The sequence below is a fragment of the Scomber japonicus genome, chromosome 14 (genome assembly GCF_027409825.1).
Source record: "Scomber japonicus isolate fScoJap1 chromosome 14, fScoJap1.pri, whole genome shotgun sequence".
NCBI lineage: Eukaryota > Metazoa > Chordata > Actinopteri > Scombriformes > Scombridae > Scomber > Scomber japonicus.
Window position 1 is genome coordinate 18324837 of NC_070591.1, and position 72089 is coordinate 18396925.

The 72089-nt window shown below is 40.7% G+C and overlaps 2 protein-coding genes across 3 annotated transcripts; one reads left to right on the top strand and one right to left on the bottom strand.

Moving 5' to 3' along the window:
* Positions 1-9983: 9983 nt before the first annotated feature.
* On the bottom strand, positions 9984-22103 carry sfrp5 (secreted frizzled-related protein 5). Of its 2 annotated transcripts, none has more exons than XM_053332969.1 (3): positions 21542-22103; positions 14313-14390; positions 9984-10665 (listed from the first exon to the last, which is right to left on the bottom strand). In XM_053332969.1, the coding sequence occupies exons 1-3, from the start codon at positions 22101-22103 to the stop codon at positions 10337-10339; spliced, it is 969 nt and encodes a 322-aa protein (XP_053188944.1). In that variant the 3' UTR covers positions 9984-10336. The 2 variants fall into 2 exon arrangements, with proteins under 2 accessions (XP_053188944.1, XP_053188945.1); XM_053332970.1 differs by having other exon boundaries at positions 14313-14382; positions 21534-21885.
* Positions 22104-44521: 22418 nt separating this feature from the next.
* On the top strand, positions 44522-56146 carry golga7bb (golgin A7 family, member Bb). Its single transcript, XM_053333087.1, has 5 exons — positions 44522-44548; positions 49985-50110; positions 50703-50855; positions 54575-54676; positions 56060-56146. Exons 1-5 carry the CDS (start codon positions 44537-44539, stop codon positions 56144-56146), a joined length of 480 nt encoding a protein of 159 aa, XP_053189062.1. The 5' UTR covers positions 44522-44536.
* The last annotated feature ends 15943 nt before the right edge of the window (positions 56147-72089 follow it).

Sequence of the window (72089 nt, forward strand, 5' to 3'; positions counted from 1 at the left end):
GCACACATTTGCTGATCCTTTTTTGACAATATTAGCCTTAAAATGTCCACAAAAAAGTATGCTGTACTGTGGATCTTTAAAAAAAAGATTTATTCTCATCAGTTTGACTGTCATGCAGTAACCTAAAGCCTGACACTGTGCAGTGTATGCGTTTGTGTCATGCTGCGTGTTATTTTTACTGTATATTTACCGTATATCACTTGAAGGAACAGACAGACAGTCTAGCATGTTTGCCAGGAGCATAACTTAACATCTGTACATCTGACATCTGTATTTTCTGCAAAGATGCTCTCGCTTCTACTTAAACACCTGTTTTTCATTCCATACGTTGGATGTCTCTGCAGCCGGACAGTTGATGTCTTGACATCCCAGGGGAACTCACCCGAACCCAGACCACACAACCCTCACATCCCACACTATAAAACAAAACCACTCTTCTGATGAAACTTTTTCCATTGAAACATGCCTTCTCCTCTTGCCCAAGTGCTCCGCTATGCCAAACATGTGCTGCTCTTTTGAAATGTTGGATCATTAATGTCCATAAACACTTCAAACGCTGAGGAGCGACTGCTATGAAGCTGGTCGGTTAGAGCTGCATTTGGTGGGGTTATTGTTTTAGGCAGCGGGGAGAAAGTACAAACCGTTTTTTGGGCAGGCAATCTGCTCGTGGAAAGGAATCAGATGATTAAGCCTGTGCAGTCTGTATTCGCACCATGGTCAAATACCAGCAGGGAATATTTAAGGACTTTGGTTACAGCAGATTTGTGTGAATATTTATTGGTGTAGGCTTTATTGTAAAAATTCTCACTCAGATTTTTTGATCTTATTAGGTCTGATATATTGTGAAATTCAATGCAGCATTTGAGTATTAAAAATTGTAGACACCTTTTAGAGACATCATGCATCATCAAGGGAGATGTGAAGCTGTGCTATGTGTTACACCAAAATCATTAAATTCTCATTTCCTTTGTTTTGTCAGCCTGAAACACAGAAACAATGGCATCATTTGAGCTTCTGTGCTAAAAAAGCACATTATAACTGATGTTTACAAGGTAGCTAATTGAATGTTTTGGATGTATTGAACTGTAAAGAGTATTTTCAGTGCTGTAGTTACAGGACAAATGTGTGTTTTGACATCTCAGTGGCTTGTAATCTCCTGGGATTTACTACAAGCAATGAGTGAAGAGCAGAAGGCAAAAACAACCTTAAGTAAAGCTATAAGAAAATAATTCCCAACAAGGCAGATTAAGTGTGAGTAAATCCAGCTTTTCTTTCAAAGAGGTGTGAATTATCAATTTGTAACGATTAGTTGCTTGACAGAATCATTCATCAAGCAAGAATGCTGAATATTTGCTGTTTCTAAACTCACTGCTGAGGATTTGCAGTTTTTCAGTGTTTTAAACAATTGAACATTTAATATCTTTGGATTTTGGACTGTTGGTGGGACAAAACAACAATTTGGGCTCTGGGAAGTTATGGGGGTTTTACATATTTTCAGAGGGAAAGCATAATCAATTAATATGAAAATAAATATCAGACAGACTCATTACTTGCAGCCCTAAAGGTGTAGAACATAAAAAGACATACATGAAGAAGACTCACACACCACTTTACCTTGTCCAATTCTTGATCCTTTGAATTTGCCAATATATTGCCAATCAACCACTCAGGACAGGAAAAAGACAACCTATTATCACAAGCTTACTGACAAGCAAAACAAACTTAAAGACATTAATTGCATTGTTCCAAACAAATCAATTGTGCGTCATCTGCCTCCAAATAAAAAAGATTTATTTGCTTGTTTTTTTCATTTATTTGCTTTTTCATAAAGGCATTCTCATTTAACACCCATTACTTTTTGCCAGCGCTCATTTTAGTTTTGGTAAGTCCTGGCACAGTTGGCTCAGCCACATCTAACAAATTGGAAACATCTTGCCAACTGTTCTGGAGTTATTAAAAGGGACAGTCATGCACATTCCTGGGTCTACTGTATATTCATATTTTGGGGCTCTACTAATATATCTTTACAGTTCAAAGACGTATTTATCTTATACTGGCCCTAATTTTGCCCCTCAGTTCAGCTGAATGAAAAGACACTGACAACTAGGAGATGGGAGATTATGTCAATTAGTGGCCACAGTCCCATCTAACAAGACCCCCCATCTCTCAGGGTCTGATGGGGTCAGAGGTCACGACCTAACCGCCAAAACATGGAAGATGCTAACCCCCTGCCATAGAAGAGGGCTTTGACTCTGAGCGCAGTTTTATCAGCTTGCATGCCCACACACAAAAGCACACACACACACACACATGTGCACCACCTTCACTTCCTTGCGACCTTCCGCTCATCCCTGACTGACCTTGACCTTTGCTGTTGTGTGTGTGACAAAAAGAGAGAGGGGGAGGTCAACAGGTCTCAACAGGTCAGAGAAACAGATTTATTTATTGGCTAATGCTTGTCTTTCCAAGCGGGTGTAAATCTCTGTGCCAGCCAAGTACTGATGCATGAGTGAGAGTATGAACTTTTGTTTTGGCTCATGTGTTTTGCCAACATTTGTTTTGTCTATGCTTTTGCACCCTGGCACACTTCTTTATAAATCCACATGGATGTGTGTTTGGCTGCTACATCCTCTTTGATGTTCATGCGGGTGATGGTGTCAGTACGTAGGCGTGTGTTTTGTGTGTGTGTGAGTGTGTGCTTTCCGTGCGGCTGTAAATCTCCAGACTGACATGTTGGTTCAGTAGGGAAACAGCAGGTTTGGGACACACTGATAGCCTTCACAGATGGCTTCAGGGCCCTGCCCATGGGAGGCCCACTACTCCACCTATTAATTTATTCATTTTCCACTGCAGAGGAGACACTGAGGCCAGTGTGATTGTTTCTTAGAGCCAAAGTCCCCCGAGAGCAGCTTGGGTGTTTTCTTATCCAGTCCCCCCTCATTTTTTCTCCTCCTCATTCAGCCTCTCCTCTGTCCCCCTGCCCTCTTTTCCCCAGGACGGCGGTGCTGTGCATGTGTCTTCTGTGGATCTAACCTTATCACCCTGGTGCGACTGGCCGACTGACAAGCTTTGAATGTCATAGTCACAGTGTCATTGTGCCTGTCAGTCTGTCATGTCAGTGTAAGACCAGTACATGTAGAGGATAGGCTGTACTTTGACTGTCACTTACTGACCCATTACACTTCAGCCACTAAAGTGGTCAGATTGGAAAGCTATCTGATTAAAAAAAAAATCCAAAGTGTGAAACAAACAAAGAGATAGATTGTAATCCCCTCCTAACTACTGTAGGAGGGGATTGCAAATCTGGTTTGCTCAGAGAGCCTTTTAGGTGGTTTAAGAATTGTAAATTAATCCACTCTCCAAGAAATACGAACAAATGTACTGTTTACCTTTCCCAAATGTAACTACTTAATAAAATGGTCTTTTGATGTAGCCATTTACACAGTTTTGCCTCTGTGGTAATGGAAGAAGTTACACAGTGCTGTAATTAATCTTCCCTGACACATTAAAGTGACAAAAAGAAAGTGACTCCAGATATTTCAACACTTGCGTCATGCAGGAGTTGTAATGTACTGTTGTAGTGTTTATCTTATCCCTGATCGCTGAAACCATTGAATGATTCGTATGGGTGAGAGAGCACTGTCAGTTCCCATGATGACAGGCAAAAAGTTTGATTTCCTTGTAGTCCATCCATGTCTTTATGTTTAGTGATGGATGCTTGTCTCATTCATTATATTTCATATGTGGAGTGAAGCCTATCTCCAGTAGATTGTCATTTGGCACAGGAAAAGCAAGATGAATGCAATCTGATAAATGATCTGGGGTGATGACAGGGATGCATACTGTACAAGTGGCTCACACAGGAAGTGGCACCTGAATTTTAGCTGCAACACTTTTGAAATGGAAGTGAGCATACACATCCTGCCATAGTAACTGTACTGGTTTCATGAAATCCTCTAATATATTATTTGATTTGACAGCTGTCACATCATTTACACACTCATGCACACAAATGTCCCCGAATGTGAAATTAAATAAAATGATGTAAAATGACACATCAGGCTGAATGTGAATGTGTCACAGAGAATAGAAAATGATCCCATTTACTATGAATGGCAGTGATTTCATATCAAGCATTGTCAACTGTTTTAGATTCCACGTAGCAGTGGTTTAGGAATTACATTAAAAGAAACAATCCTGCTCCATCAATCACATTCACAATGACTGAGAAAATAAATTACTCGGCTAGCTGAAACTGGCTCCCTAGCTCCAGCAAGTATGCATATAAATGAGAACAATACTGTGGAAAACACTGACTCTGTGTGTGTGTGCACGCCACAAGTTTTTCTGACTTTATTATAGGGAGAAAATGAGTCCCTGGCTTGCTGTAGGCCTTTAAAGGGAGTCTACTCGGCACACTTATTATCATCCACAAACACGCTCACAAACACACACACACATGCACACACACACACACACACACACACACACACACACACACACACACATACTTACTTAAGTCACTTTTGGGGTATTTACATAGACTTGCATTCATTTCCTGGGGACTTACCCTAACCCCAACTATATTCACTACTTACCTGAACCTAAAGAAATGTTAGTGTGGGGGGTGACTGCATTGCACAGACCTCTGTTGTCAGTTTACCAGACCCACAACTTAAGAACTATCCCTTTTAACCTAACTTTAACTTAATCATAATCTTAACCACTCACCACGAAATTAACATTTTACCAACTGGGGACACGTTGTCAGTTGTATAAGCTGTCCCCATTAAACTGGTCTTGAGTCTGATTTGTGTCCCTGAAAGTGATTCAAGTCATACCTACAGACACACACAGATACATACTCACAACACGCAACATCTTTTATGCATTTTACTGATCAAAGCAGGCCAAGGCTCCAAGCCAGTCCTTCTGTTGGTGTGCTGCTGTTTCCACAGCTCTCTCTCCCTCTCTGTCTCTCTCTCTTCTTCTAAATTAATGCAGAACTCTCTCTGTCCTCCCTTCCTGCAGACAGGTGGTCTAGTGGTTCAGACCAGAAGGATGTTGGCTTACTGTCTAATGCTGTTTTAATGGTACCTTGTGTGGTAGGCAGAGAGAGGCATGCTGCAACTAATAGAAATTCTTTTGACTCACCAGGACGTTATATAATGCTCTCATTCTGTTGAGGTAGACTTGTCAAATCTGATTAACGTGTGTGTGTGTGTGTGTGTGTGTGTGTGTGTGTGTGTGTGTGTGTGTGTGTGTGTGTGTGTGTGTGTGTGTGTGTGTGTGTGTGTGTGTGTGTGTGTGTGTGTGTGTTCAAGATTATTTCAAATTTATATTTATTATCTCAAGTATCTTTTAAAAAATTAAATAAATAGGCTAAAGTGGTAATAATTCAACTTACAATGTTTGCTGCCAATAAATTGTCCAATGACAATAGAGTTAAAAACATCAGCAGTAAATTTCAGGATTTGTCAGTTCAAAGAGTGAGGGTTTCATCCAGGCTCACAATTTTTGGCTGGACCACCATAATAGCGGAGCTAGCCTTACACACACTGACTGACTCACTCACTGAGTGATGAAGTTACACCATTGGTCGACTGGATGAGTGTCGGCGTTCCCCCATTGGACGCTGCTATTTCAAAAAGAATTGGCGCAAGCAGTTTTTATGTCCTCAGGGTCGTTTACAGCAGTTCCATTGACTGCAGCTCATTCAGATTTATCACATGCTACGAGCTCCCTAAAGCTGAGCCAGCAGATACCCTACTTTGATGTGCGCCTAGACTCCCATGCCATGATTATACGAATGTTAGAAGAGCATGTGGAGGCGTTGTTGCAGCTGACCTGGCATGAGGTTTGTGGCCTTGGTAGGTGGCAGGTAGTGTTATGTTGCTTCTTAGGATAATGTTGGCAGCTCACTCGGTGGTGAGCCTGGGGCTGCCACACATGAGAAACCTCCAACGGTAGCTTTGGCTGTATCTGAGGGACAAACAGCGCAAGCTCGGAGAGTAGGAGACCGTGAAGTTTGAGGGAGAGCACATAGTTAAAGCATCACAAATAACAATCACTCTGACAAAGAACCCAATTCAGATGGAATCTTATGTATTATCTTATCCGCACTCATTCATTGTATATGGGAAGCAACTAATTTGCAGCACAAAGCATGTTGGGATACCTGGCAAAGCTGGAGAGGGCAGGAAAAATTCAAACAGTGCTCACATCAAGACAGCAAATCTGAACAGCTGAGTGTGCAACCACAGCGGGGGATTGTGGGATGGACGAGAAACTCCCACCCGTGGCCACAAGCGAGTGGCAGAGCAAGACAGACCCAAGTTTAATGTTTATATGAATTGGTCGCATACATTGGAGCTGCACTATTAGAAAAATTAGAGAGATAGAAAGAGATGAAAGAGTTTCCAGATAATTATAAGTAAGATAAGATAAGATAATTTTACATCCCAAGATATGAGTGGAAAGTATTGTTAAGCCTTTTATCAATCTGCCATTATTAACTTTTTTTACTCACACATAGTTGAACCATATCACATTGCAGATGAACATTTAATATCCAGGAATTTACATTTTAGACACAACCAGTGACTATCACTGTAATACAGTCTGGCCAAATACTAGGTTTACCAAATACCTACAGTCTTGTTCTCTCCACTCTCTCCAGCCTCAAAACTGGAATAAAATTATAAAATCTAATATTTTACATTGGATCAATGAATATTTGTTCTTTAATTGTCCGTAACTTCTAAAGAAATCAAATAAAACCTCACTGATAAAGAGATTCAAGATTGCTGAGAGATATAAACATGTAGGAGTCACTGTTTTCAAAATCCATATGTGATCCGATACATTTCTGATAAGAAACATTCAGGCTTCATTAGCTCATTTCCCAAATGATCGCACGGGAAAAATGTTTTCTCAAATAATAAAAAAAGTGGCTGAAAGTCGATCACACCCATCTTTCTGGTTTTCATCAAAAGAAATTCTGGGAAATGTAGGCGGCTGAGGGAACATGGAGTCAACAAAAAAAGAATGACAACATTTAGTAATATAAACTGGAATGTACAGTATATGATGATACATGACTGTTATTTTTTATTATAGGTTGGGCAGTTGTGTGTGTGCATTTGTGTGTGGGTGTGTTTGTGTATGTGTGTGAGTGACCATTGCTATGCGAGGGCTTTAGTTTGTGCAGGTGACAGACGGCCACTATTCAACCACGAAAAAGATGGAGCTTATCAGCAAGCAGCAATAAAAACAGACAATGTGACTATTCTTCTCTAGTCCGTCCGTGTGTGTGTGTGTGTGTGTGTGTGTCTGTGTGTGTGTGTGCCTTCTCTACACTATTTTTCTGCATCCTACGGTAACTAGTGTGATAGCTTGTGTTCATTCGTTAAAATTAATGATGATTGAATTCATGTCTAACTGGAGGCAGTGAGATAATGTGAGCTTATATTCACATTTTTCACAGCATGAGAGTCTTTGTGTGTATGTGTGTGTGTTTTTTTTGTGTGTTGATGGTCCCTCATCAAGCTCTTATTAACTACACTAAGTGACCTTTGAGGGGGTGCTGATGGGTGTGCGTGGGACCCTGCCAACTTTCTCTCCCCTCTCCTCTTTCACCGTCTCTCTTTCTTGTCTTCATCTACTTTGAACCCACTGCTTATCTTCCTCTTTGTTCAGGCGTGCTCTTATACTTTCTCTCCAGGCTACATGTAATATACATTTTCTGCATGACTTCTGATTCAACTCTGAAGGAGGGGTCAACACTTTCAGACAATGGCTTCTCCGCCTTTGTGGATTTTCAATTTCTAGCTCAGTGCTTTTCATTTTCAATCACACGTCATATAATCACTGTGAATTTGTAGGTTTTGAGGTCTCCAATAAAAGCAGTTTTGTTCTCCATAATTCTCCCCGTTCCCTCCTGTTTCTATCATTCCTCAGTCTAGAGACAAAGTGTGCGCTATCTCCACCATCAATGGAAATAGGTCATCACTCTACTGGCATTCAAGCTTCGAACAGTCTCCAAAAGCCTCCACATTCCGGGAAATATGGGCGGAAGACAACGAACATTGTACAGTGTCACAGTTGATCTGTCCCGTGTTTTGGAGGACAAAGATGCCAACTATTTTTATTGCGGTGAATTGATGTATGCGTCTGGAGTGATTAAGCTCTGGGTGGTTTTAATCGACATGGTCATTTACATTGCTGCCTGTCTGCGTCACCCCTTTATTCTTCAAGCCCTTTTTTCTTTAATGCTAAATGCTGGCAGGTTTGGGGCCAGGGCTCAGAGGAATTCCAGCTCTGTGTAAAGCTGAGCGCAGCTGAGGTGTCACCTCTTTCTTCTATTTGAAAGGAGAAATGGAGGTACGAGGCAGAACCTGTGCACCCACACAGTCCTCTGCGTGTCCTGTTGTTCTCTGAAAAAGTGCAGCTTAGATTAGGTTCATGTAATGATCTGATTAGTTTGATTTTCCATATTTCCACAAAATATGTAATAGAAGTCAAAATGGATTAAAAACATGTATTTATTTTTTGTCAGATCTATAAAAATTTTTGACTTTTTTTTTAACCTTTTGGGATGAAAAACCTGAAAATCAGGGTAATTTCAATGCCATTGTTTGACAGCATGTGATTTCAATGGAAACAATTTGATGTGTTATTGTATATAGTATATTATATATAGTGTAATCGTGTTTAATTAAAACTGATAATCATGAAGATGCATGTTCCTAGCTCTGTATATAATCAAACAGGGGCACAATTTCTCATTTAAGTGTGTGAAAAAGTGTGTTTGTAACCATGTAATCATTTACTCCAGATGATAAAGTCAGAGTGTGCACTTTGTTGTTTTAATAATGATAATGATAATAATAATAATAATAATAATAATAATAATAATGATAATAATGATAATAATAATAATTATGATAACAATGATTTAGGATAAAGTAAAGGCACATTTCACAGAGATATTCTTTATAAAAATTTTAAATATATTTTATTCATTTACTTTTTTGTAAAACAAAAGATGTATTTCAGTAACAGAACTACTTACAGGTTAACTGATTAGAAAATATTGTCAAAGTTAAATTTCATCTTTTATTGCTACAGCAAAAGTGAATTCAGGTGCTATGTCTGTACGTATGATCTCTGCTTTCATACCATAGAAGTTTAACTGAAGCAAATAAAAAAAATAAAAATAAAGTACAAATAAAACAGAAACATTTCAAGAGTGAAAATAGCGAGTACCAGAGACTTATCAACCCAACATTGTTGGTTGTATCCAGAGTCTCTTTCTCTCTCTCTTTCTTTCTCTTATTCTCCACTTGTTTTTCTCAGGAAGACTTCTTCTTTGCCTCAACCTTCTTCTCTCTCCAATTCAAAAAGCAAAAAATATTCAAGTTTCCCTCTTTCAGGCCACAAAAAACACTGCTGTACAAAGTCAGTTGAAGCATCATCCAGTCAGTCAGTCTGTCTCTCTTCGCCATGTTTTACTCCTTCTGCTTTCATTCCCAGTAGTGCTGAAAGAAAAAAGGCCTTTTTTCTAATCATCTAGTATTCATCTGAATTATCTACTTTTTACATTATTAAAACGTACAGTTAAGTGGGTCATCTACATTTCTGTGCTTTGATGTTGTTCCTGGGGGCTCTGTGCCAGGGTCTGCTCTGGCCCATTGCACAGCCCACATATAGCGAATCTTTTCTCTCAGCTCTTTTTACGCAGAAACAAAGCTCCCCTTCCCACTCATCTCCCTTTCCATGCTCTTTACAATCATCACATAATCAAACATGTTTTCCAAAAGTTGCCTCAAATCTTTACGTTCCCATTTCTCATTGCTACTGTCTAATTGATAAAGTTGCTGTAAGATATCGTATATGTGATTGGCTCTACTATATCAGAAAAGGAAAGTAGAATGAAATCGTAGGGAGTGGATGCTGCTCTGCTGATGTGTTTTTCTTCAGCGATTAAAATCACATCACGCTGTTATAAAATCAGTGGTTTCTTTGGAGCTCTTATGGGCAGGCATGTGTGTAAGGCAGAGAGTGCAGCTTTTCCCATCTTAAACATTAATACGTCTGATTCATATAAACATATCAGAATGACCTCCATGGCTACCTGATTCATGTTAAAGCTGAGAAAATAAAAGTATTGACTACCCTGCGACTCTTCATAGGACTGTATAGTGGACTGGTAACAGATTTTGCAGGGATCTCGGGTTCAAGGATGTATAATTGAAACAAGAAATTAGGATCTATACGGAACAGGGTGGAATGTGAGGAGTGATGGTGGATTCTGTGGACAGCACAGTGAACCGCATCACTGGAAGACGGTGTGGTAGGTGGGACACTGATGGGATTTCATGTACTTGATGGCAAACTTGAGCTCCTTGCTCTTCTTGTCCCACTTATGTATGGACATAAGAAGCAGCTGCTGGTCTACTTTGCGACCCATGATGAGGAAGTTGGAGCCCAGGCTGTCCAGCTGGGAGCACGGGCAGTTGGCGCCATTCTTGATGTACAGCGTCAGCTTCTTCAGGTCCTTCTTCCTGAGCACGCCCTGTTTCAACACTTTCTTCTTTTTCTGTGCCGCTATCAGCTTCCTGTCACCCTTCTCCTTCTTCACCTCCTTGATTTTCATCTTCAGGGCTGAGTGAAAAAACAGGGAGAGATATTTTAAGAACTTTTATTTTATATATCACAGAAATTCAGAATACACCCAGATTCTTATGATGTGTCACTCATATCCCCTTCCTATTTCAGGAGGCTATGACATTTCCTCTCCCCTAAAGAACAACTCTGAACTCTGTGCTGTTTACTGTATACCTTTCATTCATCATTTCACCTCTCCTCCATACAAAAACTGCATCGTGTGTATATTTGTGTGTCTGACTTTGGAAAAACCAATAAAAACAGGGAGGACGTGTGTGGACTTACAATAACAACTGGTTTTATGTATTCTAAGTCAAGCCTTAAGCCCTTAAGTGTGAGTCTGAGTCACAAGTTTTTATAAGCAAATTGCAATCGAAGATACATGTCTTTCAAATCTCTGACTACTGAAGGTCCCTTTCACAAATGGGTCAAATGTGTTTTTACATAACAGACATTTTAATATGAATAACTGCAGATTATTTTTGCAAGCTGTGTGGCTATGCAAGACTTTGCCAGTGCTGCTGTTTTTATGTTATTGTTATTGCTACAGGATTTTAACATGCCAAAACTTGGGATTTGAATGTTTTTGTCTCAAGTCTGTAGGGATTCAAGTTCAAGTCAAGTCAAGTCTCACAGCAGTCAAGTCCAAATCAAGTCTCAACTTCTCATTCTTCTCCACTAAGTCTGACTTGAAGGTCTTAAGTCTAAAGTCTACAGCTCTTGTTGCATATGGGACCAAAGTCTGTATCATCCTTTGTTGGTCAATACTGACTCTGTACATGCAACAGTCAGCACTTTGTAATCAGATTTAATCAAAGTATCATGCTTCTCTGTTGGGATATGGTGCTTACTTTATACTTGCATCTTTTTTTAAAGCAAAAAGTACTACACAGATAACCTCTGTGCGCTGTTCTCAGAATGTGGAGTTCAGTTACAGCAAAGTCAGGTTTATCAGACTAATGAAGCACTGACTTGTATCTCCTGTGGAGCCACATGTTTATATGTTCATATTTTAACATGTGAGAGATTAAAATTGAACTGCCAGGCATTTGAGCAAGGAATTCTCTGGGTGAACATTTTGACAGGTGAAATTAATCATGGGCTGGGCGAAGGCGCAGGGTCGGTATGAGGCATCGCTATGTACCCAAGCCTGTTGGAAGATCGCCATTTCACTTCTCGTCTGCTGCATTTCCCTCGGTACCCTCGGAGGTGATAGCATGTTTAAGGAGGAATGTGTGTGTTGAGCTGCCTCTCATCCGCATCTTGATTCAAATGCAGCTCCCTCTCTGAGGGTGTGTTTGTGTGCCTGTGCATGCTCGAGTGTGTGCATACTTTTGTGAATGAATGCATTCACATGTGTGTGTGAGTGTTTAACTTGGTTAGTAAGGATAAAATAATTTTCACTTTGAAAGCCCACCCGTATTTAGTCATATTCAGTCATAAGTGATGCAGTGGGGCCCACTGTGCAGCCTGGCCAGTATCTTTATGACAAGCCATGCCCACGTCTTTATACAAACTCACTCTCTTTAAAGTGAGCGGAGGGGGCGTAGAGGTAGAAACAGATGGAAAGAGAAAAAGAGAGAAGTGTGCTGTCATTTTGAGGAGAAACAGGTTTTCTCTAAGCTGAAGCATGCAGCCTTCCCTACCAACCAGGTGTAGAGTGCTTGTCCGTACCCTGCCAGACATACTTCACTCCACCTTTCTTTTCTACTCTTGTCATTGTTCCATGCTGCTGGATGGTACTGTACGGCAAGGAATGCAAGCGGAGATATGGGATCAGACATCAAAAGTGGACTGTAATAAAATATCAAAATGCTCTCAGGGCAAACAGTGACCGAAGATGAATAGGTAACAACATTCATAAGACGTGAGATCAAGCTGTAATCAGCTATCACTTTATAGAATAACACTGTAGAGCCATTCTTGCCTTGATCTCCAGATCCATACATCACAGTTATCTTGACTTCTCTCCTCATCCTCATCTGGTGACATACATTCATAGCCAATTAAATGTCTGTCTGTGTGGCTGCCTCTCTGCTTTCACATGTAATCATGTTTCATCCTAATGAACAGAAAGAATCTACGTTGTTCTTTCTGATCTCAGAAACACCCTCATATTGCAAGATTGAGACACATAGGCTAATCCTGCAATTAATCAGACAAATAAATATATGTGATTTAGTAATAATGTGATTAATTACAGGGGATGAGTCTGCGTTTTGGCTGTGGCTCAGTGTGAATGATGTGAGTGGATTGTTGTTGTTGTTGGATGAGATGTGCAGGATGTTTATTAATTTATGATTTATAATGGGTCATGCTCTGTATATCCCATTTATTTTGTAGGTGTGTGTAATTTCCAGATGACAGATTACAACACCCAGTCTCTTTTTAAACTTCAGACATCTCCTCTGTGAGACACTGCAGCTTAAAAATATGGTTTTCAGCACCGGTCTGCCCACATTTCTTTTTCAATTACACTATTTGCGCTAATGTGTTCAGAAACATAAGCCACGTTCTTCCTGAATCTCTCAAGGTTACAAGTTATTATTTTTTTTGTAACCATTTGTAATTCAGTGCATAGAATCTCATGACCGCAGAAAATGGAGAGCAGTATATCATTAACTCTAAAGATTGGGGAAATAGTCCATGCAAGCAGAAATTCAGCTGCTGCGAAGTATGATGAGCCAAAAGCTTCGATGAGCAGGAATAATGGAATAATTATATTCTGGCTTCATGTGCAGGTCATTACTGTGGTGAAGCTGGAATGCTGGAAAGTAGAAAGGCTAAAAAATGGTGTTGAATGGACTTCAGGGACTCAGTGCATTTAAACTGATTTGTCAGTTTAGAACAAAAAAAAGAGTTATGCTAGCAGAGAGAATAATTCAAAATGAATATGTGTTAATTTTGACCCTTGTCTAGAAATACTTGCAAAAGTATGTGGTTAAACTTGAGGGAAAGATTTTTTTATTTCTGCCCACTCGGAGTGAAAAATAAATATCTGCAGCATAGTTAGTTTAAAACAGTTTGTTTTTATACATGCATACATCTCACATGGATAAAAGACTGTGCAAAATACTCTTCCAGACAGGACTGTGAGTGTGCATGTGTGTGAGTGTCCTAGTCCTGTAATTGCTTTTGGTAATCTTCACAGAGTAATGTTATACAAGAAGAGGATTCACGTGACAGACAGGTTGGCTTCTAACATGGTGCTGCAACTACTGCTGCTGTTACTGCCATTCAAACCAAACAAAAATTATTTGTAATGATCCTGATGGAATGTGTTAAATGTGGCTTACTTACTAAAATTCTCCTGTTTGTAATCCAGTTTATTCATGTTTAGCAGGTTGCAGATTGTCCACAAGGGGGAGATGTTGACAGACCAGGTTTTGTACTAACCTGTGCTACCTTAAACGAAGTAGCAGCAACAGTTGTGTAAATGTGTTGATGTTGATATGTCTAGTTGCCACCTACTGTTAATAGCTGCTGCAGTTTTACTCTCGAGCCACCTGCAGGCCATGACTGTTTTTTTCCGCTAAGGGCCCCACAAAGACAGGCCAGCTGTGCTGTGTATTAAATTGACCCTCCTCACCTTTACAGTATGTGTTTCTATGCAGCACTCAAACATTTTGATTACTCATACTTACCAAAGTCACTGGCACAGTAATGCTCCATGATGTTGTCTGCTTTCAGCTCATTGTCACACGGAGGGCACACCTTCGACACTGAGGGGACAGAAGAGCAAATTGTCATCAACAATGACATGAAGTGGACAGAATTACACATATTTCGTTTGGTGCTATTAAGGCCAGATTAGCTAATATCTAACGGCTGAGTTGAGGTCATTGTTAGTCAAGTGCAGTCAGCAAAACCAAAGCCGTGTCAGTATGAAATCGTTAAGCCCTAAGCACTTTCGAGGCACTTACTTGGAGCCCCCTCCCCTTGTCAGAGGCTATTTGCTGTGGAGGGAATATACAGTCCAGCATGCTGACTGATGTTTGCCCTGCAATTACACTGGAGAAAATGTTTTTATTCTGGCCGTTGTTTGTTTTGGTGGTGCAGGCGTGGTCTTGGCCACGCAGAAAGGTAAACGCTGCAGCAGGAGCAGCTGAACATGGTGAAAAGTGATTCAGTACACAGACAGAGCCAGCACTTAGGCCACACAGCAACCGCACATTGTGAAACAGCAAGTGGAAACCAAAGCAACAAGTTCAGTTTATTTTTAACTCAAAATGTATGCCTGCGCCTCCTTTGCTCAAAAGCATGTTTAGCTTCACTAACTTTGATTTGGGACTGTGTGACTGTTGTTATTGTGCACCCATACAGGAGAGATGCAACATTAGCGAGACCAAGTACAATCTCAAACAGTAAGTTAAGTCTTTTTTATGTTTCAAATCTTGCTTCTTTCTACACTTATACAACATAAAACTGACAAAATAAGATTGGACGCATATTTAATATTGTGATGACATTTTGACCCTAATCAAAATCTCCTTTAGCAGTTTTATCACCTGTGTTAATTTCAAAACTCTTTCTCAGACACACAAACACACACGGACATGCTGCATACAGCCTTGCAATTTTCTCCACAGGCTCTTTAATATAAAACTTTATTATGACAATTACTACATAAACTCCATGTAATCCCAGAGGGGCTGGTTGTAGCTGTACACATCTGAGTCTACTCATCTCCCAAAAAAGCCTTTGGCTATTCCAGTGAACAAGGCATAGCATAAGAAGGGGCAGGGAGAGAAGGATGTGGTTGCAGCAGGTATAGAAACCTTCCTTACACCATATATATACACACACAGGCAGATATGATTTGAGAAATGTTGTCTGAAGGGAAAACAACACAAACCTTCTGCTGAATAAGCAGCCTTTTTCAAGGCGACTTTTTGCAGGGTACCTAATTTTTTCTGTCGTTCACTCACCACAATATCCCAAATATTTTCAAATGTCTTCCCCTAGAAAGTTTCCTGTTCTCTCTCTTTTCCTCTGTGTCACACATAGACACATACATGCAAACACACACAAGACTATATAAGCACAGTCCAGCCCAGGCCCCTGGGTTAAAAGTCAGAGTTCAAAGGTTATCACCCCAGCCCAAACCTCAGCGTCTAGGCAGATAATGAGAGGGGTCAAAGTTTAGCATGCTTCGTTGCTCGGGTCGTGGGGAGGTGAACCCCCTAACCATCACTGAGTGTACGTATGTGTGGAGGGAGTTGAACCATGTTCTTGTTCTTGTTTTTATGCCTGTTTTTTCTTTCCCATGCTTTCATGGGCAAGAGACCTGCGAAGCCTACAGGGTCAGTCCTTTAATTGTCTGGTGCTGACATGAAGACTGGGACAAGAGCGCACACACACACACACACACACACACACACACACACACACACACACACACACACACACACACACACACACACACACACACACACATACAGATCAGGAGATGCCAAAACTCTTCTGGATTTGTGTGTTTTGAATGATTCCCTTGAAGCTGTTAGTCTTATTCAGGCTCCACGGTAATTCATTCTGGTTTCACAGGGGTGGTATGTTGGCAGGAGGCCCAGTTGCTTCGATGCTAGAGCATGTGTCAGGAGAAAGCAGTCCCTCCATGAAAACTTAGTTGAGCTTGGACAGAAAACCATTTGGATGCTGCTGAGAAATCAATTAAGCGATGACTGCCCTCATCGTGGTCTGGTCTCTGTCAGGGGAATCACCGTCATGTTCTGATGGGAATCACTGCTGCATGGCTGGACACATTTTTTTCCTGGACACATTTCTACTCAGAAAATATTTTGACATTAAGTCATTAATGTATGTTTGCCATCAACTTAAAGCAGTTTAGGAATTTCCACCATGCCATGCAATTATATTGTGAAACGTATGTTCTTGCTTTGATTGGCTTTGGACTTGAACACCTCTCGAATGTTTTCATTTGGCTTTTAGATAATGCACATACTTAAATGTTCCCAAACATAGTGACGAGCCTTATAATATTGTCTCTAAGAGCTGTTGTTGTAGCTTGTGAAAGACAGATGAGAAGATGGGAATATGAGGATGATGGGAGCAGCGAGCAGGGTGGTGGTCTGCTGGAAAGTGCTGTTGTTAATCTTCAAACAGCAAGCCAAAGTGGAAATGACGCACGGCAAAAGTCCAGTAGTTTAACTGCACAACTTCATTTAGTCATAGCCCTGAGGTTAATATCACTTTCTCCATTTCATTGTTTCTTGTACTTGATGTATATGCAGTCTCTTGACCCCCTCTCGCCATCATTACCTCACAAATCAGAGAGGTTGATTAAAAACAGCTACAAAATCTCTGCAGGATCATAAAAAAACTTGTTTGAGAACACTTTTGTGATGCTAATGGCAAAAGTTGATGTTAATGGTAAAAAAGTGAACAGTCTTTTGTCAAATAATGACATGATAATAAAAAAAGACTCCATTAAGCAACGTCAGTGTGCACCAATGTGAAATGTTGTTATATAAGATATTTGGCCACCATGACTTCCAAAAACATGACAGCACAGTAGTGATATCATCATCAACATTTGGTTATTATTATTGGTTGAAGCAGTAGGAAATCAGTTAGTAGTATAGGCATAAATTATAGCCATCACTAAGTGACTAAATAAACAGAAACGCCCTGCCCAATCACAGTTAATTCCTAAAAGATCCCATCTTCAAACATTTAGTTGGAAACAAAAACACTATCAATCATGTTTTATGATCAAGAATTTGGGTTGACAGCTGGGTGAAATCCTAGAGTATGAGCAATGACACAGGTTTCTGCTCACTTTCCCTCTCTCTCTCTCACCCTCTCTCTCTCTGTCTCTCTCACACTCTCTCTCTCTCACACACGTCTTCACACAAAAGATAAACAGATTACAATATCCTGATCTGATCCCCTGATGCGTCCCCTGCAGCCAGAGCATCACGGCCACTTTTATGGGGAGAATGTTTCATTCAAAGTATGTGCGGGTCACCGTCTCATGCCTCATTTGGACCCTTTAAGTTACGAGCAGCAACACTTATGACATAAAACGGTACTGTGCCGGAGATGAAATGCAGCGTGTGATTTATGTCGGAGGGCCTAACATCTGTTTAAATGCGGCATGCAGACAGACAGAGAAGGACTCAAACATGGCCTGCAGGCAGCCCCCGGGGCCCCTAAAACACAGCACGCTCCTTGCATCTGTAGGAATCCTATACAGAAGAGAAAATACATTCTCAAAAGGCCCAGGCAGTCTTCCATGCACAGAGCATTGGATCACATTTTCTCTTTCATATAGCAGCCAGGGCCACATGAGTAGCACCCATTGTGCTGCTGGGGACCTGACAGTGCTGCCTGTCTCCTTTAGCACGGTTGTAACTTACACTAGCCACATCAATGAGGGCGGCGAGGACAGACAATATCTTTCACACTGTGCAATTTCAACGACTTTCACCGGACAACGTGCATATTGTCTCTAAGAACATTTTCTACGGAAACATGCAACTTGAGTTATTGAGTTTACCTCATGCCAAAGACAGAGACAGGATCATACCTACGCTTATCATACCTGTTGATTTACAGAAGCTGACAGTAGCTAAAGGTAGCATCATTAAATCCATGAGGTGAAGATATGCTCTTCCTGACAGAGTGAGCTTAGCTGGCCTTTTTTCACTCCGTGGATGCCCTCTTTTGTCAGCAGTCTTCTTGTCTTCCTCAGTATAATAGCTACAGACTTGTGTTTCACATAATCACACCCCATGGGCCCCCACAAGACACACACATAAGCTGGCAAATGCACATAAACACACATGCACACAAGCATGCCAATAATCATCCACACACACAACCTGAGCTCAGGTGTTGGTGGTGTTCCTCTCAGTTTTGGCCGTGACAGAGAGGTGGAAAGTGAATCTAACTCTGTACTGCTAGTTTCCACAGGAGCTCTCGAACCGTGCTATATCATGTTATTGCAGAATAGCTCAGATAGCATCGGGGCCTCTCGGACAGGAGAGAGCAGCAGGTAGAGTAGCATTTGATTCCTGTGATTGATCCAACTCCTCAAGATTCATCTGGATTACTACATTCGATCCTGTGTGAAGAGAATCATCTGTGTCCTTTGACACAGAAACCCGCTACTAAGAGTTCTTAGCTGAGACTCCTTTTTATTATTTCTGGCTGTGTGTGTGTGTGTGTGTGTGTCTGTGTGTGTGTGTGTGTGTGTGCGTGTGTGCGTGTGTGTGTTTCGAGCCAAAAGCTTGTCCTCAGGATGGCCCCATCGGCACATCTGAGAATCTCTGGTTCTTAACAAAATGTCAGTGACTGAGCCTTTGGGCTAGAAGTGATATGGGTTCACTCTCAGTTTCACTCACACCCAAACACGCAAACTCACATATTCACAACCACACACTCAAATTCGATTGTTGAACCCAACCAATATTATATACATTGTCAAATGCTTTAAATATTTCATTCACAATATTTAGTCTTTTTTTTCTCTCCCTCCCTCAGTATCAAGTTTCATGGGATCTTTCTACATATTCGCCCCCGGTGTTGCACCACTTTCTGTAATCTAGCCACCTCTGATCATCATTTGATTAGATAGGATCAACAAACAGCCACTTGTTTAAGGAGGTGACAGATGAAGTCTTAACTGCGTCCTTCTCAGTGAGCATGTAAAAAGAATGAGTTATGGAGCTGCAGATGTCACATAGTTGATACCAGTCCTACAAAAACAGAACAGCCATTTTCCCTAATGGAATAAGTCGGCTCTGCATGATTTCATCAGAGAATCTTTGAACGATCTTTTCCCACTTTTAAATAAGGATAGATACATATCAGTATGATGTGAACATTTTTGATAAAAAGCGAAGATATATCACTTGACTTGTTATGAATGACAGACGTAAATAATGTTTTGGCACTATTGGCTTCATTTTTCATGCATTAGTAAATCACTATTTATGACATTATTTTTCCATCTTTTTAAATGTATTAAGGACATCACATCCAGGACCGTAATCTCAAACCAAAGTAGATAATAAAAGGCAATAAACAGTTAAAGGCAAGAAGTGGAATAATGAGTATAATAAACCATTTTCTATTGAAAGCAGAGAGGTGGACACTTTATGCTGCAGGAAGCAGCTTTTCTCCTCTTCTACGCACTGTCTGCGTCTCTTTACTCCCGCTTCCTTTCACTCCTTTTCCTTTCTGCTCTCTCAGGGACAATCAGACTCGAGCCATTCCCATTCTCTGCCTTCCTCTCTTGTCCTGTCATGTCGACTAATTAGTGGGAGCTCAGTAATTGGCCTTCTAGCTAATTGGCCTGCTGGCTGCCAGACCCAACAAAGGCAGAGCAGGCTGGGGCACAGTGGGGACTGTCCCCCTCCACTGTCGAAAAGACTCTCATCAATCCCCCACCCCCCACCCCCACTCTCAGAGCTGACTGCTTTTGTGAAGAGGCTGCTTAAGTAGTCACACACACACACACACACACACACACACACACACACACACACACACACACACACACACACACACACACACACACACACACACACACACACTCACACACTCACTCACACACACGCACATGCCTATTTTTCTCTATTTAGCCTTTAATCACTCTCTCAAAGTTCTCTGTCCTCTTACTTGTTCTTTGTTAAAAAAATGTATATAACATTTTCAATTTTTTTGTGAATCAGATCTCATTGAGACATTATTATTCCATCCATCTTGAATTAATTTATTCATTTACTGACACTCAGTAGACCATCTCATGAGTTGCATGCATGGCAGCTTGAAATAAGACATTCTCCATTGACTCAGCTGTTCGATTGATTGATTAGCTCCTGATTAGTGTATGCTGCAAAACTGTGTGTGTATGTGTTTCACTTCTTCAACAAAGATGTGTTTAGCATCACAGTCTGTTTATCTTAACTCTGTGAGCGATCTGGCTGCTGGAGTCTCTCTGTCTCTGTCTCTGTCTCTGTTTCTGTCTCTGTCTCTGTCTCTGTCTCTGTCTCTGTCTCTGTCTCTGTCTCTGTCTCTGTCTGTCCTTCCCTGAGGCGTGTGGAGATGGCAGGGAGCCGTTCTGAACTGTCCACTTACAAAAGAACTTTCCCCTGCAGCCTCCTGCTGTTCCTGCTTCTCTCACCGACCTGCTCTGGAGAGTCTCTCACTTAAACCTTCATCTGTCATCAGCGCAGGGCAGGGGAACCATATGAGCCTCACAGCCGTGTTAAGGCTCTTGCTGTTTCAGACTCTGCAGGCTCTTGAACGCTCATCTGTCTTAGAAAATGTTGAGATGTCTTAGATGTGAGATTAATGTAGGGCCTACATTTTTGAATCAAGAGACACTTTTTCCTTTGATACTGTTTTATTACTGCAATATGTACAACACAACAGTATAGCAATAATTGCATTTTTTATTTCATTTTTAAACCCATATTTTTAATTTAGTTACTAATATTGGTATTAATGTTGCTTACTAAAATGCCATTAGCTACACTTCATATTGAAAACTAAAATTTGTCAAATATGAACCATGTTTTGTGTGAAATATCCGCAACTGCTGAACAAGCTTTGACAATACTTTTTATTCTACAGAGATTTTACATTTTTTAAAACCTTTTTACTGATTTATTTATTTTGCATAAACCGATAGTGTCATCATTAATATTTTGTTCATTTGAGTTATGAGGGGGAAGTTAAAGTTTAGTTTGTCCAAACTTTTGACTTGTTCCTTATAAGAGCCATGCTTAAGTACAATATATTTATATATATATATATATATATATATTGAGTTCATGCATTATTTTCTGTGTATTTGTGTGATTATATCTGTGATTGTGGGTGTATATGCACATGGCTGTCCTACCTGGTGGCTGGGTCGCTTGGTTCCCAGTGAACTGCATGGGGATGCAAAGGTCGTTATCAATGGGGAATTTATCGCAGGTCAGCATCTCAGGCCAGGGGAAGCCATAGGTCTCCATCACCGGAGCACAACTGTCCCTCACGGCCTCACAAAGCGAGCGGCAGGGATAGATGGGCCTGTCCAGGCACACCGGTGCAAACAGAGAGCACAGGAAGACCTGGGTATCAGCATGGCACCGTTTGGCCAGGAGGGGCACCCAGCTGCCTGCCTGCTGCTTCACTTCTGGCATGGTCTCGTGATCCAGGAGGTTGGGCAGCCTCATCTTCTTGTAGCCCACATTGTGGCACAGGCGCAGGTCAGCTGGTATCTCCACACACTGGGGCTGCTTAGTGTAGAAGCGGCCGTTGTGGAAGTTGTCCGACTGCCAGCTGTAGTAGTCGTACTCGTCTGCAGCCGAGACGGTGAGGAGGAGGAGGAGGAGGAGGGAGAAGGGCGACAGGCCCAGTGCCAAGCTGAAGGAGCCCTGGGTTAATGCCCACCTGGGGCTCTTTTGTCCGTTTGCCATGCCTCTCTGAGCTCGGACCAACAATTCAAAAAGGTTGTATCCAAAGTCTCCAAAGTAACTCAGTGAAGACAAAATGCAGAGAAGAGAGAGAAACAAGTGGGGCAGGCGTACAAGCTGTAATCCTTTTTTTTTCTCCTGAATGTGGCGCAGCAGATTGAAACAAGTGTTTAATTCCCTTCTTCCCTGGAGAGTCAGCCCTCAAAGCCTCCCTCAAACACCTCCCTGTGTGTGTGTATGTGTGCCTCAGGTAGTGCAGTGTGGAGGCAGCATTCAAGAAAGGGTGAACACACAAGTAGGACTGCTTATTTTCTAATTTTCCCTATTCACAACTTCTCACTCTCCTTCCGTCTCCCTCTCTCAGAACTGCCTCCGGCCCTCTCCTGCTCTCTGTCTATCAGTCTGCAGCTGTAATGAGGAGTACCTACGTTTTAAGAGTCAGTGGTAGCTGCTCTCTGCGACTCCCAGACCACTCACCTTCCTACTGGCCTCCCCTGAACTCACTCACAACCACCCCAGCCAATCACAACCCTGGGGGAGTATACCACTGGCCCTCAGGACACTCCTCCTGCCCCTTATCCTCAACAAAACCCCTCCTCTAAAACAAGTTAACATGAGAGAGAGAGTGAGAGAAACAGAGAGAGAGAAAACTATGGCAAGTTTCTACAGCTGCATTTTTTATTCATTTTTCTAATATGCACTGTTCATACATTTATAAACTTTCTATCATCTTACTTTTATTCATCATCAGAGGTTCATCAATCTTCTTGCACAATCTAGCACTTTGCTCCATACAAAACAAATGATGTCTGCTCCGAGCCTGCTCACTTCATTAGCTCAAAATAGTCCTGTGGTGTCACCAGTGAAGAAACCCATTCACACACACACACACACACACACACACACACACACACACACACACACACACACACACACACACAACACTCATGCAAATGCAAGAATTTCAGATGTAGAAAGTGAATGAAGTGGGTGGGAAAGAGCTCCACAGGTCACTGACAGTGTGCTGTGCAGCTACAGGTGGCTAGGTGGTTTCCCCGCGCAATGTGAGTTATGCTAATATGTATGTTGGCTGTGAATAGAGGCACGCTGCCCCTCTGTCTCTTTCTATCAGTGCCACTGACACAGTGAGGGCCTTCGCCTTGGCAGCAAATTCACAAGAAGGGTCACATTCAGATTCAAAAGGCTGTAGCATTGTGACAGGATGTGGGATCGGTGGCTCTCACGGAGGGTGTCCTTCCATCTTGCATTTGATCTCCTCTACGCATTAATGCTTTTGCCTGTGTGTATGGTCTGCAAATGCGGGTTCATACAAATTAAAATGAAATGTTTGAAAACTGACATTTCATCATTAAAGCAGTTTGTGTTGCTTGAATGTCAGAACCTAATCCGTATCATGCTGTGGCTGCATACTGCTGACACCACGATCAAGTGAAAAGACATGTGATTGTGAGTTGTTATTGTTATCTGTATGTGTCAGTACAAACAAGAAGACTAGGAAAGCATGCGTGTGTGTGTGTTATGTGAACAGTTGGAGGTGAACTTGGATCCGAATCAGGCACAGTATTGTTCTTTGCCTGTAGCGTTGAAGATAAAATTCCACAAAACAGCGGTCTGTCCATAAAATCTAATTCAATAAGATGAAATAAAATAGATAAAAATGTGGTTTAATATCAAGCAACCAGGCGCATCAATAAAATCCTGAAGTCCACATTATCCAAGCAGTCATATTGTTTTATGGTATCTTGACCACGCTTTCACTTATTTCCACAGCCAGAGGATTGTGAATAAGATTACTGCACCATCTAATCATCTTTTACGTAAGAATAGAGTTGAACATGTTTCAACCTTATCTTTCCAAGCTACAATTTAAATCCCTGTTGACTTATTGGTGTGTGCAGATACTGTAGAATGATTTTTTTCTGGGAATCAAACCACTGCCAGCAGCACAAATAAGCTCAGTCTTCTCTTGGAGCAGTTTTCATAACCTACGTTGTGGAGAGATGGGATGGTGGTGGGCTGAAGTCACCCCAAACATGCCGTCATTGTTACTGAAGGCATCGTTGAGTGGATTTAAAGCGCTGGTTTGGTTTTTAGTTTACAGTCAAGGCTAATTAAACACATTTCCTCCATCACTCGACCCCCGCTCTCATTCGTCTTGAAGTGTTATTCACAGATAGAAACTACTCTGTTAACCTTTGCACCTCCACAGCTAATCAATATAACTCACAGCTAATAATCTGTGGACCTTACTCTCTCATAAAGGGGAGGTGAGATTGTCTTGTCACACATGCACACCTTACTATCTCAGTGAAGTATCTTGTATGCACATTAGTGCAGTGGTGACCTATTTTAAGACCGCTAGCGTTTCCTCTCGATACAGGCACAGTGCACTGCCTTCAAGTCGGTCACAAAAGTGTCTTTCATGGTAATCAATCAACAATGGTTGTCTCATCTTGTTCTCCTTCCCCTAACTGGCCCCTGTGGCCACCAGCCAATCAATTCCATTCTTTGCTTTCCAGCCCTCCGATTGGATGAGGGCTATAAGATTAGGTCCAGCCTGTATTGTTGAGCCTAAAGGTTTAGCATGGTTTGAAAAGAGTGTCTCAGCAATTGTATGAGAGAGAGAGAGAGAGAGAGAGAGAGAGAGAGAGAGAGAGAGAGAGAGAGAGAGAGAGAGAGAGAGAGAGAGAGAGAGAGAGAGAGAGAGAGAGAGAGAGAGAGAGAGAGAGAGAGAGAGAGAGAGAGAGAGAGAGAGAGAGAGAGAAATTGGGTGCATAAAAAGAACACACTCATGCCAGTCTGGTCCTAATTAGGCAAAACATCATTTCGGAGATCCTGGTTGGGTTAGGTGTGAATTGAGGTTAGGTTAATATTAGTGTTAGACTGTCTACATTGAGTCAATGCAATGTTCAAACAACAATAGCTGCACAAACCTGTGTGTGTATGTGTGTCAGGGAGATTCTAAAGAAGACTTGAGAGTGCGGGTGAGGTGGCTAGCCGCCCAGATATACCCTCCAAGTAGAGTTTGAATTCCAAACCACACAAGACGAAGAAGAAGATGGAGGAAATGAGGTGAAAGACAATAGAGTCATCAATATGTTACTTATCCCTGTCTGCCTGCACTTTTACACAAACTCCAGAAAGTATACACACTATTGTCTTCTGTGTATACCTCCTTGTACAAGCATACATTTGATGATTACTACTAGAGTAATTAAAAGCTAAACAGTCACTTACATATTGCTCAGGTACAGTATAGTACCTCTACGTAGTAAAAAAAAAAAAAAAAAATGATAAAATGATTCATTGCTCTGAGCAGAAACTAGACATTCAAAAGTCTTTACAAAGCAGACATGCATGTTATGTAACTACAGTATACCAACAAGAACGTCTATCCATTGAGGAGGAGGCTGTACAGAGGCTTTATCCATGCAGTAACAGGTTTTTTCCAAGAGTAAACCCCCACCTCCTCACCACACACACACACACACACACACACACACACACACACATACATACACACACACACCTCCCAGCCTCACAGAGCAACAATGGGGATTAGCTTGCAGGACTGTCAAAACATGTGAAACACAGAGAGCAATGTCTCCCACAAATAGTTTTTCTCTCTCTTTCTCTTTAACACACATGCACACACACACACACACACACACTTAGACTGTAACTTCAAACTGTGGTTAAGTCATAACCACTAAAGAAGCACATTACCACTGCAATAACGCCACAAGAATAATTATTTGGGAATACCAATTAATCATAATTTTTTTAAGCTACAGAAGAAAAAACACATTTGTAACAAAAAAGAGCAGTAAGCCAGATTCAATGTGAATATTTAACTTGTTATAGCGTTCTATTAGAAAATGATGAATGCAGGATGAAGTGGTTTCCACTTAAACAGATAAAGTTTGGTTTTCAAAATCAGTTGTAGTGTATAGTCTGTAAAATCTATGATGTGAAATTTTGTGAGGAATCCATGAGCAGTTAAAACTGGTTGGGTAATCTGCCCTCCATCCTACCATTATTTGCAAACAATATCGGAAGGGTCAGTCAATCCGCAGACCCCAAAGTATAAAGATCCTTAATCCTACACACAGACACACAAACAAACACAATAAATCAGCAGAGCGCACTAGTTCTCCAACAATGCCACAGACTTGTACAGAATCTGGCAACTTGAGTGCAGGAAATATCAGACTCATACAGTGCAGTGCCTCTGGTTTCTCCCTCGGTTCAGCTTGTTCACTGATCCCAAGGCCGGGAACGACTCCGTCAGGGGGGACTATCACATGTAGTTGCTGAAATGTGATGAAATTATGTTAGAAGACTTTAGCACCACACAGTCAGATAGTGCTAAACCCATAGATGCCTGTCACCCCAGGCAGTGGTGAAGAGATTTGCTGACAACTGTTTGCTCTCGCTCTGGCAGTCTTTGGCCCTCTTGCGCACAAATTCACTACCTCTCAGCAAGTATTTGTCGCTTGATGTTTGCTCTTTTTTCATCTGTTTCCATCTCCATTGCTGTCTCTTTGTCTGTGGTTGTTCTTGTGCTAGCGTTGATGGTTCTACTTTAGACGTCAGGGCTGACACATGGGGTCAGAAGGTACATTCAGTCACAATCTGAGAGATGATTTCTCCTCCCTCAACCCGCCACACACACAGACTCACTCACACCTCCCCTTCACTGTCAACTTAAAACCTTGCAACTGGCTTCAGCTTCTTCGTCTTTGTAAAAGCGCTGTGACCAGATCACCGTCATGGAACCCAATGTAAAAAGACAGAGAAGAGAAAGGAATGGTGGCAGAGTTTTTTTTTTGTGTGTGTGTGTGTGTGTGTGTGTGTGTGTGTGTGTGTGTGTGGCGTCTAGTCAGCTTCCAGTAAAGCCTTATGAGTGATGGGAGACTTCCTCCGACATGTCCACAAAATCTTGTGACACACACAAACGTACACATAAGCAGCAGCGTACCTCTAACAGACTGTTTTTGTAACAGAGCCAGAGATGGTAGCTCTCGTCAGCATTTTGGGTAATACTTGCTACCACAGTGCTAAAATTCACACAATTGGTACATGTGTGTAGCACTTGCATATCCAGTTCAATATCACTACATGGAAAAAATGCGTTTTTTTTTTTCAGCAGACATATGTAAGTGTCAGCCTCAGCTCCATCAGTCAGCTCATTTCAAGCAGTGCGCAATATGTTGAATATTTGATCCTCAAATCAGATATTGATCACCAAGGTGGACATGTATGTATGCACCATTTTACTGCCTGGTCAGTAAGTTTGTTTAAGTCAGAGATGTAGGTATAAAGGGTCAAAAGGACTATGTCTCAATAGAACAAATAAAACTTCACAGACCGCATGTTGCAGCACATTTGGTTGATTTTACTCATCAAAAAACAGAAACCCTTATTGACTAATTCTTTTGGCTTCATTTCATTTCATTACAAGCTGGACACAGTTGAGAGTAACTTTCCGCTCTGTGATGCTTAAACCACTCAGTCTGTATAATTTTAAGAAAATGGGATGAGATCAGTTCAAAGTCGAGATTTGATTCGTTTGAAAGATTCAACAGAGTTTTAGCAAGAGCCAGGCAGTGAAACCTCACAGTAATGGATTGATTTTCTTCTTTTGGTTGGGGGGGGGGGTTGCGCTGAAGTTCAATGTTCTAAGCAACCACAGGTCAGGCAAAGCCCTGGCATTTCCAGCTACATTCACATAATTGGATATGTAGAATAAATAAATGTGGGGCTTTTTGAAACGTTGATGTATTTAAATAGAGGATGTTGACTGTTTTGAAGGCTACCAGGTGCCTGCTTAACCCCGTCCATTAGCCTTACAACATGTCTTTAAGCTACTGTATAGCTGAGTGTTTTAGCACAGCTCTCAGACTGAGTACAGCTCCAAGTGTTACTGTTCGTAATGTGAACCCAAAAACAAGTTGTGTGTTAAGGCTGTAAGGCTGTTGCTGCAACATCTGCTGTGATTTATGAGCTGCAGACTTCATTGTTAAACACTTTCCTGTCACTTGATCTGTTTAGTGTTTGTGTGTATGTGTGTGTTTATCGATCCATCTGCATGTGTTTCAACATGTAATCCCGAATATGTCACTGCGGACAGCGAGAACCCATTTTTCCTCTTCACGCTATCTCTTCATCTTTTTGTTTATGGGCATGTGTGTGCGTCTACATGCCCTGTCTGCTCATCTTTGTAATGGCCGGGGTCATCAGTTAAGGATCACACCTCACCTCTGTTGAGAAACAGATAGATAGGAGTCTCAACAAACAGCGGAGGGGTTTCTCATATCTCAGTGAAAGATCAGACGATAACATTTTTGGCTGATGGGAGAAAATGTCTTGAGATTTATGTCAGCCTTCACAAGTCATTATTCAAAAACTGTTAGAAAGGTCTCCCACTCACAAGCCTACTGAAGCCAAACTCAGTCTATCACAGCCTCATACTGTATAATGGATGCACTAACTATCCGAAGATTTATTATTGTCTCACCATCACCTATAAGTTATACCACAATGAGAATGTTCATTAATGTTCTTACAGGACAGGTTCACAATTTTACAAGTCTGTTTTAAAACAACAGCCAGGTGCCTAAATGAACACTGGAACACGTTTGTTTTTGCTTCAGTCATTCCTCTTGCCTGTATTAATCATTAAAACATCAATATAGGTAATGGGTGACAACAACTGAAGCCCCATATAAGCTTCTGATAAACTGAAATTAATTTTTACAAAAAATGAGACGTTTGGATTTTGTCCCTAATCCATTCTTTTGAAAGAACTTTCACCATTTAAGGGTTCTTTAAACGGTCAATATTAACAGGAATGATTAAAGTAAGATCAACCTGTTCTAGTGTTCTTAATGGCAAATGACTGTTGTGTCAAGACAGACTTGAAAAACTGTGAACCTGTCCTTTAAATGATGAGAACTGACAAACACCATCTAAATGTATATGATGCAACAACAAAGGTGATTCATTTGGTTCAGCATCACTTCAGCATCACTTAAACAAATACCTAATGTAATTGAAGCCTGTGATAGCAACATCTTAGAAATTGTGTGATACATTATCCAGGCCAGTGACATAGTCTACATACTTCTACATTCCTCCTGCACTATATTATTAAGTTTATTATTTGAATAGTAAGTCCTCTGCTGAGCAGCCCTCACAAGGTTATTTTCACAGCCTTTCACATTTATCAACATGAGAAATTCTGACACAAAGTTGAAAACATGAGTAAGCGCTCTTTTTATGGTGCTATCGCAATAAAAATTCTGGATGTTTTCCAGTGATCAACTTTATGGACATTGTGACAGCACTCAGGGTTATTGTAGTACAATATTAAAGTTAAGTGCATTTGGAAGGAAAATACATGTCACGTTTCCAACTAATTTCAGCAATTGCAATTTTATCTCTTGATGGTAGACAAAACGAAGTGTATTTATCTTAAATGTTTAAATCTCTCTCTCTCTCTCTGTCTGTCCTCTCTCTCTCTCTCTCTCTGTTCTCTCTCTCTCTCTCTCTCTCTCTGTCTCTCTCTCTCTGTCTCTCTCTCTCTCTCTCTCTCTCTCTCTCTCTCTCTGTCTCTGTCTCTCTCTCTCTCTCTCTCTGTCTCTGTCTCTCTCTCTCTCTCTCGCTCTCTCTCTCTCTCTCTCTCTCTCTCTCTCTCTCTCTCTCTCTCTCTGTCTCTCTCTCTCTCTCTCTCTCATACAATTGCTTAGACACTCTTTTCAAACCATGCTAAACCTTTAGGCCCAAAAATACAGGCTGGACCTAGTCTTATAGCCCTCATCCAATCGGAGGGCTGGAAAGCAAAGAATGGAATTGATTGGCTGGTGGCCACAGGGGCCAGTTAGGGTTTAGATGGACGCTAAACTGTAATATTGTCAAAGTTTTAACTTTTATTATAATAAATTGTTGTAAAAGCTCAATATATTTAGAATAAAAGCTAGAAAATGTTAACAAGTGAATGGTTTCTATAGCTTAAAGTAAACAAAAATAGTAATTGGCCAAAAAAACATAATGAAAAATACATTGGAAAACGCTGCTAAAATCTGAAATCTGAAATCTGAAATGATTATTCATTTTGAAATTCCAGCATTGTCCGTGTAACCCCCCATAGTTAAAAATCAGCCTCATCCTGAGTTTAGATACAGTTACTGTCCTGGGCTTTCATTTTGAAAATCATAAATGACACCCAGTGTGTGTGGAGGTGGGGACTCAATGAACCAACTGCACACATAAATCTTAATCAGTTTAGAATAAATAGCAGATATAATAGTACCTTAAAGTTTGTAGCGTAATGCAAAGCACACTTTCTTTGTTTCCATAGAATAGGCTGAAAAAAAAGTAGGCATCTCGTCTTTGAGCACTTGTAAAAGCACGTTATAAATAAAATGTATTATAATTATTATTATCATTATCTCACAATTTCAGAGCTGTGACTATGAAATAGTAAATACATTTACACAGTATGGACCATTTTGGATATGAGACTTGGTTGACTAGACATATATTATATTTCCAAGAATATGTGGCTGAGTACACTTAATATATATTTAATATTCTTAATATATTAAAGAATATAGAAAAACAAGTGATATTGGTGAACGGGGAGTGCAGGCTGTAATGGGAATTTAGCTGCAGTTGAGATCGGCATAGACTCTGATCTATGAACTGCATGGAAACAGAATAAATGGCATTAAATGATCATTCCAGGCTTATATCTTTTTGACTGACACACTACACCATTTATATCTATTGAACAGCCCTGGCAAAACTGACACTAGAGGGATACCTAGAGCATTATAGTCTGAAGCACAGGGCCACTGACCAAGCTGCCTTATTTGACAAGTCGGGAATGAGAACTTGTTGAATGGGATCAACTCATCACAAATGCTTGTTCCTACATAGCAACTACTTTATATTGAAGTTGTCCCTGACCAAAGCACATAAATGGAGCTATTATTGGCCAGAGCATAGTGAATTGTGCATAAATGGAAGAATGTGACATGTTGCATAAGACCATGTGTCCTGAACAAACCCTGCCCAGATAAATGAAGGTAAGAACAAACTAGTTAATTGTTAAATACAATGGTGCTTTTCACTAATCCAGCAGGCAGGCAGGCTACTGTACTGTGTTAATGGAACAGCAGTCTCACATTGGCAGCAAGACCACTGTTCCAAACCACTTCATCTGTCCGCTTCCAGTCTGGTTACCATACACCTATGCTAGTTTTGGACAACACAAACTTTGGAATAAGAAAAGCATAATTTTCTCCTCTCACTCACTTTCTCTATGTCTCTCTGTCTTTCTGTTTCATGCACATTACCCCACACATACCAATTTGCACAGATGAAAAATGTCAAGGGCAGACCACCTGGCTATTCCATGCCTGGTCAGAGGAAAATCTTCCCGTCTTCATCAATGAGGCGCAGTGTGCAGAGCGTGTTCTGTCCCACTCACATATCACAGCCATTAGACAGGCATGTGTTGGGCTGGCTCCAGGGCAGTGCCTGCTGCTTTACTCACTGAAGTCCCATTCAATGTAATCTACGCCAATCCAACCAATTTCACAGGTGCAAAAATGTGTAACAAGGAGAACTTGAAACATTATTGCACTGTTCAGATGATCCGTGGGTAAATTCAGCAGCCTAAAAAGGTGTTGTACAGCCGTGAGAGCTGCTGTGGCGAGTATGAAAAAGCAATGAACTACATCAGAGGTTTTTAAATTTCACCCAACACCCTGACACCCAGCCTCATTCAAATGTACTTCTGTCTGCTTAAAACAGTTTATTAAACTGTATATTAAAAGAGAAGAAAAATACATTTCTACACTTTATAACTTAATTGGTAAATCACAATTATATATATATTTTTTTGTCATTTTGATCCCCTTGAATTTCAGGTAATGTCACAGTTTCATCCAGTTCTGTCAGCCAGTGAGCATATGCATTGGACAACCTTATGTAAGTGTCAATTAAGAATAATACTTTTTTAGCAAAAGAGTTGCTTATTTTAAAATGACCAAAATCTTTCTCTAACCATAACCAAATTATTGTTGCCAAAACTTTAAGCGTAATTTAAAGGTTTAAGTTTTATATAGAGTTGCTGGAACTTAAACATGTTGCATAGGATCTTTAAACTTAAATATAAACCAAACTAATATTTTTCTGTGCAAAATAAGCATTAGTGTTTTCATGAGCCAAATGCATTGAATCTGTGTTATTGTCACACAATTCAATGTGCAGTGGAGAAACTTGTCTTTAAATTGTGTTACTATATGTAATGGAAGACATATAGAAGGACTGGTGGCATCTTGATAAGTTAATGATTGATGGTCTGTTTATTTCATTTCTTGGCCTGAAGTTGAGGAATTATTGCTGAAAACTATTTTCGTATTTGTAATAGGGATTGTTAGTTTTGTTATTTCCTGTGTTGGTGATTTTATAGAGTATTTTGTCTTCTGACTCATGCTGCCCTCTGTGTCTGAGGCATGATGAACTTTTTTATGTGGGTGCACACACACAGAAACAGTAACATTTTCCTTTCCTCCACTCATTTTGGTTTACATGGTGAATGACCTTAATAAGACGTGAACACAAAAAATAACCTCTTAAAAATAATGGAAACAATTTTGCTTGGCAAGAAAGCAGGTGTGCAAGCATGAAAACGTTTCTGTGTGCTTGTACTGCATGCATGTATACATATGAGCACATGCAGGCATGTTTTTTCTTAAATAAAAGGTTGCGTGTAAGCACAGCAGGCTGTAATGTGTGTGAGCCAGTGGTCCTGGTTGTAAACAGATCTGTCTCAGTAAGGTGAGAAAACAACCTGAGTGGCTTTGGTCCCTCTGCAGTAGAAACAGACTCCTCTAAGCTCCAAAGATCATACAATATAAGCTGTTTTTGGATGGAATCACAATATAGCCTCTATTGTGGTATTACTGGCATTTCCCAGACAAAAGTTTAAGAATTTCTTTCCCTCTCGTTCTCTCTTCATCGTGTCATATTAGATTAGCAGGCTAAACTCTGTACTTACTGTAATTAATTTGAAGCCATCCAGATGGGGAATGGTTTCAGTTTCATCTTCTAGATGAGACTACAAGAAAGAGCTATTAGTTGTTGTTTCCTCTGGGTCTTTTTTCCCTTTTCTCTTTTTTTTTGGTGACAGCATAAGTGTCTTGTGATAGCAGATTTGAGGACAAGGCAGCTGTTCTCCTTCCTCCATTTTTTCATGTCCATCCTGGATGCTAACACTGTCCCTCTGCACAGTATCTCTTTATCCTTTTTTCTGTTGGTAGGTGTGAAAGAGCTCTCTTGATATTTCTCTCTAATGCCATCCCCCTATGATTCTGTGATTGTCTGTCAGCTTATTTTATTTCTTGGGTCACTGTTATGATTAGAGTTGCAGTCTGGTTACACTTAGAGTCACAATTGCCCTGAAATGGGCTCCTCCCTTCCTGTACCTGACTGCTGTCATACTGCACGTGTACAGTAGCATTTTTATAGCACTAATTGTTTCCATTGGATACTGGACATTATACATTAGCCATGGTACTGCAGAGCTATAAGCATACAGTAACTACTTTGTCTTTACTATATTTCATATCCTGAGAACCAAAAATAGATTTAGGGCAAAAGTTCCACCTGGAAATGAATTGTAAATTAATTTAAATATGGGCTCAGTCATTTTTTCTTGCTTGTTTCACAGTTGCACAAATTCAGTCTGACCATCTGATCCTGGCAGCTGTCTAGAACACCTCATCAATGGAGATTGATTATTGCTGGTGGAAGCATTCACCTCTATAAAAACTCGTACTTTCACTGCAGACCTTTAAAGTGGAATCTTGGCAGAGCGTGAACCCCTGCACAGCTACAGAACCACATGCTCTGCAAGATCTCAGACCAATTTATTAGATTCTCTGTATGTGCGTGTGCCTCCAGAAGAAATGCTCTCACCATTGGCTCCAGCAGTTGACCCATCCTACATTTTTTATGCATCATCCCCACTTCTGCTGTCAATCAAATGCAAACCAGCTCTTCTAACACGTGGACACTGAGACCGTGCTGCCAAAATCACTGTAGAACAAATGTGTCTCCTCCTTACTATGTTTCCCTTCCTCACTCCCACTGTGGTCTCACCTCACTTTCCCTTTCTTTATTCCCTGAAAATGTCAAATAGATTTCTGCCTGTGGCTGACAAGTGCGCTAGTTTGTCTTGCTGTTAGGAGGTGATGGGACATTTGGAGGACAGTTAGAGCTCATATTCCTTTGAGTCAGAGAACAGGAGAAGGTGTAATTTCCTGAGTCTAAGACCCAGCTGGGCTCTAAAAATATTCTGGGCTCGCTCTTACAGTTTGGAAAAGGACTGGTTGATTAAAGGTACCCAAGCCAAGAAATTCTCTGATCTGGTCCGGGGCCACCCTGTGGAGCTCGGTGGGTAGATCATGCCTCCAGCACAGGACAGGTGGAAGGATTGTCAAAACAGAGCTGCCTCAGAAAAATCCAACCTAGAGGGATAAAAAATAGAAATATATTTCTGTCCTGTTTTGAGGACTGAGGATGTGACAGGAGAAGATATGACATGTGTAATTAGATATAGCGAGGCAGGGGAATTGATGATCATACACATGTGCAGACACACACACACACATACACTCCGTCTCTGCTGTAATTAGCAGCATCTCTGCATTTGGCCCTTCCTGTCTGAATGTGGAAAGCACAAAGCACTTCAAAGTAGCAGAACACTGGCAAAGACAGCAAGATGACGGAGGAGATAGAGAGGGAGAGGCAGCACATGAAGACCAACAGCGGAAGAAGAACATCTCTGTAAATTGCACTCCAGACAGAGAGAGAGGGAAAGAAAGAGAGACAGCCAGTAAAGAAGAGTGGAGAGAAAATTATAGTTATTATCTTCTTTCATTCTCTACCATCATGTTTCTTTATGTAAGAATTTATGTTTGGTGTTGGTAGATCATTCTTGCATCTATAGAGACTTTTCTGACTCACATAGATATTAACTTAAAGTTCATGTGCATGTCTGTCTTTTTGTCCGCCTCTGTATCTGTGATTCGCACACTTCAGCTCCTCTGATTAAGCTTGAATAAAGTAGCCAACAGTTCTGGGAAGAAGTGGGCAAAGCTCTTTTCTGTGTGGGTGTTTCCAAGAGGCTGTGATAATATAAAACTCTGTGTGTATAAGACTGCATGATTGTTTATGTGTCGGTGTGAGTGTTTTCATTTGTGCTCACAAGCTTGTGTGTGTGTTTAATGAGGCCTGACGTTCACCTTCCCACAGAGAGTGTTCATTGTTTCATTATGTAAAAGAGTTATTAAAACCCTTCAAGCTGTCAGGAGATGCTGCTTTTTTACTTGTTATGGTTAGTTCCCACTTCTGTTACGCTGGACAAAACTTTACCTGTTGTTTTCTCTTTTTCTGACAGATTTGATTAGAACTTCCTCAGGGCAGATTAGTGGCTCTCCATGCAGGTGTAAAGGAGAACAAACGTTTAATATTATGAGCCCAGCACACTTCTACCACCCCACGTTTCTTTCAGAATATGCTTGATACCATCCTTGATAACATACTGTATATGTGCTCTGTCAAACAAAGTATTCAGTATTTTTGGCTCACATTCTCTGGGTTTTCCCTGAGAACTGAGGCACTGTTTCCCTTTATTAGTCCAAAATGTATGTTTTGATTAAATCATTAAAACATTAATTGTGGCTCTGAAACAGAAGATGGCGGTTTATTAAAAACAGGCGAAAACAATCCTGCTGGATATATTAAGTTCCTTCTGCATTTGTGCCGAGATGATAGAATAATACAAGACCTTCTGTTATTTCCGTTATTAGTCTCAAATTCTGCTTTTTTAAAAATGTTTTTCATTTCCCAAACGCTGGTGCATGGAAAAAGAATTACAGATATTGTGTATCAGATAATCAATCACCGATTAAATTTCTCTTTATCTGAAGGATTTTTTCACAAACAACCAAACCACACAGCTCTAAATATTAGTTTTGCTCTGAGGAAAAGGGATAAACTTGCATTATTGTCTCCTTTTGTCCTCTTTTTCCAAACATTTGTCAATTTTTATCTGTGGATGCCCACTAGAGGGGGCAGTCGACACAGTTGATCTTTGGCCTCAGGCTGACCTGTCCTGGACCTACCCTACAATGCAACCTCCATAGCTTCTGTCTTACTTAAACCTGCAGGTATTTTAGTATCACTTGGTGCTTTATGATACTAGTAGACCGTGAAAGGTGTTGCATAATTTAGTCTGTAGACTATGCGTGTTTTTGTGTGAAAACACCTTCTATTGCTTGTAAGCAGCTCCAAGTCATACCTGCTACCACTAAATGTTGAGAACATGAATGCTGTTGATGAAGAATTGGATGACAGGCTGCAGCATCGGCCCTCAGGACTCCACCATCTGCTCTGCCATCTGAAGGCAGGAAACTGGCTGGCTTCATCTTACTTTCTACTACAGACTCCACCAGCCTGTTCTGTACTTGAGTCACAGCAAGAAATAAGCTTCCCAACTGCCTGAAATTCTGCTCTCAACATGAGCCAGAACAAGACACAGTTGGCACAAGGCCTGAGCCCTCACTTTCACTTATGATTACAGTAATTTTCATATGGTAAGAGTGAACGCAGTGTTACTGTCTGATTTAATGCAGGGGACTTGCATTAGTGTCTCTCCCTGTGGAAACTTTTACTTTACTTACTCGCAATTATGAGGCTAATTTTGTGAAAGTACTGTGACAGTAATACAAAACCACCTGTGTTTTGTGTTGCATGAACGCCACAGACCTGCTCTCAGTCCTGTTTCCGAAACAGCCTGGTTCCACCTTTAAAAAAAAACAAACAGCCAGATAACTGGCAGGCTGCTTTGCTGGATGTTTGATGGAATAAGTGCATTTTAATCTGTGCAGAGACTTGGCTGTGAAAAGCAGATCTACAGCCAAACTGCACATCAAAACTTTGAGGGGGGATTTTTTTTTTATGTCTGTCTTTTTCTTTTCTCTCCCCCTGACAGGCTCATTTTTCTTCTCCCAGTAGGACGGCTGCTGGTGGTGGTATCATTACACTCCACTACATTACAGAGCACTCTATCATGGGCGCTCAATCCAACAACTTTCATGCCCATTGCCGTAGTATCACCTGTCACCAGTAAAGCCCTGTCAGTATCACTGACAGGCCTAAAAGCTAATAAATTCTGTATGTTTAACAAGTCAACCTTTTGTGTCAAGTGTCTCGCTGTGTTGGCTGCCAGTATTTGTAGAGCAGCATACGGGGACAGGAACTTCGCGTGCACCAAAATGCTTAAAAGGCAGGACTGTCATCAATTTGAGCTGAGAACTCTTTTATTTCAATACCGGTGTCCTCTGCTCACCCCTGCATTCAGTCAAGGATAGAGTGGACACAGGAGCCTCAGTACTCTTAAAATCATCTATTATGTTAGAAGAACAGAGTTTTCCCTCTGTGTCTCCCTCACCCCATTCCCCTATCTCTCTTTCCTGGCAGTGAAGACTAATGCAGTGTCATCTGCCTCCTGGCAGGACCTTCTCTCTTCATTATTGGAGTAAGGCCCTTTTTTCCTGTCATTTTTTCACTGCACTGTGAGTGGATCTGTGTGCGTGTATGTGTGTAATTTACTCACTTCCTCATCATAATCAATACTACTAAGCATAATCTGGCTTTAATACCAGCAGGCAGAAAATCATACTGTAGATGCAGCATTCTTGGAAACTCAGTTTTAGCTCTATTGAAATTATTCATATCTGCTTTGAATCTGTTAAGGCACTGTGAAAAAAAAGTAATATTTATACAGTAACAGTGTAATGAGCTCTATTTTATTGGCCTATGTTTCACAAACCTTTCTCCAAATGCACTCTCACTTTTGTATCATGAAACCAAAACAAACAGCAGAGAAATTCCAAATGGTCCAACCTGATTAATTTGAATACAACAGCATCTTGGGATGGCTCAGCTTTGTACATAAGGAGGAGATTCATTCAGGCAGAAAGCAGTGAGTTCAGCCGAAACGTCAGTCACCATTTACAAGCATAAGAATCCCCTAACCAGAGCATAAAATCACATCATTGCATTATATCCATTAATATGGCTTTTTGTGAGCCCATGGCCACTGTTTAATAATCATTCACAGTGGCTTTGATGGTTGGCTCTGAGCGTTGTTGATGTTGCATTTGATCAAACAGCGCTACACCAGAAAAGACAGCACTGACACAAAGATTTACATCAGTTCTTGTCTCATTTCAAACAATATTGAAAATAGTAATTGACAACAAGACAGAAAAACTGTACTTGTAAAGCTGCAGAGCAGCACAGGAGTGCATGTTTTTCTTTTTTCTGAAAAGCGAACTCATAGATTATTAATGAATGTATTTCCACCGCAATAGGAACTTATTTTAAGGAAAAATCACCTCATGCCTTAGTAATAAGTTTTATTTTTGGAGAATTTTTTTCTTTTACAAGACATAGTAGCAACCGCGTAGGTGAGAGAAACCATGGTAACCAACCAGACATATACGTCTGTAAGCGAGTTCCACTAGCTCAGTGGGAAGCTATGTGAGTCTCAATGCACCAGCAGACTGGGATATTTTCTCTGCTATAAAAGCCTTTCCACATGTGTCCATCTCCAACCTGCAGGAGCTAAGAAACCTGTCAACTATTTTACAGGGCTGTTTTTTCTGCGCTGAAAGTCAGAGGAGAAAATAAAAATCTGATGATCTCTGCAGCAATAGCAAGGTCAGAATTTATTTGGAACCTAAAATGAGAACCAAGCCTGTAGGATTCTGGTTTTTACTGCATTGTGAGCCTGTTTAGAAATCTAGCTTCGTGATATTACAAAGCTTAAAGATTAAAGCTTAACAAACATAACTGCACTGAACTAAATTACGATGAGCCAAGACTGACATGCTATAACTGTATAGGTCTCTTTAAACACAGCTGAATGTGTCTTTATATGGCAGTGTACCAGTGTGCATGTGAACCATCTAGGCAGGAATCTGTTTGCTTATCTCATCCCTCTCACCTGCTTCCCTCTGGCACTGAAGGACCATAGTTGTCACCACAGCATACACTGAAAATGTTATTTAGTAACAGTGAAAAGCCTGTGAATGGGTGGCATTTAAAAGTGGGAATACGATTTAGTGTTTGTGTCAGCCTGTATCAAAATATAGAGCCATAACCATAGCATGTCATTTGTCATTATTATAGTGAGAATGTCAAGCTTATGAATGATGCCTTTATGGTGCAGTGGGGAACAAATGCTATACTTCTACACTTGTAACTGAGGTCAGTTCTTGACTAAACCATTGAAATCAGTGTCATTTTTACTCCTTATCTATTTCATTTGCTCCTACAACATTAGCGTAATGTCAATCCCCCCTGGAGCCGCAGACTACCTCAAACTAGTTGTCGTGTGTTATTATCTTCCTTGCCGCTAAATTAACATTATTTTCACTCACAGGGGATTATGTGCGCTCAAATAATTTCCTCTCTGTCTTTCTATATTTCTGTTTTAATCTTTTTCTTCTCCTCCCCCCTTTTCTTCTCCCTTTGCTACCTCTGCCTCCGATTGCGCACATGAGCTAAATCCTGCTGATGTCTCTTTTGAGCTGAGATGTATTAGAGGAAGAGGTGTCACTCTGCCATTCCAGTTGTCCCATTCAATTGCATTCATATCGTTAGCCTCGCTTGGGTTATTGCGTATATCTATACAGCTGGAGTCCATTTTGCTCTTTTTCTCCTGATTGTGTTTTGGCCTGACAGAGAACATACAGAACATCTGACTTTTTAGCGTCCTTGTGTTAATCCGTGCTAAAAACAAACAACCTCTCAAATGCTCACTGTCTCACTTTTATCTAACTCCTAAACACAGGTCTTCCTCCTCTCTGCCCTTTCTCTTTCATCAGCTCCTCTTTCCAACAGTTTGCGGTGCCTTGGTTAGTGTGAGTAGATTATTTTATTTCTTCTTCCAAGTGATGAAGCTACTTTGACAGTGACTTGTTAAAAAGTGGATCAAAATCCTATTTAGCTAGCCAACATTGATGTCAGATACAAGAACATCCTCTGGCACTGAAAACAAAAAGTCTTAGACCAAAACTGATCAACATTCCCACAGGGCCAGCTGAGGGACTCATCCAACTGTTGAAAGGCCACACAGACACCAAATAATCCAGCCTGTATGTGAGGCAGACAGTTCATAGCGCAGACCCACTGAAGAAGATGACTTCTGGAGTTTTATTTGGTTCGACTTTGGTCTCCAAAATGTTGGGAGGCATTTGAGGAGATGTTTATTTGCTTTTTAGGATTCCAAGTTAATATATTTTTTTGGTTTGAGATTTCTCATTTCCTGTCATGTTGGAGGAAAACAAGATCTATTTCAATGTGCTCCTCTGACAGTGTCTGTGTATTTGTGTGCGAGAGAAATTCACAACTTGTGGTTAAGTCAAAAGGAGAAGGGTGTTTGCCATGGCTCAAAGCCCAGAGGACTTGAAGATAGAGAAAATGGTGAACACAAATCTCATGCATCTCTCCTTGTACAGGAAGCATGTGCATGTAAAAGCAGAAGCTGTTGACACTGTGAGACATATACAAGCAGGCGCTACATAAACAAATCCAATCCAGTGCTTAGATGTCACCAAAGGAGAATAATTTAGACTGTCTGTTTGAAGAATGCAAACCTCCTAGGAAATACAATCTGCTCTAAACATTTTGATATTTGATTGCCAAGATGAGGGACAGGTCAGCATTCCAGGACAGCACAGTCACCCACATATACAGAGAGGCTCAATTTAAGACTTCTCAATGACAACCAGACACACAAACAAACACAGACTCTTGTTACTGTGCTTATAAGGACAGTAAAGTGCATTCAATTTGAATACTTAACCCAAAACTTTCCCATCTCACACATATGTGAACAAACACCTAAGTATTTTGGATCTGTTGTTCAATATGGTCACAAACAACTTGAACAAAACTGATACTGACATTGAATAGGAAAATAATAGCCTCACATGTTTACGGGCTCATATGGATTTATTTTAGTATTTCCTGCACCCTAAAAAAGCAAAGCACAGTATGTTTTATGAAGTGTTAGAACTGGCAAAGTGAACAATCTGTCACTGCACAGGTGATGAATTGATCAACATGATAAGTCAAAACCACTTTAACCAAGAAACCAGGAGAAAGCGCTTAATACTACCTTAACATTGCGAATCTAAGGACATAAGAGCAAAGAAACCACAGTAATAATTTGAATATTTTTTTTTCTTTTCATTGCAGGGTCAGTATCACAATCTTCAACATTTCACAGCACAAGCTTCAAATAAAAACTGTCAGTTTTGGAGTGAAGCGGAAACCAAGAATGTTTTGCTGAAATAAATATTTCATGAAGTATGAAATGTGAAAAGAGGGATATTAGCTTGCGGTGTGTGTGTGTGTGTGTGTGTGTGTGTGTGTGTGTGTGTGTGTACAGTGCTATGTGTTATTATGATAATTTAAGGCAGCGGCAAAGTTATTATTTTCTGCTGAAGTGCAGATTCAGATACACTGGAAGACCAGAATGTGATGTCAAATGAAGGCATCTTCTTTCATTACATTCTCAATATGAATAGGAATGCATAAGTTCAGCCATGATGGAAATTTGAATGTAACAACCTAATCATTTTCTTCAGCTTGCTTACATCCGCTTCTAGCCCAAAAGACAATCCGCCCAAAACCAAGAAGACCCAATGTCTTTTCTATCTCAGTTAACATATAACCAAATATGGAAATCTGGTCACAAGATTGACACATATATTTATTTCTCTTACATTACAACGCTAGATACACACGTTTGTCTTTATATCCTTGTGAGAACACAAACTGACATAATGCATTCCTTAGCCCCACCTTAGCCATCCCCCAACCACAACTAGATGCTTTAAACCCAAACTTTACCCTGAACTGAACCTAAACCCAATTCTAACCTTAACCTCAAAACCAATTCTTATCCATCAAATTGCCCTTTGAAGTTTTGAGGACCAGCCAAAACGTCCTCATAACACAAAAATGTCCTCACAATGCTGGCTTTCAACTGTCAAACATAGAAAGACACATACACACATTAACTAGTTAAAACATCTCAGTCACTTAACACCATTTAAGAATGTCATTTAAAACCTACATAAATGTTTGAAATGGTTATTACAATTAAGATCTACAAAACTTTCATTAAAAAATTATAAAACATAGGAAGGATGTTGCAGTGCTGTTTGTTTCCTGCAGTCACGATTGGTCTTTCCCCAACTTTAATCAAATTGTTCTTTTAGCTATGACACAAAAGCTTCCCTCACTTTAGCCAAGTTGTTTTTGTGCCTAAACTAAACCCAATCATGACCATAATGGTGACTGATCAGAAAATGTTTTTTTACAGTGTTGGAAGGCACTGAGAAACAATGTGTTTCTAGTGTCATCCAATACTCATGTTGGCTATTTTACAAAGCGGTGACATATTTTGTTGTGCTATTTGGAGGACTTATTTTTGACCCACTAGATTACCATCATCTTACTGTTTTACATCCAGTGTGCATTGGGGCTTAATATAATGAACATTACAGTTTGACAAGACTGCTTGAGTCTCATTGTGTTGAATTCCTTTTTCTACACATTATAATAAACATTTCTATGAGTTGCATCAGCTGAATTATAGTGTTCCCTATGTGATATGATGATATGATGTATGACTGAAAGTGTTGAGGAGAAAACACACTGGAGAATGCTGAAGGAGAGATACACACAGTCACATTTGCACACACATTCGTAAGCACATATGACTGTGTATATGATTACACACACCCCAAAGGAATCTGTGCCAGTGTGTGATTAGATATGCATCTTTTCGAGCAAGCAGCAGGATCCTAGCAAATAATATTAGTTCTGCATAATTCTTGTTTTGTTAAAGCTCTTCCATCTTCTTCTTGGATTCTGTTTCCATTCATAAGAGTTGGCTGTTGCTGTGTCTTTGTGGATATATTTGTGTGTATCTACATGCTTGTGTACGCATATCATCCGGGGATCTTTGCCAGGAAGGTGATCTAAGCATACCTCAGGGAATGTGTATTGTAGTGATAGAAAATGCGACTAATTTCAGCACTTGTCATGACTCATGATGTCAAACGAGTGAAGGAGAATAATAGCTTTAACCAGAAATAGCATCACAGCAGTGATTTCACTTGATATCTTCTAAGTCTCCCCCTTTTTTTTATCTAATTAAAAACATTTTCCTTTCCTCTGAGCACCAGCAGCATAAAAAAACGTGAGCTTTTATCTGCCTGCCACATAAAGAATTCTCCATATCTGAAAGGAATAAAAGTGGTAATATAGTACATCCGAGTGGGCTCTGATAAATGTGTAATAGGAGCACTTTCTAACATGTGGGCTGAGTCACCGCTGCATGGACACTTTGCACCAGAATCAAGCTGCATTTGTAGGATATCCGTGTAGAAAAGAAACCTACTGACTGAAAAATATAAGCAGGCTTCAGTTCGCATAAAGAAGCTCTCTGCATGCTGGCAGTATAGTGATAAATTCATTCTCATTTTTTCCCCTGGAGACCATCATTGCCTCTCTCTAGTGACTTAATAACAATCTTAGATGTGTTTTATTTCCTGGGGTATCAACATAGCATTTCTGTATTCTTAGTGCTGTAATAGCACTTTTGCTAGCTTCACTAATGAAGCTATCTTTCTTAAGGCAGCTTAACATTCATATGTTATCATTGATATATATGAATATTGTAAAGATATTGTATGTGATCAGAACATTTGATTATTTCTATGAGTGTTTGGGCAGAGATTAAAGCAGTTTTTTTAACTCCTAGTTTTCATCTCTTGTCCTTTAATGGAGAAATAGGAATTGTTGTTGTTACTGTATGTGGAGTGGACTGGTAGCAAGTAGAAACGGAAGCCAATGCATTTTTTAAATTATTGATTATCAATGAAATTATTAATATTCCTCAAAAAGGGGCCACGAAAAGAAAAACACTAACCTGAATACACCGCAAGCACTTAGAAATCTGTGGTTTTAAACTTTAACCTTGAGGACTGAAGCTGAGAGCATTATTAGAAATTCATAAGATTAGCATCTCTCTCTCTCTCTCTCTCTCTCTCTCTCTCTCTCTCTCTCTCTCTCTCTCTCTCTCTTTCCCTACCGTCCATCCCTCGGTAACATTCGCAGGCGCGCGCTCATGCACGCACAAGCGCTCGTGCGTGCAGTCTGCCTGCCAAGCTCTGTAGTCGTGTTGTCCCGCACAGCGAGCAATCGGTTGTCGTTTTCAGCACGGGACAGATCCCGCACCCTCTGACTGCAATATGGCGACAGAGGTAAGACATTCTTTTGCTGCCTTTTCATTTTAAGAGTTTTATGAGCAAATCCCGAGAAATTATTTCGCACCTCGGTTTTTTTTCTCCCTAGGAGATGCAGGTTGTCTTGAAAACTGACTGTGTCTCTGTTTGAACATAGGATTTCTGTGGCTTATCTTGCTGCGGGTGAATGTTGCCTTAATTCAACAAAATAGCCAACTGGACGTGGTAGCAGAGACTAATTTAACGTAGCAGCATATTTATCATGCAGGAGCTTCAGTTTAACTTATTTCCATTCAAATGAGCTGTGTAATAGCTGACACATCTCAGATAGAGAACAAGGTATATTTTTCTTTCTTTGTTTTTAAACCAGATTCTCACACATTCTACAGAAATAAACTGAAACCAATCCAATCCAGGTATCCAGTAGGCTCAAGGCTGAGGAGACTGGTGGAAGTTGTGATGAGATGATGGAGCAGTCAGCACCATGGACAGGGACAGGGACAGTCACAGTAATACTTTTAATTTAGCCTGACAAGCCTTTGTCATTACATTTTAAATGAACCACATATTAAAAAGCTTGACTGCTGAACTCATTGGTGTCATACACCCCTCATGTCTCTTCATAACTGTAGTTGACATGATTGGCAGCTCTATACAGTACTATACAGTGGATATACAGATGCAGAGAGTACATGATTGAAATGTATTTGATGGTATGTAACAGGCAGTGTCACGCACAACAACTAGTTACTCCAGACAGCATCAACAGCTCTTGCAGATGTATTTTTAGCCTCATTAAGGGCCGGCAGCACGACTCCTTCTCTCCCTTAGTGTCCTTGGTGATGTCACTACAATGCTGAAGACATAGCTGCCTTAGTTATCATAATAATGACTTCAGCAGAGGAGACAGCTATTACTTTAGTGAACGTTTACAGATTACATTCATACATGCAGTATGTGCTTAAATATGTCTGAAAACATCCAATGAATGAGTGAGTGTATTTTTAATGTAAGGATAGTAATGCTGCAGAAAGGTGGAGTGTACAGGAAGCTGGTAGGAATCATGATTTTGCTTTTTTCTGTGCCTGCAAGGCATTGGCAAATTGACTCTAATTTCCTTTGGCGGACTGCCAGTATCCCTGTCCAAACCCCATCAATTACACACACACACACACACACACACACACACACACAAACATATGCATGCACATACACACAGATACACATGCACACAAACATGTACAGTGTGTGGAACCAGGACAGATTTTATGTCCAAGGCCTATAAATTATCTATAGCATATTTAATGTGAAGAGACTGCTGTAGAGCATTCCAGTTTGCTTCTTATCCATGCCTTTATTTATCTATCCCTCCCCCTCTCCCTTTACTGTCTCTCTATTTTATATTATATCAGAACTCATTCCACAACATTTACTGAATGCCAAGTCAGCAAATGACCAAATTAAGTGACTGAGTTACAACCAACTCTTACTGCAGACTGTTTGTGCTGCATGGATGGTCAGTCCATTACTGCTAGATCTCAGTCCATAGGCTAGCCCTGGCTCAAGTATTACACTGTTGAGGAATAATGTGTTGAAGCAGGGTTATCGTCTCAATGGCTGGCACAGGCTTAGCTCTGTACTGAAACAATGTTCCACCTTCTTCCAGGAATATTTCCTTTTCCAGTTTTGGTCCCACAGTCCCTTATCGTCCACCTAGATGTCATGGAAATTTGACTGTTTTGTCAACACTGTCTAAACTTTAATGATTTATAGACATCTGGCCAGCCCAGCTTGGCAGTAAAAATGAAAAATTCTGCTCCCAATGGCAGGAAACCAGTTGTCTTATGAAGGGATGAAAAGAGAGTGCTGACAGTAAGAAACATGCTGAAAGAGCTATGAGAAGAGAATGAAAAGTCTTAACTCTGAGTGCATTTGCTGTGCGTGCTGTAATTGTGTGTGTGTCCTTTGCGATGTCTGCCCACTGGCAGCACTCATCTATGCTGTCGTTGTGAGTTCCTTCAGTCGGAGTGACTAAACTAGGAAACATGTCATAGCAATGAGAGTCACACAGGCACACAGATCCAAATTGGGGAAACACATACAGTAGGTGGAGGATACTGCAGTGGGAATAAAGGGATATGATAAAGACAAGACATGGTGGTCTGTTTTTTTACTTTAGCAAAAATTATTGGTCATGAGAAATCATTGCTCAGGCAGCATCTGTCAACTTTTAGTTTAATTGATGTACAGTAATTTAATTTGTTTAATTTGACTGCTCAGCCAAGTGCCTATTTCTGCTTATGAAACAGGAAATGCACAAGTGGTCATGTACCAGTAGATTTTCTCAATAAAATCTGTCATAATAGAAAAATCTGGCTGAATCCCTGTTATCTCATATGAATACTAACTCTACATAATAGCAATTTACAGAGTATGAAACAGTTTGGGTTTATGCATCATCTTTTGCTACATTAGATTTATGTGTCTTTTTGTATTTATAACCCTCTTAACTGCAACTAATAATTATTTTCTTGATGGATCCACTAGTGGTGTGGTCTATAAATGTCAATCATTGTTTCCCAAAGCCCATGTGATAATCAATCAATTGACCAATAACTGCAGCTCTGTGACCTTTTTTAAACTATTTTGCTTCAGTGTGCAAATATTTTTAAACTAAACTTAAAGTAAAGTAAGTAAATCTTTCTTTTTTTTTTTTTTTTTTTTTTAAATCTGTAGCACATGTTTTCAAGTTATTAAAAGCAAGAAAGCATTGGGTCATGTTTGGACAAATGGATGGACTCATTGTTTGATTGGTGGCCTCAGGGAGACATGATTCCCACCTGCTTTGCTCAGCTGCGAGCTACATGCAGCACAGAGATGTAAGAAAGAGGTCAGTAGGTCACAAACAAGTCAAAATACACTGTGACGTCCCACTGGCCTGAGTACAGTGCGTGTGACAGTGCAAGGCAAAAGTTGTCAAGTTTATGACTCTGGACAGCTCCCAGACCGGCCTGTCAACTCCAACATTGGCATCAGCGCTGGTATTCTGTACAAGTCCTCAGGTCTTTGGTCATTCAGAGCCATGCAAAGAGTTATGTAATGCTCTCATTCCTTTTCCAATCAAAAATATGGTGTTACTATGGAGACACTTACTGTATAGAGAGGTGGAAAGTAACTTTGTTTCCTAGATGACTGTACACAATTTTCAATATTATTTTCTTTCTTTCCTTTTACTTTATTTATATTCTACCTCCTCTGTAATTTTCTTTTTTCATTCCTTTTTTCTTTCCCTCCTTTTCCTCCCTTCCTTATTTTGATCTTCCTTCCCTTGTTTCTTCCTTTATTTTTTCCCTCTTTCCTTTCTTTTTTCTTTTTTACATTTCCTTTAAATTCTTTAAAAAAATTGATTACATTTTGCACCCCCTCTTTTGTCATTTTCAGTCTTTCTTCTTTCCCTGCTTTTCTTCTTCAACTGATCTTAAAGCATGGAAATCCTTTTTTTGACAGCAAAAGTAAAATTTTACTTTAGTTACTTGAGTATGTTTTACTATTTCCAGGCGATCTTGAGATCTTGCTTGCAGTTAAACTTTTGAAAATATATGCGTCTTTTGAGTCTTGATTTCTCAAGAAAGGGAAAGGACTTTTATCATAGAACTTTGTTGTTGCAAAAGTGTATCAGACACAAATTATTATTTAAAGCAAAATATTATTGACTGGTCCACAACAGCAGGGCCAGCCATATAAACATGAATATCTGTCACTGACTGACTGACTAAGTCATGAAGTTACACCATTGGTCGCCTGAAGGCCACTGAAGCTAAGGAATGCTAGAATAAATTTTTCACCAACCCTAGGCTGTTGTAACCTTTCTGTAGGACTGTTGATATGTCACTGTATGAAGTGTTAACATTTTTTCAGGCAAGAAATTAACAATTTAGATTCCCAATATGTGGTCAGTTATCCAAATAATGCCTATATGGAAATTTGCTGCACTGTTTTTTGAGATGTGAGGAGCTGCTGGTTGGGTGAGACCAGTCGAACCAAGTCTGAACTATATATAGTATGTAAGTCCAAACTTGGCATGCTCGGTATTGATAAGGGCCCATGGATGTCAAATTTGCATAAATCAAAGCCCAGCGCACTTCCTTCGGGTTTGGTCACCACGTGTTGCCACTTCCTGTATCCGTCATTTCAAATGCCCTCAGGCGTTTCATACATAGTCCAGCCCTATGCCAGGTTTTGACATAGCCTTGTTATGTGTCTTAAAAAATCTCTGGAGAGGATCTTTAATGAACCTGGCTCTCCACCAGCTTACTTCTTACTCTGACAACTGATTTTCAATTGTGTGCTCATACTTGATTCTATTAAATAGAGTGACTTGTTGTTCATAATGATGGCCTGAAGATAGTGCATGGGAGGTGGGGATAGCGGTGGGGAAGGCAAAAAAAGAGAATATTAAAAGCTCAGGCAGACAGAAATATCTAGTGGCTGCTGAGCTGATTTTGGCTGTTAACAGACAAAAATAGCAGCTTGGATGCTATTCTTGGTGGTGAATGATGTGCCCAATATAGAGATGAAAAGCTGGCACTGTACTACAGTCTGCTTACACAGAAATGACTCTCTTGGGCTCATACATGTAAGTATCCTCAGAAACAGACCCTCTGCTTTCTTTCAGTAATATAGCCAGCCAAACTTTGGCTGAGATATCTTTAGAGTAATATGAATAAATATAACACATTCTGTGAAATACAGAGTTTTATTTTTCTTAAATTGAGACTTCATGAATTCAAACCATGTCTCTCTGTTTCTCACTTTATTCTCTCACCCCCTTTTTGTTCATCTCTCTCCCTCCATCCATCCTCCTACTCTATCTCTAATTACCATCCTCTAGAGGGGAGTAATTTAGATCAGCAGGGGACAAGTTTACACTGGCCCACTTGCTTGCTGCTGTATGCTTCTCAAGGGAATGACTGTTTGGGTGTAAAACACACCACTCAAACACCAATGTGCTGTAGAGGGGAGTCTTTCAAGTGTTAGTGATTACTGCAATTGGACCTATTGACACAGGAGGAATGATGTGAGAGTGCTAACTACCCCTACACTGCTGTTGACGAAGTGACGTGGTACCAGTCTCTGTTTGTCTGTCCCTGTTGCACCTGTAGACAGAAAAACAACTCAAAGCTGGCAGGAAATATTAGATTACTCTGTATAACTATGAGTCATGTAATCGAGAGCTAGTGAGGATTTTAAGCTACAACATTTTCATAATAAGATACATTCAAGCTCCAGTTTGACAGTACAAACAATACAGAGGAAACCTTTTTACATCTTATTTGTGTTTATATTGTATAGTAAATCACCATTATTTGTTTGAAAACCACTCTTTATAAAGCAAAAAATATATAAATATTTTTAAACTGATTTTTTCCCCTGTCTCATTTGTCTTGTATTTAGTTCCATAACCTCCAGGAGCTGAGGCACAGTGCATCTCTGGTCACAAAGGTGTTTATACAGAGAGACTACAGCGAAGGAACAGTCTGCCGCTTCCAGAACAAGTTCCCCTCAGAGCTTGACAACAGGGTGAGCACAAATACAAAAACACATACATACACACACATATACACATATCCAGGTAAATGATATGCTGTTCCTGCTCAGACAAAATCAGAATAAAAGTGTTGAAACGATCTAAAAACTCCTGGGTGTGCTCAAAGGAAAGGTTCATGTTTACTTTTGGGACAAGGAAAGAGTATAATTTTTTATACTAATTAGCATTTGAAGGAGACAATCCACAGACAAACAGAGAAACTCAAGCACACAGAGAAACACAGAGGGAGATAGAGTAAAAAGACACATTTTTAAAAATCTGCATAACTTCACTGTAAATTGTCTCTGCCAGATGCTCAAACTGCTACCATTAGCTGTCTCATTTCTGACTTGACTTCTTCTCAAGTTACCTCATATTCTATAAGTGAGGTGTGCTTCTGAGTTGTTTGACAAAGTAAGAGCACTTTGGGTTGGGCAGAATGTAGCTGGTATGTTTGGCAGGCGATTTTATAGTTGAACAGCTTGATCCCACAGTTATGCCGGAGCACTTCTCACTTTTGCAGCCCTTATGCTGTGTGCATGACTCCGTATCTCTACCTGGATGTTGGTTTGTGTATGTAAGTAGATTGAGCGGACCTTGCTTGAGGAGACAGTGAAGACTCTGAACACTTATTATGTGGAGGCCGAAAAAATCGGAGGTCAATCTTACCTGGAAGGATGTCTGGCTTGTGCAACGGCTTACATCATCTTCCTCTGCATGGAGACACGCTATGAGAAGGTAATGTACCTGCACACACCTAAATGATAGTACACTAAATGACCTTATACAGCACAACTTGTAGTACAACACCTATACAAAGCAAGTTCATATTTATGCTCAGATTTTCACCCACACGCAATTTAGAGTCTTCAATTCCCTTATCCTACCTATTAAATGTCTTGGGTGTGTTTGGACTGTGGGAGGAAACCAGAGCACCTGGAAGAAACCCATATAGACACTGAGTGAATGTACAAACTCATCACATAAAAGCCACAGCAGGCCAACAGCTTCCTTTGTAATGCTGTAATATTAAAGAGTTGAAGGTGAAGGAAACATGAATAAATCAGAAGCCTGTTTTTTGAAGGACAGGAGAAAGACGTGGAAAACTTCCATTTTTGAAGAAATTATTATTTCAGCTTGACTATTATTCATCAGCAGCTGGTTATTATAAACTGCACTGCCCATCCTCAGGACTTATTTATTGCCATATTTGTTCATTTTTATGAAAACCAGCTTACTTACACACAGACACACACACGTGAAAGCATTCAATTGTATGCTCTAATGCACTCTGGCTCTTTGAGGTCAGAACACAGTTATTTACACCCACTCACATGGGGCAGCAGAGCCAAAAAACAGGAGATACAATCTGATTCTCTCTTGCACAATGTTTCCCTCAGCTGTCTGTCCACTCGCTTTTAAAAACCAACTCTAAAGCCCACACCTGTGTGCCGGTGGGCAAGGCATGGCACGTCAGTAACATGACATTTACCTTCAGTGCAACCAGAATGTCCAACCTGAGAAAGGGCAGGTGATTAAACCTCTCCGCAGCTGTGTTGGTGCTTGTCGCTCGCTGAGATGGAACAAGAACGCACGCATACATAACACAATCGAATACACAGTGAGTTTGATTCATCCTCTCATGACTGTGTGTGTAGATGCCGGTGTTTTAAGTAAAGTTGCGAGTGGCGTGAAGTCCCGGCATGCCTCACTTTTCAGATCTCTGTCACCCACAACATTCATCTCTCTAATCTTGTTGCCTTTTGTAAACATTTCTTTATCAAAGCAATATAAAGGTACTGGGAGCTGACCAAGAAGCACAAAATACTTATTGCAGTGCTGAAGCCATGCAGAAATGGCATGGTCTGAGGCTCCTTTCATCTCTCTGTCAGCTGGGTGCCGAGATGCTATCAGCCCCACAGGAAAGATGTTTATTTACTTGTTTAACTTGGCTGAATGACGTTCTGACTGATGACAATCGAATATACCCACCCAAGTTGATGCTGTGCATGCGCATTATGTGTGTCCGGCTGATAAAGAGGCCACACACCAGCGAGCGTGGATCAGTGTGCAGAGTCATTGGAGCACCCAGAGTCTCACCCTATCAAAGGACACTGATTGCTCCCAGCATGTCAGAACAGATACATGTGCACACAAGCATTCATAAAGCTTCCCCCACACATAGTACGTGCCTTGTATTATTCACAAGAAAGCAACTTTACATCTAAGACTTGCACACATCATTCCCTTTATAATCGCACTAGGTGACATAAACAATCTTCATTTTAGTAGAAGAATACACAGTCGTGGCATGCATGTGAAACAGACTGTGACAACTTTGCTGCACAGGCGATATACACACACTCACAAGGCTTTTCCCACAGGGGCTGTCACACACATGCCAGTACATCAGAGGCACAGCTTGGATACTTGACTGTCATCTTGTTACACTGGAGAGGACTGAGCTGCCCTAAGAGCTCGCTAGTAGTGAAAGGATTGGCCTTTTCCCCGGACCACAATAAACCTATTAGTCAAGGCTCTGCTCTGTGTGTCTGTACTTCCTCTCTATGATGTTTGATTTTCTTTGATGGAGTTTTTAACAAAACGAATTTGTGGACTATGTTCCAACCTAAATACTGAATGCTTTCTACCGAGGTGTTCCTGACATAGATCTGGCTGATTAAATGCAGCACAATGCAACAATACACTGCCTTTTGATGGCTTTTTCTATGGTGTTTTACTGAGGAATTTTATTTCTTTTTCATAACATTTTCCAGACATTTCCCAACAAAAGTCTCTTCTTCTTCCCGTCGAAGACAGAAAGAAGTATTTGTGACTGTATTGTGGTTTAGTCTAGCAGGGGTCACTATATTAGCAGCTGTGCCTGCAGCTGTAGTGGGCCTTTGACATCCCAGAGGAATGCTGCTCAGTGTGTTGCATGGTCTCTATTGTTTTAATCTCTCGAGGCTGTGTGCTGCAGCGACCTTTAGTGAACTCACAAAAGAGGATGTGCATGTGTCATGTTCAATATATCAGCTTGGGAGTACACACAAGTGTTGAATCCATCATACTTCTAAAGAATAATTGTGGCATTACAACTTGGATCCTATTATTTTAGTCTTCTAATTACGATAGCATTATATTTACAAAGTTAATTGCTGAGATTATAGAACAAGATAGAAGAAGTGGTCAGATGATCCAAGTTGTAATAAACCAGTTTTTCCCTGTAATACAGCGTGTGATGCTGTAATTTTTGCTGATTTTGTTTTTATACTAATGTTTGTTATTTTAACAAAGGTACAGATGTGCAAACAATTGCACCTCCTTTGTAGGAGTGATGAGAGATTTCTCAGTGTATATGAGGCCCAGTGGAGCATAGTTTAGCTGATTGACATGGTTAGGCAGGTTTTAGTAGAAGCATGGCACATCAGTATTGTTGGTGTCCACAGAGGCATAGCCTTAATAAGCTGCTCTAATACTGTAATGCCACTGTTGCTAATAATTGTCTTTTTAGCATGACTGGACATCAGTCAACGATCATTTGGTTTCTATCATCAGCAACTCAGGACAACCTCACAGTGTTTAGGTTTTCCTGAAACACTTTGCTCTCCAGGGGAAACTACATTTGTGTGTGTGTGTGTGTGTGTGTGTGTGTGTGTGTGTGTGTGTGTGTGTGTGTGTGTGTGTGCGTGTGCACGCAGTTATTATGCGTAGGAGAATGTATACAGGCATGCTTGTATGAATTTGTTTGCCAAGGCATGGTGTGAACTTAGTGCTCAGCTGCACTCCACTGCTGCTCTGTGGTTTTTGCACAGTTGATGCAATACTCACTTGCAAAGCTGAGAAATAAGTCCAGTGCCAATGCAATCTAAATAAACTGTCCACCTCACATTTTAGAGTGTTTCCAAATTGCTCCGACAGTTAACCAAGGCATGACATTTAGCTTGGGAGAGCCATCTTTGGAATTAGGAACTAAAGCTTCCAAATGGAAAACTTCAAAAAGAGAAAAGCTCACGCTCGTCAATTTTAGTAATTCAATTCATACAGCATTGCTTGACATGAGCGACTTGTAACTATGTATAAAAATAACTGCCGTACTTAAAGCATAATGGAATTACTCTGAGTTTAGATTATAATGTTCAGGGAAAATAAAGACGGGCAATGACTTGGGGAGAGTCGGTATCATATGCCGTATGCTAACTATGTGCAGAAGGACTGCAAACTAATTTCTTCAATTTTTCATTTTTCCACTTGTGACAGCACAGGAGGAGGTTGAAGTTGCAACAGCCCTACCTATGTTTAGCCTCTTGTATGGTTATTACATGCAATAGAGAGAGACTTTGAAAAGCTGCTACATGTTTTCCTCATGCCTCCAATGGTTCTAATCACATTTGGATTATCTCTAGATGCACCTCTGTCCTTTTCTAATCCCTCTCTGCCTTCCTGTTTTATTTCAGGTCCTGAAGAAGATATCAGGCTACATCCAGGAGCAGAATGAGAAGATCTATGCTCCTCGAGGTCTGCTGCTCACAGACCCCATAGAGAGAGGAATGAGAGTTGTATCCTTCAGTCATCTGCTGCTGCTTTCTCTGTTCAACTATGTAACAAATAGGCAGAAGATAAAAGTTTAAGCAAGTCAGATATATAGAAGACTGATGGCATTAGTTTAGAGGTCATAGAAACCTGTTTGGTCGCCAGTTAGAATCCTTGGAACTGCTAAAAACATCTGGGTTGGATAAATGAATGAGAAACACTCGCCTCCTCCTTATAAATTACCATTAAGGTGCCCTTGAACATGGCACTTAAACTCCAGCTGCTACAGAGGAGCTGTTCAATGGCCAACTCTCATTCCCAGGAGTGAATTTGAAGCAGAGCAAGGCTGAAAAAAGCAAGCAGGCATTTGCCCTTTGATAGGAAAAGGTGAACAAAACCGGGTGATATGGTGAATCAGCAGCCTGAGGTGTGTATGCACCTATGACATTTTGTCTGTGTGGACATCTCAAGCCACCTTCCTCTGTTTTATCATTCTAAAATAAGGTTAAAACTCTTGAGGCTCATTGTACTCTGTTTTTTTTTCTTTTTTTTGAGTACTGAATTTTTTTAGATGTGGCCAGAGGCATGATTCAGCACAGTTCCTGTTGTTAAAAGTCAGGAGGAGATAGAGAATGCGTCCAGTAGACCATCACACAGACCTGGCCCAGACTGGTTAAAAAGAACAGGCTCCAAGTCACAGGGCCAACCTACTACCAACACTTATTAGTCAATACACTCTGACACAATATGGCCTCTGTTTGAGACAGACAAAGCCCACTGAGAGACCTTATTCTCCCAGAAAGTAGATGTGTCTCACATGTATGTTTTTTTCATGTTAGTATTATCTCCTTGCCGGAACATCTGGTTTTATTTCCTGTCATCAGGCAAAGGCTATCAGTCCATCTTGGATGCAACTAAACCCTAGTGCAGACTATATGAGTTTTTCTGTGGTTTGCCTGTTAAAGACAAATGTTTGAGCTCTGGGGAAAACCCTTGTGTCATCACTGTATCTGCACAAGATAAGTCTTAACCTTTTTAAGAAAGTTTGTTGTTGCTACAAATGAGATACATTTGTAGACACAATGGGTATGGAGGAAAACAGTGAACACAGAGTGACTTTAAACATGTTTTTTTTTTTTAAATATTACAAACAGTGGATTTGAATTAACTATAGTAATGAGGTTATGTATCCCTCAAACAGTCTGTTTAGAGTGTCTGGCACAGCAGTGTTAGATTTTGAAAGTATTGTAGTCTGCTATACTCCTAGCAGATGAATGAACGATCAGAAAGGGTTTGGGCATGTCAGAATCCATGGCTTTTGTTTTGATTGAGGAAGCAAACCTCCAACCCTTCCCACGCTTTCTCAACCTTGTATTGTAGTATTCTCTCCTTGACATCCGTGTCCTCAGCTGGAGATCAGTGTGTTTGAGGACCGGGGCTCTGGCAGCTCCAGTCCCAGCAGCAGCATGTCATCAGCAGGAAGCAGTGCTCGGTGACTGGAGGGGCAGCGCCAGGCTTACGGGTACCACCACAGGGGCAGCGGGACTCTTACCAACATCCGCATGCTGAAACATGAGAGCACCAGGTTCTAAGACAAGCAGAGAGAGAAAGGCGTGGAGGTGATCCACAGCATTCACACTCTCTCTGTTGGGGCCTACAAAGTACCACCTCGAGAACAGGAGCTGGCTTACTCATACACACTGGATATGCAACAGAATAAACACAAATGCAACAGAACCCACATGTAGACAGTAGGCACATGTCCAGAGTGTCTGTGAGTGAATATCCTTCACTCTCCAAGAACTATCCAAACCAAAATAATCACAACTTACTTTGTTCCATTTTTTCCATTCACCTATTTTCTCATTCCATCACGTCTGTTTCCATGAGTCAGACCATCTCTGTGTTAAAGCTGATTCAGCAGGCTTAGCCCTGATTAGACCAGACATCAATGCTTGATTGTTTTCAAGGCGGTCAACGTCACTATATCCATCTGCTGATGCATTGACATCGTTTTAAATCTGTGTAGTAGTGCTGTCAATCTTTCTTTATTATCCAATTTGAATATAATTCTGTATTTTTTTATTTGTATTATATTAAAAATGTCAATGCTCAAATTGAGCTTATTATTATATTTCCTGTGTACCCTATACACTGTATAAACAGGCTTATGCATTGCCAATATATTCTGTCCACTAGATGGCATTCCAAAATTACCAATAAATAGGTGATAGCTTTCTTCCTAAGAAATAATTACACAAAGTGGCACAAAATGAATAACATCAAACAAAAATATAGATATTAAATAAGCTTTTATCTCACTAGATCATAATAATTAAACTACGCACTTAAATGAAATAACAAATGAATCCGCTCTAGTGCGTTTGTTTAAATTAGGAAGTGAAATGTTATTTGAATCAGGATGCACTGCAAGCCCAAAATGATAGCGTGAGAAGGAGCTCTGTGTCTGAACCTCATACTGCAGCTGCAGCACTGATCACTCAGGCTCAAGTCTTTTACTTTGGGCCTGCTTTTGTTTAATTTTTCCATTTGTGGACCGAAATCCAAAAACTTTCCACACATCGTTTCTGAAATGGTCAGGAGACGTGATCTCCATGGATCTATCACTTTCTGCCATTTCTGATATTTTAACATTGAGGTTAATGCTAGCACATTGAACGTGAGATTGTGAAATTTCAATCAGACGTGTTCACCAGACGTGACAAAAGTATTTTGTTATCACATGAAGGTAGGCCAAGGTGAGAAGAACGAGATTCGATTTGTGTTTGACTCCCAAAATCTGTTCCAACATTCTTGCAGTGTAGCAACTTTGAAATCTTGAGGGAGGAACGCTAACAGATTCCTGGGAGACGCAGTGTTCTCCAGTCTTGCTGAATGATTGCATGTCTGGTGGTTGGGGACAAGCCACTTTGAATGCTGGCAAATTGGGCCTGCTGCAGTATGGCTTGGTTCAAAATCTGTTCACATGCATTTGGCTCGAGTATCAAACAGCTAACAGAGAGCACCTTGGATTATTTATCCTCCTCATTCACAGCAGTGGATACTGGTGATCCACATCACAGCTGTGGGTCACACTCATACGCACACACACACTCACTCTCTTCTACACGCACGCATACAGATGCACACAACCATTACCGAGCACTCATACAGACCCATACTGGTAAGGAGACAGGCGTGCACATGAGTTTAAAATTTGAACCTAATTTTGTCTGTCTATACAGCTCTCAAACTAGATTCTGATTAAATTTTGCTAAATGCAAAATGATTAAAATGATAAGGAGTGTAATGTTGCTGACATGCACACATAAACAATAAATGCAAATAAAACTGTTTAAAAAATGCAATAAAATAAAACCGGAATGCAAATTTGAATGCATGTGGTCTATAAAATCAAGATGAAAGAATGAAAATGTATTTATCATCAAAAGTCTTGTTTATCAGTGCCGGTCATCATTGTTCACCTCATCACTGTTTGTATTGTCAGAAATATAGTTATCAGTTTATGGTGTGAGACTTGACTCTGTCAGTGAACCACTGTTGTAGCACCCTCTAGGGTTGGACTGAGGGCATATGCTTTTAGGCTTTGAAACACACCACACAAAATATTGAGTTTTAAGACAATGTCAGTATGATTCAAATAATTTTTGAAAGAGTTACAGCAATTTAAATATATCTGAAGCTCCTTAATGAAACCTAATATTCATCAAACACCTTTTCACAGTGCTGCACTACTCTTCATTTATTCTCACACAATACCTGCACATGTTGGTGCAGGCTGGGGTGCATAAGGTCTTATTTTGTGGGTAATAGTGTTTCCTATCTGGCTCATATTTGTGGAGGTTGTTGAGAGAAAAGATGATCAGTTTGTAACAGAAATGTTGATTCTAGTAGATGGCACAACCACAGCGTCTAACAAAAGACAAGACTTCCTGAAAAAACTTGTCCACATATTTTTATTTCTGTTGCCATCATTTTTGTCTTTTTCCATGTTATTTTCTTTAAGTTTGTGTAATGACATGATCTTTTCGTTAACTCCTGGAGTGTAGCCCTTTGCCTTTCTGCACAGCGACATAACAAACCCTCAGCTGAGCCCCTGCTTTGAAATCAGTCTTGTGTAGTTTTACCACAAGATGAAGTTAAACTTTTTACTGGAAAGTCATTGAAGATTTTTTTGCTTCTCATCTATAAAAACAGTCCAGCGGATAGTTTAATTACGACATTTTACTAACCGATTTGACAAACATTTCACCACAGCAATTCAGTTGTGCTTGTGTTCAGCCTCCTGTGCTTTTGATGCCTTCATGTTTCATCCCAGTGGAATGGATACCCAACCTGGGGCTGATGGACTGACCAATTTTAAAAGACTTAACACTGCCAATAAGCAAATAAAGACGCTCAATGGACGATGTACAAAGAAAAAAACAATGAGTGTATATGACCTGTACAGGAGAAGAAATGACCTGTATATGCTTGCCAATGTTTATTGTGGAGTGTAAAGAAGTGGACAGATATGCCATAATACTATTTAGTTCCAAAACATCACTGAGCTCAATATTAGTCCCTAAACACATTTTTATTGTTTTATATTGTCTCTAAATTGGGCATCAAGTGACAGAGCAGCCATGAAAGTATATTGTCTGTACAGCTGTTCATTGCTGTGTAGTATTTTCGGTAGCATGAAGGTTGATTATGTAGCTTGTGATATTGTTAATAATAATAACAATGAAGGTGGAACATAGAGGTGATGTTGATCGTCCTCTGGGGAAAGTCCAAAATGTGCCAAATTTATAGGTGGATATTCTTAAAATGATAAATATGCTCATTTGTTTTCTTGACAAGTTAGATGAGAATGTCAATGCCACTTTCAAGTCTGTACAGATTAAGCAGGTTAATTAGTTAGCTTTAGGGGTGCTTGTAGGCACATTCTGACACTTTTTAGCAGTTTCCCCCAGTCTTTATGTTATGCAGCTAAACAGGCTGGTGAAAGAAATATACTGTACAGATCCATTATTTAAGTAAAGTTAAGTATGATGCACTTGCTATACTAGACTTATAGAGTGAAAATGAGTGAAAATTGATTTGGAAAGTACTTGAGTATTTTTACTGCACTGGTAGATCTTTTTGGAAATGTTATGAGAAAATAAGGAGCTAGAACTCATTCAGAGACTAAAATGATTTGGTAAGAATTGATAAGATTTTTGAAGGAAGTGCAGAATGATTTAAAATGAGTTCATATGTTTGGTGACGTATCATGATAAAGTGTACCTTGAATGATAAATTGTGATTAATCCTTCTGAAATATATAGTAGTGGAAAAAAATACAGTAGTATAAAAATAGAAATGCTCAAGTAAAGTACAAGTACTTCAAAACTGTAATTAAGTACAATACTCTAAGTATAGCAATGTAACCCTCGGAAGGAAAGCAAATGAGCATTTGTCAAAATGTTGAACTATTCCTTTAAGACTGTGAGGAGACAGTAGCACTGTGTGCCGGCATTAAAGGCTTAATATGTAGCTTGTCCTTTCAGGCATTATCTCTTTGATAAAGAAGACAACCAGGGGAGTGAAGATTATGAAAACTATAAAAAGATGTGCATTGAGATATGAATACATTATTATGTAGTGGCTTAAACTTTGACCCACCAATCATCAAGATAACCTCTGCCAAAACATATCTTTGGAAAAGATGATGAGAATGAAGGTTGTCGGCTAGGTGATGATGTCTATCTCAGTATGTAAATTCTAACACACCATATACATTTATCTGTTGTACTGTATGTGAGAGTGCAGCAAGTCTGTTCAGGCACGTGGAGTCATCATTGAGCCATGATATGTATATTAAGCTGTTTCTGGTGAGTGTTCATAGTGCAAAATGATGTCTTCCTAAAAATATAAAAGTCGATGTATAGAGTCTTGGTACCAGCCTCTTTGAGTTGCTTTGAGTTCTGAGCTGTTCTGGCTCGGGCAGATTAATACTTCATTTATGTTTAATGCTGCATGATTTGTGTGTAAACAACGTGAGTACCAGAGTACGAAAAGTCAAATCCCCGATCAACAAAGTCGGTCCCTCAGTTGTGCTGCTGAGAAAGAGGATTTTATCTTGTATTTTATCTTGATGCTATTTATGTGTTTACATAGATTATTTACATATTCATTTAGATGGATTTGTTTTTTTCCCCTCAAAGCTGATTATTATTCAAAACCTGAGGAGAAGAGTTTCAACTGCCTCCAAGAGATGAATAAAGTATCTCATGAAGTTCATGGACAGAGACTGACTTATTGTGACTGCAGGCCTATGTCAGTATCTAGCCACGTTTGATTTACAACATTTTTGAAACTCTCGATTCAGAAATCGCCTATTTCCAGGCCCCAGGAAACATGCTTCTAACTGGAGATCAAAATGGATGAACAGGAGCTGAACCTGATGTCATCGACCCACAGCAACAACCCTTTATTTGGTCATTCTACCCCTGTTTACCACAGCAACCATCACCCATCAGAACAACCTTGACTCTGAAATAAATCAAAGTGGCAGTGAAGTGGCACATCTAGGCCTGTATATTGTTAACAGTAGGTTCAGTGGCAACTATTTAGGGAGATTCACACACTCCCCAGCTCTTGGGTCTGGTGGAGCATACTATGCAACCACTGACATGGACCCCTCCACTATCAGTGCATTCACTGTCAGAAAGAAATCCCCCCTTTCAGACCACAACCAAATTAACGTATTCTTTAAACTCTCAGGTCAATTGACTGACAAAAAACAGTAAGTTGTATAAATTAAATCTAACTGACCTGATGAATGACATATAAACATATGACCGAAATCAATAGGTCCCTACCAGAGATGGTGTAAACAAGGCCTTTATTGATTTAAATATATTTCTTAGCTGACCTTATAAAACAAAAATGGAAGCCTGTTAAAAGGCAAATGCTGATAAATGGTTTGATCAAGAATGCAAAACCATCAGAAAAGGCCTGAGAAAAATAACAAATGAAAAACATCACCAACCAAACAACCCTTATTTTTAAGATATTTGAAGTGAATATAAACATACAATTAGGAACAAAAAAACAAATCCACATGAAACTGATATTGAGAAGGCCATAAATCAAAATCAATTCTAGGATATGTGGAACAACTTTGACACAAAGTAACCACAAGCATTACCCATCCAAAATGTTGACATCTGGAGACCACATTTTGAAAATCTGTTCAAAGACATATACCAATAAATGTAATTAATTCAGATAAATCTATTATAAAAGAAAAACTCCAAACATTAGTGGAAACAATTAAAGACAACCAAATCCCCTTGATTTCCCAATTACTTGGGATGAAATGACCACACAGGCAAAATCTCCGGCAGAGGAGAGCTTGTGGTCCAGACAGCATTCAAAATTCAGAACCACAGAGATGCAGGGTGCAGGGTTGAAGTTTTTCAATATCATATAACAGTCAGGATGTTTTCCTGACATCTGGAGAAAAAGGCTAATTTCCCCTATTCACAAGAGTGGAGACAACTCAGACCCTGGTATCTACCGTGGCATCTGTGTCAGCAGTTATTCTGTAGTATGCTAAATAATGAATACTAGATTTCCTTGAAAACACTCCATCCTAAGTAAAAATTGGCTTCCCTCCCAAAACACAAAACCTCTGACCATGCATATACCCTTTTAATTACTTTAATTAAAAAACACTATAAATTGTTTTATTGATTTTGAGAAAGCATTTTCGCTCTATTTGGCAAGCAGGGCTCTATTACACGCCTCTACATTGTGGTATAGGGGGAAACATTTGTGATATGTTTAAATCAGTGTATATGAAAAATAAGTGTACTGTTAAAATTGAAGATAAACCAAACTGAATGTTTCACACAAAGAAGAGGTGTTCATGAGGGTTGCAATATAAGTCAAACTATTAAATGTGTATGTAAATTAACTTGCTGTTCAGTTCAATCAATGTGCTGTTACTGGTCCAACCCCCTAGACACCCTCTATTCCAAAGCCCTCAAAACCCAAGAGCTGAGCCCAGAGAAAAGTCCCCTCTGTCAGTTAATGCAGAGACTAACTGCCATATCTCAGACACCTCCTGATCAGTCTCACACCAACACAGAAACACCAATCAGAGTAAACCAAATTATAACACAATATAAAGAAATGTATCTGGAACACTGGAAGGAAGAAACTAAAAGCCAAAGTATATTGTAGAATGTAATCTGGCTCTAAAAAGAAATCATGATTTGGCAGAATATCTCTCTACTGTCAGAAATAGAAAGCAGGAACAAATCTTAACCAAGTACAGGCTCAGTGGCCACAAATTTGCAATCAAATATAAAAACTCATGGCAACCAAAAGAAACCAGAATATGTGGTCACTGTTCGACAGGTGAGGTTGATAGAGAAATGCATGTCATGCTACAATGTAAAACATTCAATGAAATAAGGAATGTTCACTTTAACATGCTCAACTCTGTAATCTCAGGGTTCAACGAGTTTAATGACCTTTCAAAATTAAAAATATTCTAGTGGCGCTTTTCCACTACACAGTTCCAGCACTACTCGGCTCAGCTCAGCTCGACTCGACACGGTTCCAGAAACGACTTTTTCCATTACAAAGAGGTACCTACTCAACGTGGGCGGGGTCGTCATAGCACGGCTCCGCGAAACTGCCGTGACTTCATTCTATACGCCACACAAACACATAAACAATGGAGGACATGGAGGCGATGGTGTACTTGCTGTATGTGGCTTTCTGTCACACGCACAAAGCAAGAAAATTGAGCCGTATGGCTGTAACGCTGTTGCTGGGTTTGATTCTTGTGTGGGATGGCTCATGACTCTTTCAGCGACAACTCTTCTGACCAGTGGCCGGCAGTCTGTTGACGTCACATTTCGTATTGGCTCGGCTCGCTTGGGACCTCAGCAGAGCAGGTACTAAAAAAGTACCAGGTACCAGGTACTATCCCTAGTGGAAACGCAAGAAAAACTGAGTTGAGTCGAGTCATGCTAGAACTGAGTAGTGGAAAAGCGCCATAGGAGAAGAAGATGGGGCATATCTTACTGCCCATTATGTATCAACATGCTTGACACACAGACACACACACACACACACACATACACTTTCTTCTTACAATGCGATTATACATCCATCTATCCATTTTCTGCCACTTATCCAGGGTCGGGTTGCGGGGGCAGCAGCCTAAGCAGGGAAGCCCAGACTTCCCTCCCCCCAGCCACTTCGTCCAGCTCTTCTCGGGGAATCCCGAGGCATTCCCAGGCCAGCCGAGAGACATAGTCTCTCCAGCATGTCCTGGGTCATCCCCAGGGTCTCCTACCGGTGGGAAGTGCCCTGAACACCTCACCAGGGAGGGGGGCATCCTGACTAGACACCCGAGCCACCTCATCTGGCTCCTCTCAATGCGAAGGAGCAGCAGGTCTACTCCGAGCTCCTCCACTTGGGGCACTGCCCCCGATGTCTACGCAATGTTGCAGAGTCGTGTCAACCATGACAGCCCCACAATATCCAGGGCCTTGAGGAACTCCGGACCTTGAGGAACTCCGGGCGGATCACATCCACCCCGGGGCCCTGCCACCGAGGAGCTTTTTGACCACCTCCGCAACCTCAGTCCCAGAGATAGGAGACCCCACACCCGGGTCCCCAGGCCCTGCTTGCTTACTGGAAGGCGTGTCGGTGGGATTGAGGAGGTCTTTGAAGTATTCCTTCCACCAATCCACAACCTCCCGAGTGAAGGTCAGCAGCGCAACGTCCCCACCATACACAGTGTTGACTGTGCACTGCTTCCCCCTCCTGAGACACCGGATAATGGTCCAGAACCTCTTCGAAGTCGTTCTCCATGGCCTCACCGAACTCTTCTCATGTCCGGGTTTTTGCCTCAGCGACCACCGCAGCTGCATTCCGCTTGGCCTGCTGGTACCTGCCTGCTGCGTCTGGAGTCCCACAGGCCAAAAAGGACTCTTTCTTCAGCTTGTCGGCATCCCTCACCACCGATGTCCACCAGCGGGTTCGGGTATTGCCGCCACGACAGACACCGGCTACCTTACGGCCGCAGCACTGGTCGGCCGCCTTGACAATGGAGGAACGGAACATGGCCCACTCTGACTCAATGTCCCCCGCCTCCCCCGGTACATGGTCAAAGCTCTCCCAGGGAGGTGGGAGTTGAAGCTCTCTCTGACAAGAGACTCTGCCAGACGTTCCTAGCAGACCCTCACAATACGTTTGGGCCTGCCAGGTCTGACCGGCATCCTCCCCCACCATCGGAGCCAACTCACCACCAGGTGGTGATCAGTTGACAGCTCCACCCCTTTCTTTGCCCGAGTGTCCAAGACATGCAGCTGCAAGTCTGACAACACGACAACAAAGTCAATCATCGAACTGCGGCCTAGGGTGTCCTAGTGCCAAGTGCACATATGGACACCCTTATGCTTGAACATGGTGTTCGTTATGGACAATCTGTGACGAGCACAGAAGTCTAATAACAAAACACTGCTCGGGTTCAGATGAGGGGGGCCGTTCCTCCCAATCACACCCTTCCAGGTCTCTCTGTTACTGCCAATGTGAGCGTTGAAGTCCCCCAGCAGAACGAGGGAATCCCCAGAGGGAGCACTTTCCAGCACCCCCTCCAAGGAGTCCAGAAAGGGTGGATACTCTGAACTGCTGTTTGGACCATAGGCACAAACAACAGTCAGGATCCGTCCCCCCACCCAAAGGCGGAGGGAGGCTACCCTTTCATCCACTGGGGTAAACTCCAACATACAGGCACCAAGCCCGGCGCCTCTTACCAACTCCAGAGTGGACGAGAGTCCAACCCCTCTCGAGAAGTTTGGTTCCTCACCCCTTGCTGTGCGTAGAGGTGAGGCAGACTATATCTAGCTGGAACTTCTCAACCTCGTGCACCAGTTCAGGCTCCTTCCCCACCAGAGAGGTGACATTCCACGTCCCTAGAGCTAGCTTCTGCAGCCGAGGGTCAGACGCCAAGGTCCCCGCCTTCGGCTGCCGCCCAGTTCACATTACACCCAACCCCTTTGGCCCCTCCTACGGGTGGTGGGTCCACTGGAAGGGGGTCCCATGTTTCCTCTTTGGGCCCCATGAGTACAGGCCCAGCCACCAGGTGCTCGCCATCGAGCCCCACTCCCAAGCCTGGCTCCAGGGGGGGCCCCAGTGACCCGCGTCCGGGCAAGGGAAACGAAGGACCATATATTTCACTCATCATAAGGGGTGTTGTGAGCTACGCTTTGTCTGGTCCCTCCCCCCGGACCTGTTTGCCATGGGTGACCCTACCAGGGGCATAAAGCCCCCGACAACTGAGCTCTTGGGGTCATTGGGACATGCAAACCCCTCCACCACAATAAGGTAGTAGCTCAGGGAGGGGGCGATTATACATGAAGGAAAAAAAGCAATGATCAACAGTGGTATGTGTTATGTGTACAGCAGCAGTTACTCTAAGTTTCCTGAAGGAAGCATTTAACTGAATGTCAAAACTGATATTTGAAAGACAATTATTTAAATACCGTAAGTTCAGCTGACATAACAAGATGCACATTCCAGAGAACATGACCTGCACACTTTGATCAAGAAGCACAGAAACTTGAGTTTAAAAAATAAAAAAAGTTGATTTGTTTTTCAGTTTTATGTCAAGAACCACAAAAATTAGAGCCTAAATACACACATGGATCAATGTGGGTAAACAATATGGTTTCCACTAACAAAAACAATCTGCAACCGTGTGTGACTAATACGCAATTGACCATGACTAGGCAACCCTTTTTCATCATAACAGTTGGTTTTAAGTTCAGCAGAGGGACAGTACAGTGTCTACAAAAGTTCAAAAAGACAGATAATGAGAGTGTCCTCTTCTGACTGATGGACTCTCATGACATTTTGGGCAAATACACCAAGCTCCTTTTATGTTTTGGTCCTTAATTCTATTGCTTATGCCATTTTGTCCGATTGTATGCCCTGTTCATCAAAAATGTTCTCTTGAATAAATAATAAACTGGCACTTTGTAGTACAAATCCCCAGAGTGTCTCTCACTGTATTGTTACCACATACTACTAAGAAAGATTCTGTGTAAGTTTGAAACTCTATTTTTTAAATTTAAAGCATTTTTTATATGCCAACTTGTATCAATTGACATGTTTTGGAGCAGTGACAGTCCAGAGTGCCTTTTTGTATCCATGTGTATGTGTGAGCATTTGTGTGTGTGTGTTTATAAGAGGTGTACAGTCGATCCATCATAGCCTGCTCATAAGACCAAAAATGAGTGATAACGTTCTAGTAGATATTGAGGCTTAGTTAAGATCACAGGAGTGGAGACAGAGTGGAGCGGTGAGAATGAACTGATATTTTGTTAAAGACAGCAGAAGAGTGAAGAAACATCTCAACACCTGTGGGGAAAGGTCACTCTCACGCTAACGAGCCGCTCTCTCCCTCCACACAGACCTCCTTTCTTCCACCAGGTCTTTATTTTTTCTACCTTCTGCTAGAAGATTGTTGCTACAATTGTTTTGAGTTTCCAAGTTTTTAAATTCCTCATTTCTTTGGCTGCACAACACTTTCTCTTTCCGTTCTACTTCCTCCACACCCTTCCTGCTCTTTCATTCCTTATTCTCTAAACAAGAAAAAGGTGGCCTGTTACACTGTTTTTTTTCTGTCTGAGTCACGGATGGCCAAAAGGAGAAATAAGGCACTTTCTGGTATTGATTGGTTAAAATGTTTATTCCCACAAATGACAGAAAATCAGTACACCACCATCAGTGTTCCAAAAACACTTTGACTGGCAGTGCTGCCTGGCAAATGCAGTGCAGTCATTATAGTGAAGTTTACAATTGTGTGCTTGCATGTAATGCATGAAACACAGAGCCCCTCAGGAGTAGGTCTGGCCATCAAAGAAAAGTCAGACATGCAGTGATATAAGGAGGAGGACATGTAATCCTCTATTCTGCTCTTGACACTCGTCTATGTCTGGAGTCACACACAAATACACATTCATTTCACAGACACATTATACAACAGCTTCCCTGACAAAATATTACTAAACCCAAAATATATCATGTAATCCAGCACAGCTTCTCAATAAGCATCAGAACTCTGGCTGTGCTCACTCAGGCCCACCAAACACTTAGATTCAAGATCACGGTGAGGTATGATGGTGCATTAAACCATATACTGTAAGAAACAAGAAGATTCATTGTGAAGGCTCCTTTAAAACACATTCTGACATACAATACACAAAGCCCCACCCACACTTGCACCTTTGTTCAAACATGTGTATGGATATTGTTTCTGACTTTGACCATGAAAACCTCAGTGCTGAGATGCACTCTGAAGACAGAAGGAGCTACAACATGGTGGAAACTGCAGGACTTGTCTCTCTGTTTTGGACACACTTGAATTAATGTGCTTAGACCAGTCTTGGAGACACTCCTTTAAATCAATTTTTCCCCTCTATACCGCTGCCCTGCCTGTTGGCTTTGGCATGAGCATCTGCTTGGTTTATTTAACCTCAGTCTGATTGACAGCCCTTGTGTTGTGTTTGCTGTTGGACCTCCCCCAAATGCAGCCCAGAATTATACATACAAACACAATATTAAGCATCCAAGGCTGGAAATGGTTGGTTCCAGTTAAAATGTCCCTTTTGATAATCTTGCTTAATTGTGAAACAGAGGTTAGTGTGAGTCACCCTTATTATATCTGTTGCTGGAGGCAAATAAATCGTGCTGTGTCAGTCACCGCCTTTCTAACTGCTTTTAAATGTTGAGCAGACACAGGGATGAGTTCCTGCGGAGTGCTGGGGTGAAACAGGGATAACGGTTGACAGAAGAGCTTTCAACAGTTGTCTCTGTTTTCTAGATCCAAGAACAAACGGTATGCCAAAAAACATGGAGAAAGGGTGCAAAAGAGAGAGAAATAAATAGAGAAACATTCAGGGACAATAAAACTACAATACATGTCCACTCTGTTAGCATTGCATTAAAATTGACATGTAATGTGGCGTTTGATGTTGAATGTTAGACTGCTAGATGCATTTTTACTTTGCACCCTTTTCAATGCCATAAGATAATTTGATTATTTGTAGTGCGCATGTGTGCCCTCACATTTATGTGCACAGGTTCACATGTGTTTGTTCCTGTACAAGATGTGTGTGTGTGTAGTTTTTGACAAGGAGCATAGTAATAGGCACATTTTTATCAAAAGCAACTCCAGCTTTTGAAGGATGTAACAGTAGTGTGACAACCTGGTTTTCCTTTCAAAGGTCCAGATCCAGCTACAGCATAATAATTTTTTGGAACGTAAAATTAAACCACAAATCCAGAAGGATGTTTTTTTCTTCTTCAATTACAAATACATCTTTACTCAAAGTAGCTATTTTTGAGGGGTTAGCATAAAATTAAGTACAGAAAAACTGGCCATCAGTTGTATCTGTAATAATATTGTACTCACCAAGTTAATTTGTGACATTTGGAAACCTGCTACAACAAAGTATGACAAAGCTGCAGGTAAGACAAACTTATTTGAAAGAAAACCTGTTGGCCATTAACATCCATCACTGTGTAAAGACTGACCTTGTTTGATGTTGACCTATGTGCTTCCTGTAGTTTTTCTGTGCAATGATGGATTATGATAGATGGGTTTGTTGCATACTGAAAAATGTGTTGCCTACTGTGTCCCAGAAGGTACAATAACAAATTACAATGCATTTGATCAAGTGTCATTTCTGATTTTATCTGCTTTAACATGTTCAAAAAGTTGCTCTGAATTTGCAGCTATTTCAATAACTTACAACCTACTTCACAGCCAGATGTCGTGTGTGATGCTCATTCATGCTCAATTGGTTGATTAAGTAGCTTCATCTGTAATGCCATTGACTTGTAATGTTGAGTGCTGGATCAGGCACAGTGAAATTGGTTATATAAATTGAAATCAAATTACTTCAGATATACTGGGGCAATTATAAGCAGGGACAAGGTAAAAAAGATTTAAAAGTCATGAATTCTTTCTGAGGCTGCATCACACCAAATGCACCATCATTGGAATCAGGCCTGCACTGGCCTGAGGACACAGGAGACACGAGTATGCACACAGCACCACTCTGCTCATCAAGCACTGAAAAGCCTACACAGTTGTTTTCATCATACTATCTGGCTGCAGCTAAAAAAAGAAAACCCACAACACTGTATATATTCAGATTCATATGGCTCCTTCTTCTCATATCCTTCCGCTCCTTTTGTCTTTGATAAATTCACCTCTGGTCATTTCCCTTCTGTACAAACATTTTCATAACATATCCATCCATATCTGATCTTCTGTCATTTTCTGTGAAAGCTTAATGTGGCGTGTGTACATTGTGCAATTGCTGTTTGTGGGGCATTTTGTGATTGGTGGTCTGAACAAGGGCATGCAAATTATTTTTCCACATGGAACACATGCCTGCACACAAACTGGCACACACACACACACACACACACACACACACACACACACACACACACACACATACACAAGTCAAAACTCCCCTGAAACACACACACTGAGCATTGTGTTCCAGGTTTTATTTTGCACAGGGACATCTCCACTAGCAGTTCATTTCAGCAGAGAGAAACACAGCTGGAGCCTCTGGGATGCAGACAATGCAGTGGCAGTGACCATGCCAAACACACAAACACACACACACACACACACACACACACACACACACACACACACACACACACATTGGAGATCACTCAATGATCACTCAATGATGTTTCAGGTACATTACACACAATTTCCTGAAACATGTAATCCTACTTCAGTGGTATGTCTAAAGTGGTTGAGCAAAGTAATCCACCACTATGAATATTGTATTTTCATTTATTTTCTTCAATATTTCCTCATAGTTGAAACAAACTCTAGCTTCACTGGACACAGAAATGCTTTAAATCTGATTTGAGTTTTTTATAGTAACCTTTGAATTCAGAGACCTCCTGTTTGAATGGACAGGGTAGATACAGTAAATACTGTACACAATATATTACAGTAAGTTGCATATTGCATGTAGTTACGAATATGATGTAATTATCAGTAGCATCATTGTTCTCTTTACACCCATCTCTACACATTTATAGGAAAATATACACAAGACCATGTCTGACAATAAACAACTACACTGTTGTCAGGATTGTAGAGATTAAGTAGGAGAATATGAGCAATCAGATTAAAAACACAGCTATGTCCTTTGAAAGCGTGCAGTTTTCACATTTGGGGATCATATTGTTCATGCAAACTGTGAGCTTACATATAAGTCTGGAGTGATACAGTACAAGTGCAATTGAACTATAAAAAAGTTTCCATTGTGGCCCTTACAATAACATCTTTACAACAACCTCAGTTGAACCTCTTTGACATATTTGTTGAAAATTTGAGCAAACATATTAAAATTTGACATAATCTTGCTGAACACCCCAATCTTGCTCTCCACAGATTCTTTGGCTGACATGGCAAGCATGACAACATCGTCAACATTGATCCAACAGAGATCCATGGTGAGTCATTTTAATTGTTTTAACACATCCATCATCGTTTGTTTATTAGTTTTTCAAGCTCCAATGCCTCTTAGTGTTCATTAAAAATGTCTCAGAGAGAAGTAAATTCAGTTTTTAAAATCTCAGCTGAAATGTTTGATATTTACAGGTGGCATCTGTGGTTTGGGTCCAGCTCATTAGCAGGCTCAGGGACTGATGTCAGGGGGCTGAGTACTGTATCTTAAGTGGAATGTGTGAGGTTTTTTCCAAAAATATGTAACACTTGCCTCAGTGAGTGAATAGGGAGAAATCCTTGAATCTCCCACACACATACACACATACACACACACACACACACACACACACACACACACACACACACACACAGTCACTAATCTGGAAGAGTTTACTGGAGTTCTGGCCAACACTGATGAATCTATCCCCTGCTATGATAGTGATCGTAGTCTGACGCTGGATGAGAGGGGAGCTGTGTTACTGCTCTGGGATTACTAGGGACTCAGAGGAGGACTGATGCTCCCCTGCAGAGTAATTTGGAAGCAAAAGTCTGTCAGTCAACATGCTGTCAACATCTTATATAGGACAATGTTCTCTTTTTTTGCTCATCTTGTGTGCCAAAGTATGTATTCATTTCCCAAAAAGTGTGAGAAACATTTCAAGAGAGTTGCAGTGATTATGCCTGTAGCAAAAAAAATTCCATGGTTCCATGTGCATTCCTGTATTTTACTGCTCTATATCCAGTGCTTCACTATTACACAATGTGAATCCAGAAGAAGAATCACATTGCCTGTACAAATTGGGAAGCTTGAAGTTTGTTGTGTTCCATCATTTATATGTCTACTACTTTCTGCCAATAGGTGGCACTGTCATAAA

Bases quoted from the DNA above. Each gene is read 5' to 3' on its own strand.
- sfrp5 (XM_053332969.1), bottom strand. From the start codon at position 22,103: ATGGCAAACGGACAAAAGAGCCCCAGGTGGGCATTAACCCAGGGCTCC. The intron at 14,391-21,541 runs GTAGGACAGCCA...CTGTCCCCTCAG, and splicing joins CCAAGCGACCCAGCCACCAG to TGTCGAAGGTGTGCCCTCCG. The intron at 10,666-14,312 runs GTAAGTATGAGT...TTTTTCACTCAG, and splicing joins TTACTGTGCCAGTGACTTTG to CCCTGAAGATGAAAATCAAG.
- golga7bb (XM_053333087.1), top strand. The intron at 50,856-54,574 runs GTAATGTACCTG...GTTTTATTTCAG, and splicing joins TGGAGACACGCTATGAGAAG to GTCCTGAAGAAGATATCAGG. The intron at 54,677-56,059 runs GTATCCTTCAGT...CCGTGTCCTCAG, and splicing joins TAGAGAGAGGAATGAGAGTT to CTGGAGATCAGTGTGTTTGA.